This window comes from Rattus norvegicus, chromosome 3, assembly GCF_021556685.1.
Source record: "Rattus norvegicus strain SHRSP/BbbUtx chromosome 3, alternate assembly SHRSP_T2T, whole genome shotgun sequence".
NCBI classification, from domain to species: Eukaryota; Metazoa; Chordata; class Mammalia; order Rodentia; family Muridae; genus Rattus; species Rattus norvegicus.
The window spans coordinates 74,020,824-74,092,912 of NC_141536.1; the positions used below are offsets into that span (position 1 = coordinate 74,020,824).

General features: G+C 36.9%; 2 protein-coding genes and 1 pseudogene across 2 annotated transcripts; 1 reads left to right on the forward strand and 2 right to left on the reverse strand.

Annotated features, from left to right (window-relative positions):
* Window positions 24,979-25,609, forward strand: Or4c107b-ps1 (olfactory receptor family 4 subfamily C member 107B, pseudogene 1; annotated as a pseudogene).
* LOC148006507 (olfactory receptor 4C15-like) lies at window positions 32,330-33,265 on the reverse strand. The gene has a single exon (XM_087655341.1). The coding sequence runs from the start codon at window positions 33,263-33,265 to the stop codon at window positions 32,330-32,332; it is 936 nt and encodes a 311-aa protein (XP_087511467.1).
* Window positions 33,266-46,753: 13,488 nt separating this feature from the next.
* On the reverse strand, window positions 46,754-47,689 carry Or4c109b (olfactory receptor family 4 subfamily C member 109B). Its single transcript, NM_001000924.1, is given in 1 exon segment — window positions 46,754-47,689. A coding segment is annotated over 1 exon segment (936 nt).
* Window positions 47,690-72,089: the final 24,400 nt, after the last annotated feature.

Consider the following 72,089-nt stretch of genomic DNA (forward strand, 5'->3'; position numbering starts at 1 on the left):
ATCTTGTAAATACCATTCTGAGAAAAATGGCTAGAGATTTATATGAATTCACTATAAAGCATATTCATTAATGACTTAAATGCTTATACTTAAGGTTTACGAGAACTCAAGCAGGATAGACAGAGGACTGGATAAAATACAATGTTAAAGTTATAGTATAGCTGCTTTCTAATGTTGCAATGTAATTCCAAAGGGATTAAGGGTGGCCTTTCAGCATGGGGTTGTGAGAAAAATGATGGGAGGACTTAAAGGAAGAAAAAGAGAAGAAATGATGTTAAATATATTTGAAAATAATTTCCATTTTTATTATTGGTTATTTTACTTATTTACATTTCAAGCGTAATTCCCTTTCCTGGTTTCCCCTCTGAAAGTATAACTAAACTAAGGGAAGAAATACAAGGGGAGGGTATAAAAACTAAAATTCCTTAGACTCCTGCTTAAATCCAGACACTCCCCTTTCACTGTGCCATGAATTATGTTACAAATGTTCCCCAAATTCTCTAAACCTCAGCTTCCACACTGTAAATGCCTTTAATAGGAAGGAGTATCAATAGAACTTATGAGGCAGCACCGTCCTTTCAGGTAGCCTTCTTGTATACAGCACCAATTAGAGTAGAAGATTGTAAGACAAGGCCTAGGGATAGTAGGAGTTTCACCTGACTCCCAAGAAGCCAGGCCAGTTACTGGCCTGCAGCGCTCCATAGACTTGTAACTATCAGTCACATAAGGGACCCTTCCCAAGTAGAGGATGTGACCACAGGTCATTGAGGCTCAAGAAAGACTTCCATTTTAATGACCAACATAAAGGCCTGCAAGTTTAGCCAATGAACCTTCCTTCCCAGACACCTCTTCCTGCAAAAGGTATTTAAACTCAGACCCACTCTGAGAAGTGGGATGGTTTTATTCATCCACTTTCCACCATGACAATAAATGACTTGAAACCATGGACTGCCTCTTTTCAAGGGAGCCTCCATGGGGAGCCTTAGAAAAGCCCTTCTCCTACAGAGCTACATCCTAATCTCTCACAGAAGGCCTCCCTGTGCTTTCAGCTGCCTGAGCTGCCACCAAGCTCAAGCCTGCCCCCACCGTCCAGCCAAGGACTTTCCCCAGGGGACCAGTCAGAGCAGCCCCTTTTCCCTCTTGTTCCCATGCTAGATAAAGCCCTGCATGCCCTCACTCTGTTCTTAGCTCTTCCGGGGCATCCCAGCAGCACCTGGATGCCCAAGATCCTGAGAATCAGACTGCCCTGGCCACCTTGCAGTTCTGGGGACCTTGAGCCAGCTCTGGCTAAGTTTTGCACTCATACTGCACTTCTCCATACCAAACGGTGTACCAGTGTACTGGATCCTTTCTCACAGCCACCTGACACGAATGTTTCGTCCTACAGGACAGTCAAAGAGGGTGTAGAGGGTACCTGGAAGAGAATGGGGGACAAGAGACATGAAGAAGGACACCAAGACAAGAGTCTGATCAAGGCAACAATTTTATTTTTTCCCAAGGCTGAATTTATACCATAAAAGGGGTAACAGAGGGAGGGGGAGGGAGTGTGAAACATTTACCCAGGCCAAGGACACAGTTCTTGAGGTCAGGCAAATGGCTGATGTCAATAGGATGTCAGAAAGGTCACAGGTTTGTCATATCTATTAGTTAGCAGGATGTTGGTTTTTCAGAATGTTACATTGGGCATCTCAACATCAGATGTATTTCTCAGCAAGGTCACAACTTTATCATATCAGTATTCATCCTGACCACCAGATTTGTATGAATCTTCTGCAGCTGGCTGAGGATTTTCCATGAACCCAGTCATGCTCAACTCTAACTGTAATATTAACATCAAGAAAGGAGGGTTTTAAGGGCATCGCTCCCAACACACCACCCTGCAGTGGAATAGTGGAATGGGGTAAGCACAGTCAAACTTCTGACATCCTCCCTTCCTGAGCAACCTGTGCCTTTTGGCGGAACAGACATGGGACTCTACCCTTAATCCTACATGGCTCCACTTATTTATTTATGTATTCTAGTTCCGTAAGTTGTTATGACTCCTATTTGTGATGAGACCATGTTTTCTTTGCCACTGGCGCTTTCTAGAATGACTTGAGGTCAGGTATTATGATACCTCTACTATTTTCATTTATTGCCTATGTTTATTCAAGCCATTCAAGTTCTTGCAAGTAGACTGAAAAACAATATTATTAAAACATTTGAAGATGGCTATTGGATACAAATTGAAGGAACAATTCATCAGGCTAATAAAAAAGGATAAGTATTTATTCACTAAATGTTGTAGATCTCAATTTTATTATAAAGAAAAACACTAAAAGGAATTATAGATCAGGTAGAGTCTGACACGATAATACTAGAAGAATTTTATTCCTTATTCTCACCTTTAGATGTGTCCTTCAAATTAACAAAAAAACCTGTGAGATGCAAGTGAGGGAAACTGGGAGTGGAAAGATATAAGCAGGGATTTACATAGAGAATGAAGGAGGAGAGGTGGTGAGGAAAAAAGTAAACAAAACAAAACCTCAACTAATGATGTTTGAAAAGGCCATATCGGAGTCTACTATTTTGTATACTCAGTAAACTATTTACAGGGAAGTTTAAATGGAGGTATCTTGAACGTATGGATGACATTTCACCTAGAAGCCACAGATAGCTAAATAAAAACCTCTGGGTATGGGACCCAAAATAATATAATCTGATAAAAATCACTTTTGGTTGCTCATGGCTACTATATAGCTGAGGAGTCACATACCCTGTACAATACAGCAAACAAGCTTGATCCGATATCCAAATATGATCACCAACCCACCATGCTAACTACTTCCATAATAAATGGTAATAATGAAAAATTTAAAACTATAGGTAGTTTAGGTAGGCCTAATTTATGTTCTAAACTTCAAATTGCTTACCATTTATTGGATAGGAAACACCCTTTTAATAATTTGAACTTAGTGACTATTGTAATTTTTATAATTGTGAAAAATAATTCTTACATTTTCTGTTCAGATTCCTATAACAATATTATTTTTTTCATCTTTATTAACTTGGATGTTTCTTATTTACATTTCGATTGTTATTCCCTTTCCTGGTTTCCAGACCAACATCCCTCTCCTCTTCTCTATGCGCGTTCCTCTATCCATCCTCCCCCCATTACCACCCTCCCCCCAACAATCACGTTCAGTGGGGATTCAGTCTTGGCAGGACCAAGGGCTTCCTTCCACTGGTGCTCTTACTAAGCTATTCCTTGCTATCTATGAGGTTGGAGCCCAGGGTCAGTACATGTATAGTCTTTGGGTAGTGGCTTAGTCCCTGGAAGCTCTGGTTGGTTGGCATTGTTGTTCATATGGGGTCTCAAGCCCCTTCAAACTCTTTCAGTCCTTTCTCTGATTCCTTAAACAGGAGTCCCGTTCTCAATTCAGTGGTTTGTTGCTGGCATTCGCCTATGTATTTGCCATATTCTGGCTTTATCTCTCAGGAGAGATATACATCTGGTTCCTGTCAGCCTGCACTTCTTTACTTCATCCATCTTTCCTAGTTTGGTGGCTGTATATTGCACTCTGTTTTTCTAACAAACATTGATAAGGGAACATGAAGTATGTCACTGTAAAAAATAGAATATAAAATTCATTCTGACTCCACTGAGCAGTAGACAGAGAATCAGTCTTGTAAAGTAGAAGATGTTAAGAAAAATGAAAATGAAAAATAAAAACAGAAAATGAAATATGAAATCTGAGTCAGATGACTTGACTATAACTGGATACCTACATAACATTTAAATTAAAAGAAAAAAATCAATGGGTTTTTAATTTTTAGAGTATGTAGGAGATGGTTCTTCTGATAACCTTTTTTCATTAATGGATGGTTAATTTTGGAAAATTCATCAATGTAATCTACTATTTAAAAAAAGAAAAAATTAGTGCATAATTCTATTAGACCATCAAGAAGACCTCATACCCATACTGTCCAAACTATTCAACAAAATAGAAAGAGACGGAGCACTACCAAATTCCTTCTATGTAGCCACAATTACTCTTATACCTAAATCACACTAAGACCCAACAAAGAAAAAATACTTCAGACCAACATTCTTATGAATATCAATAAAAATTACTCAATAAAATTTTTGCAAACCGAATCCAAGAACACATCAAAACAATCATCTATCATGATCAAATAGGCTTCATCCCAGGGATAAAGAGATAGTTCAATATACAAAAATCTATCGACATAATCTACTATAGAAACAAATTGAAAGAAAAGAAACATATGATCATCTTATTTAATGATGAAAAAGCTTTTGACAAAATTCAGCACCCCTTCACCATAAATGTCTTCAAAAGATCAGGAATTCAAGGCCCACATAAAAATATAATAAAAGCAATATACAGGAGACAAAGTCAAACTAAATGGAGAGAAACTTGAGGCAATCCCACAGAAATAAGGAATTAGATAAACCTGCACACTTCTTACATATTCAATACAGTACCTTAAGACCTAGCAGGAGCAATAAATAACTAAAGGTCAGAAGTATACAAATTGGAAAGGAGACAATCAAAATATCACTTTTTGCAAATGATATGATAGTATACTTAAGTGACCCCAAAAATTCCACCAGAAAACTTCTAAACCTGATAAAAACTTCAGCAAAGTGGCTGGATATAAAAATAACTCAAACAAATAATTAGCCTTCCTCTACTCTAAGAAAAACAGGCTGAGAAAGAAATTAGGGAAACAACACCCTTCATAATACTCACAAAATAATATAAAATACCTTGGTAGACCATAACCAAGCAAGTGAAAGATCTGTATGACTAGAACTTTAAGGCTCTGAAGAAAGAAATGGAAGATGATCTCACAAGATGGGTGGATGTCCTATACTCACGGATTCTGATTAATATAGTAAAAATGGCCATATTGCCAAAAATAATCTACAGATTCAACGCAATCCCCATCAAAATTCCAACTCAATTCTTCAGGGAGTAAGAAGGAACAATTTGCAAATTCATTTCAAATAAGAAAAAACCCAGGATAGTGAAAACTATTTTCAACAATAAAAGACCAGTGTAGGGGAATATCAGAGTGGGGAGGCAGGAAGAGGGGAGGTGGTTGGGGAGGGGAACACCCTTATAGAAGAAGGAGACGGGGAGTGGATAGGGGACAGGGGATAGGACAAGAAACCTGGAAAGAGTATAACATTTGAAATGTAACTAAAAATATCCAATAAGAATCTCGTACTCCCTGCCTCCAGCTCATTGCTCCCAAACCTCGTGGGAGAGAGAGCTCACCACCCAAACAGGTGGGCACTCCTGAGACTGCAGAGCAGAAGAGACCACCAACACAGCCCACCCCTGCCCACATCCCTGGCCCAAGAGGAAACTGTATACGGACTCTGGGTTCCCATAGATGAAGGCCCAGGAGCAGCAGGTCCGCTGCATCTGAGACACCTCCGGAACCTGAAGGGACCGACCAGATAAACAATTCTCTTCACCCAAATCCCGTGGAAGGGAGAGCTAAACCTTCAGAGAGGCAGACACGCCTGAGAAACCAGAAGAGACTACACTCTGCCCACATCACTGACTCCAGAGGAAAACACCAAACACCATCTGGGACTCTGGTGCACTGGGGCTCCCAGAAAGGGCAGTGCAGGACCTCCTGGTTTCTGTCCCCGTGGAGAGTTCATAAGCAACACCCAAAGTGCAAATTTGAACCTCGGGACCACAGGTAAGACCAACTTTTCTGCTCCAAGCGACCTGCCTGGTGAACCCAGGGCACAGGCCCACAGGAATAGCTGAAGACCCATATGGAGGAAAAACTACAAGCCCGAAAGCAGAACACTCTGTTCCCATAACTGGCTGAAAGAAAACAGGAGAACAGGCCTACAGCACTCCTGACATACAGGCTTATAGGACAGTCTAGCCACTGTCAGAAATAGAAGAACAAAGTAACACTAGAGATTATCTGATGGGGAGAGGCAAACACAGGAACCCAAGCAACAGAAACCAAGACTACATGGCATCATTGTAGCCCAATTCTCCCACCAAAGCAAACATGGGATATCCAAACACACCAGAAAAGCAAGATCTAGCTTCAAAATCATATGTGATCATGATGCTGGAGGACTTCAAGAAAGACATGAAGAACTCCCTTAGAGAAATTCAGGAAAACATAAATAAACAAGTAGAAGCCTACAGAAAGGAATCACAAAAATCCCTGAAAGAATCCCAGGAAAACACAATCAAACAGTTGACAGAATTAAAAATGGAAATAGAAGCAATCAAGAAAGAACACATGGAAACAACCCTGGATATAGAAAACCAAAGGAAGAGACAAGGAGCCATAGATACAAGTATCACCAACAGAATACAAGAGATAGAAGAGAGAATCTCAGGAGTAGAAGATTCCATAGAAATCATCGACTCAACTGTCAAAGATAATGTAAAGCGGAAAAAGATACTGGTCCAAAACATACAGGAAATCCAGGACTCAATGAGAAGATCAAACCTAAGGATAATAGGTATAGAAGAGAGTGAAGAGTCCCAGCTCAAAGCACCAGTAAATATCTTTAACAAAATCATAGAAGAAAACTTCCCTAACCTAAAGAAAGAGATGCCCATAAGCATACAAGAAGCCTACAGACTCCAAATAGATTGGACCAGAAAAGAAACACCTCCCGTCACATAATAGTCAAAACACCAAATGCACAAAATAAAGAAAGTATATTAAAAGCAGTAAGGGAAAAAGGTCAAGTAACATATAAAGGCAGACCTATCAGAATCACACCAGACTTTTCGCCAGAGACTATGAAAGCCAGAAGATCCTGGACAGATGTCATACAGACCCTAAGAGAACACATGCCAACCCAGGTTGCTGTATCCTTAAAATCTCAATTAACATAAATGGAGAAACCAAGATATTCCATGACAAAACCAAATTTACACAATATCTTTCTACAAATCCATTTATTAAAGGATAATAAATTGTAAAGCCCAACATAAGGAGGCAAGCTACATCCTAGAAAATGCAAGAAACTAATCATCTTGGCAACAAAACAAAGAGAAGAAAAGCACACAAACATAACCTCACATCCAAATATGAATATAACAGGAAGCAATAATCATTATTCCTTAATATCTCTCAACATCAATGGCCTCAAATTCCCAATAAAAAGACACACATTAACAAACTGGATATGCAATGAGGACCCTGCATTCTGCTGCCTAGAGGAAACACACCTCAGAGACAAAGACAGACACTACCTCAGAGTGAAAGGCTGGAAAACAACTTTCCAAGCAAATGGTCAGAAGAAGCAAGCTGAAGTAGCCATTCTAATATCAAATAAAATCAATTTTCAACTAAAAGTCATCAAAAAAGATAAGGAAGGACACTTCATATTCATCAAAGGAAAAATCCACCAAGATGAACTCTCAATCCTAAATATCTAGGCCCCAAATACAAGGGCACCTACATACATAAAAGAAACCTTACTAAATCTCAAAACACACATTGCACCTCACACAATAATAGTAGGAGATTTCAACACCCCACTCTCATCAATGCACGGATCATGGAAACAGAAATTAAACAGAGACATAGAGATACTTACAGAAGTTGGAACCAACTGGATTTAACAGATATTTATAGAAAATTCTATCCTAAAGCAAAAAGGATATACATTCTTCTCAGCTCCTCATGGTACTTTCTCCAAAATTGACCATATAATTGGTCAAAAAACGGGCCTCAACAGGTACAGAGAGATGGAAATAATCCCCTGCGTGCTATCAGACCACCACGGCCTAAAGCTGGCCTTCAATAACAATAAGGGAAGAACGCCCACATATACGTGGAAGTTGAACAATGCTCTACACAATGATAACCTGGTCAAGGAAGAAATAAGAAAGAAATTAAAGACTTTTTAGAATTTAATGAAAATGAAGGTACAACATTCCCAAACTTCTGGGGCACAATGAAAGCTGTGCTAAGAGGAAAACTCAGAGCTCTGAGTGCCTGCAGAAAGAAACAGGAGAGAGCATATTTCAGCAGCTTGGCAGCACACCTAAAGGCTCTAGAACGAAAAGAAGCATATACACCAAGGAGGAGGAGAAGGCAGGAAATAATCAAATCAGAGTTGAAATCAGCCAAGTAGAAACAAAAATGACCATAGAAAGAATCAACAGAACCAAAAGTTGGTTCTTTGAGAAAATCAACAAGATAGATAAACCCTTAGCCAGACTAACGAGAGGATACAGAGAGGGTGTCCAAATTAACAAAATCAGAAATGAAAATGGAGACATAACTTCAGAATCAGAGGAGATTCAAAAAAATCATCAGACCTTAGTATAAAAGCCTATATTCAACAAAACTTGACAATCTGCAGGAAATGGACAATTTCCTAGACAGATAGCAGGTACTGAAGTTAAATCAGGAACAGAAAGCAGTTAAACAACCCCATAACTCTTAAGGAAATAGAAGCAGTAATTTAAGGTCTCCCAACCAAAAAGAGCCCAGGTCCAGACAGGTTTAGTGCAGAATTTTATCAGACCTTCATACAAGACCTCATACCAATACTATCCAAACTATTCCACAAAATTGAAACGGATGGAGCACTACCGAATTCCTTCTATGAAGCCCCAATTACTCTTATACCTAAACCACACAAAGACCCAACAAAGAAAGAGAATTTCAGACAAATTTACATTATTAATATCAACACAAAAATACTCAACAAAATTCTGGCAAACCGAATCCAAGAGCACATCAAAACAATCATCCACCATGATCAAGTAGGCTTCATCCCAGGCATGCAGGGACGGTTTAATATATAGGAAACCATCAATGTGATCCATTATATAAACAAACTGAAAGAACAAAATCACATGATCATTTCATTAGATGCTGAGAAAGCATTTGACAAAATTCAACACCCCTTCATGATAAAACTCCTGGAAAGAATAGGAATTCAAGGCCCATACCTAAACATAATAAAAGCTATATACAGCAAACCAGTTGCTAACATTAAACTAAATGGAGAGAAACTTGAAGCAATCCCACTAAAATCAGGGACTAGACAAGGCTGCCCACTCTCTCCCTACATATTCAATATAGTTCTTGAAGTTCTAGCCAGAGCAATCAGACAACAAAAGGAGATCAAAGGGATACAGATTAGAAAAGAAGAAGTCAAAATATCACTATTTGCAGATGATATGATAGTATATTTAAGTGATCCCAAAAGTTCAACCAGAGAACTACTAAAGCTGATAAACAACTTCAGCAAAGTGGCTGCATATAAAATTAACTCAAATAAATCAGTAGCCTTCCTCTACACAAAAGAGAAACAAGCCGAGAAAGAAATTAGGGAAATGACACCCTTTATAATAGACCCAAACCATATAAAGTATCTCAGTGTGACTTTAACCAAGCAAGTAAAAGATCTGTACAATAAGAACTTCAAGACTCTGAAGAAAGAAATTGAAGATCTCAGAAGATAGAAAGACCTCCCATGCTCATGGATTGGCAGGATTAATATAGTAAAAATGGCCATTTTACCAAAAGCAATCTACAGATTCAATGCAATCCCCATCAAAATACCAATCCATTTCTTCAACGAGTTAGACAGAACAATCTGCAAATTCATCTGGAATAATAAAAAACCCAGGATAGCTAAAACTATCTTCAACATAAAAGGACTTCAGGGGGAATCACTATCCCTGAACTCAAGCAGTATTACAGAGCAATAGTGATAAAAACTGCATGGTATTGGTACAGAGACAGACAGATAGACCAATGGAACAGAATTGAAGACCCAGCCATGAACCCACACACCTATGGTCACTTGATTTTTGACAAACGAGCCAAAACCATCCAATGGAAAAAAGATAGCATTTTCAGCAAATGTTGCCAGTTCAACTGGAGGTCAACATGTAGAAGAATGCAGATCGATCCATGCTTATCACCCTGTACAAAGCTTAAGTCCAAGTGGATCAAGGACCTCCACATCAAACCAGATATACTCAAACTATTAGGAGAAAAACTAGGGCAGAATCTCGAACACATGGTCACTGGAAAAAATTTCCTGAACAAAACAGCAATGGCTTATGCTCTAAGATCAAGTATCGACAAATGGGATCTCATAAAACTGCAAAGCTTCTGTAAGGCAAAGGACACTGTGGTTAGGACAAAATGGCAACCAACAGATTGGGAAAAGATCTTTTCCAATCCTACAACAGAGAGAGGGCTTATATCCAAAATATACAAAGAACTCAAGAAATTAGACTTCACGAAGACAAATAACCCTATTAAAAAATGGGGTTCAGAGCTAAACAAAGAATTCACAGCTGAGGAATGCCGAATGGCTGAGAAACACCTAAAGAAATGTTCAAAATCTTTAGTCATAAGGGAAATGCAAATCAAAACAATCCTGAGATTTCACCTCACACCAGTGAGAATGGCTAAGATCAAAACTCAGGTGACAACAAATGCTGGCGAGGATGTGGAGAAAGAGGAACACTCCTCCATTGTTGGTGGGATTGCAGACTAGTAAATCCATTCTGGAAATAAGTCTGGAGGTTCCTCAGAAAATAGGACATTGAAATACCTGAGGATCCAGCTATACCTCTCTTGGCCATATACCCACAAGATGCCCCAACATATGAAAAAGACACGTGCTCCACTATGTTCATAGCAGCCTTATTTATAATAGCCAGAAGCTGGAAAGAACCCAGATGCCCTTCAACAGAGGAATGGATACAGAAAATGTGGTACATCTACACAATGGAATATTACTCAGCTATCAAAAACAATGACTTTATGAAATTCATAGTCAAATGGTTGGAACTGGAAAATATCATCCTGAGTGAGGTAACCTAATCACAGAAAAACATACATGGTATGCACTCATTGATAAGTGGCTATTAGCCCAAATTCTTGAATTACCCTAGATGCATAGAACTCATGAAACTCAAGACGGATAATCAAAATGTGAATGCTTCACTCCTTCTTTAAAAGGGGAACAAGAATACCCTTGGCAGGGAATAGAGAGGTAAAGATTAAAAGAGAGACAGAAGGAACACCCATTCAGAGCCTGCCCCACATGTGGCCCATACATATACAGCTACCCAATTAGACAACATGGATGAAGCAAAGAAGTGCAGGCCGACAGGAGCCGGGTGTAGATCTCTCCTGAGAGACACAGCCAGAATACAGCAAATTCAGAGGCGAATGCCAGCAGCAAACTACTGAACTGAGAATAGGACCCCCGTTGAAGGAATCAGAGAAAGAACTAGAAGAGCTTGAAGGGGCTCGAGACACCATATGAACAACAATGCCAAGCAACCATAGCTATCAGGGACTAAGCCACTACCTAGAAACTACACATGGAGTGACCCTGGACTCTGTCCTCATAGGTAGCAATGAATATCCTAGTAAGATCACCAGTGGAAGGGAAGCCCTGGGTCCTGCTAAGACTGAAGCCCCAGTGAACATGATTGTTTGGGGGAGGGGGGCAATGGGGGCAGGATAGGGAGAGGAACACCCATAAAGAAGGGGAGGGCGAGGGGTTAGGGGGATGTTGGCCCAGAAACCGGGAAATGGAATAACACTCGAAATGTAAATAAGAAATACTTAAGTTAATAAAAAAGTAATAAAAAATATCCAATAATATTTTTTCAATAAATTAATTTGGGGGTGGAGAAACACAAACATTCTGTCCAGAATATCAATACAACTATTCTAAAAACTGAGCATTAAAAACCTTTCATATGAATATATTGACATATGGAAAGCAGCAACTATAATAAAGACTCATTTTTTTATCTAAAATCAAAAAAGAATAAAAAAAAATTCTTGAGAAATCACCACCCATGACCTCAGTCTTGATTACAGAACAATTGTCATAAAAACTTTATGGTATTTGAACAGTGACAGGCAGGTAGATTGATGGAATGGAATTGAAGACCCTGAAATAAGCCCCCCCCCCACACACAAGTTGTCACTTCATTTTGACAAAAGAGCTCAAACCATCACTGGAAAAAAGGCAGCATTTTCAATAAATAGTGTCCAAAATCAAAGTGTAGAATAATGGAAATCAATCCATTTTATTTCCTTGTACAAACCTCAAGTCTAAGTGCATCAAGGACCGCCAAATAAAATCAAATACACTAAAATTAATAGAAAGTGGAGAAGAAACCCAAACATATGGGTACAGGGAAAATTTCCTGAACAGAACCCCAGTGACTTGTGCTCTAAGATCAACAGTACACAAATGGGATCGTATAGAATTGCAAAGTTTCTGTAAGGTAAAGGACACTGTCAATAGGACAAAATGGCAACCAAGAGTTTGGGAAAGATATTTACCAATCCTGTACCAGATCAAGGGCTAATATCCAATATATACAAAGAATTCAAGAAGTGAGATTCCCGAGAATCAAATCACCCTATTAAAAAATGGGGTAGAAAGCTAAACAAAGAATTCTCAACTGAGGAATACAAATGGCCAAGAAGCACCTTAAAAAAAATGTTAAACATCCTTAGTCATAAGGGAAATGCAAATTAAAGCAACCCTGAGATTCTATCTCACACCAGTCAGAATGGCTAAGATCAAAACTCAGGTGACAGCAGACGCTAACACGGATGTGGAGAAAGAGGAACACTCCTCCATTGTTGGTGGGATTGCAGACTGGTACAACTACTTTAGAAATCAGTCTGGTGGTTCCTGAGAAAATTGGACATTGCACTACCTGACAACCCAGCTATACCTCTACTGAGCATATACCCAAAAGATGCCCCAACATATAACAAAGACACGTGCTCCACTATGTTCATAGCAGCCTTATTTATAATAGCCAGAAGCTGGAAAGGACCCAGATGCCCTTCAACAGAAGAATGGATACAGAAAATGTGGTACATTTCTACAATGGAATGCTACTCAGCTATTAAGAACAATGACTTTGGGGTTGGGGATTTAGCTCAGTGGTAGAGCGCTTGCCTCGCAAGCGCAAGGCCCTGGGTTCGGTCCCCAGCTCCGAAAAAAAGAAAAGAAAAAAAAAAGAACAATGACTTTATGAAATTCTTAGGCAAATAGATGGAATAAGGAAATATCATCGTGGATTTAACAGATATTTATATAACATGTCATCCGAAAACACAAGAATATATTTTCTTCTCAGGACCTCATTGTACCTTCTCCAAAATTTACAATATAATCAGCCACAAAAGAGGCCTCAACAGATACAAGGAGATTGAAATAATCCTAAACATCCTACCAGATCACCATGGACTGAGGCTGGTCTTCACTAACATCAATAACAACAAAAAGCCCAAATATACATGGAAGGTGGACAACACTCTATTCAATGATAACCTGGTCAAGGAAGAAATAAACAAAAATTAAGAACAATTTTAGAATTTAATGAAAATGAAGGCACAACATTCCCAAAATTATGCCAAACAATAAAAGCAGTGCTAAAGCAAAACTCATAGCTCTCAGTTCCACCGAAAAGAAACCAGAGAGATCATATATTAGCAGCTTGACAGCATATCAAAAAGCTCTAGAACAAAAACAAGCTAATATAACCAAGAGGAGTAGAAGGCAGGAAAAATCAAACTCAGGACCAAAATCAACCAAGTGGAAACAAATAGGACTGTACAAAGAATCAAAAAAGCAGGAGCTTTTTCTTTGAGAAAATCAAACAAGATATATAAACCCTTAGCCAAACTAACCAGAGGGCAGAGAGAGAGAGTATCCAAATAAGAAAATCAGAATTAAAAAGGGAAACCTAACAACAGAAGCTGAGGAAATTTAAAAAAATCATCAGATCCAACTACAAAAGCCTGTGTTCAACAAAACTGGAAAATCTAAGTAAAATAGACAATTTCCTAGACAATTACCCGGCACCAAAGTTAAATCAGGATTATAAACCATCTAAACAATCTTATATTTCCTAAGGAAATAGAAGCAGTTATTAAAAGTCTCCCAACCAAAAAGAGCCTTGGATCAGATGGTTTTAGTCCAGAATTTTATCACACCTTCATAAAAGACCTAATACCAATACTGTTCAAATTATTCCACAAAAAAAGAAACAGAAGGAACACTACCCAATTCCTTCTATGCAGCCACAATTACACTTATACTTAAATCAAAGACCCAACAAAGAAGGAAAACTTCAAACAAATTCCCCTTATGAATGTCAAAGCAAAAATACTCAATAAAATTTATGAAAATACATCAAAATGATTATCCAACATGATCGAGTAGGCTTCCTCCCATGGGTGCAAGGTAGGTTCAATATACAGATATCCATCAACGTAGATCACTGTGTGAAAAATTTAAAAGAAAAAAGCCACATGATCATTTCATTATATGCTGAGAAAGCATTTGACAAAATTTAAACCTCTTCATGAGAAAAGTCCTGGAAAAGGTCAGGAGTTCAAGGCCTATACCTAAGCAGTGGAAAAGCAACATACAGAAAGCCAGGAGCCAACATTAAACTAAATGGAGAGAAACTTGAAGCAATCCCACTAAAATCAGGGACTAGACAAGGCTGCCCACTCTCCCACTACTTATTCAATATAGTACTCGAAGTCCTAGCCACAGCAATCAGACAACAAACGGAGGTCAAAGGAATACAAATTGGAAAGGAAGGAGTCACTATTTTTAGATGATATGATAGTATATTAAGTGACCCTGCAAAACTTCCACCTGAAAGCTACTAAGCCTGATAAACAAGTTTGGCAAAGTAACTATGTATAGAAATAACTTAAACAACCATTAGCCTTCCACTAATCAAAGGATAAATAGACTGAGAAAGAAATTAGGGAAATGACACCCTTCATAATAGTCCCAAATAACATAAAATATCTTGGTATGACTCTAATCAAGCAAATGTATTATCTATATGACAAGAAATTCAAGTCTCTAAGCCACTACCCAAAGACTATATATTGGCTCCAACCTCATAGGTAGTGATGAATAGCCTAGTAAGAGCACCAGTGAAAGGGGAAGCCCTTGGTCCTCCCAAGACTGAACCCCCATTGAATGTGATTTTTGGGAGGAGGGCAGTAATGGGGGGGAGCATGGAGAGGGGAACACCCCTGTAGAAGGGGAGGGGGAGGTGTTAGGGGGAAAAAAAGAAATTCAAGTCCCTGGAGAAAGAAATTGAAGAAGATCTCAAAAGCTGGAAGGACCTCCCATGCTCACGGTTTGGCAGGATTAATATAGTAAAAATGGCCATTTTGTGAAAAGCAATCTACATATTCAATGCAATCCCCATCAAAATCCTGACTCAATTCTTCATAGAGTTAGAAAGAGCAATTTGCAAATTCATTTGGAAAAACAGGAACCCCAGGATAATGAAAACTATCCTCAAAAATAAAAGAACTTCTTGGGAAATCACCATCCCAGACCTCAAGCAGTATTACAGAGCAATCATGATAAAATTGTATGGTATTGGTACAAAGACAGACAGATAGATCAGTGGAATAGAACTGAAGACACAGAAATGAACCCACACACCTCTTGCCACTTGGTCTTTGACAAAGAGCTAAAAACCATCCAGTGGGGGGGGGACCCAGCATTTTTAACAAATGGTGCTGGTTCAACTGGAGGTCAGCATGTAGAAGAATGCAAATTTCCCTATTCTTATCATCCTGTACAAAGCTTAAGTCCAAGTGAATCAAAGACCTCCACAGCAAAACAGATACACTCAAACTAATAGAAGAAAAAGTGGGGAAGAGCCTTAAACACATGGGCACTGGGAAAATTTTCCTGAACAAAACCCCAATGACGTATGTTCTAAGATTAAGAATCGACAAATGGGATCTCATAAACTGCAAAGCTTCTGTCAGGAAAAGGACACTGTCAGTAGGACAAAATGGCAACCAACAGATTCTGAAAATATCATAGCCAATCCTATATATGATAGTTGTAATATCCAAAATAGACAAAGAATACAAGAGGTTAGATTCCAGAGAGCCAAACATCCCTATTAAAAATGGGATACAGTGCTAAGCAATGAATTCTCAGCTGAGGAATATCAAATGTGTGAGAAGTAGCCAAAGAAATAATCAATATCCTTAATCATCAGGGAAATGTAAGTCAAAACAACCCTGAGATTCTACCTCACACCAGTCAGAATGGATAAGATCAAAAACTTTGGCGACGGCAGATGCTGGCAAGGACGTGGAGAATGAGGAACACTCCTCCATTGTTGGTGGGATTGCAGACTGGTACATCCATTCTGGAAATCAGTCTGGAGGTTCCTCAGAAAATTGGACATTGAACTACCTGAGGACCCAGCTCTTCCTCTCTTAGGCATATACCCAAAAGATATACCCAACTTATAACAAAGACACATGCTCCACTATGTTCATAGCAGCCTTATTTATAATAACCAGAAGCTGGAAAGAACCCAGATGCCCTTCAACAAAGGATAGATACAAAAAATGTGGTACGTTTATACAATGGACTACCACTCAGCTATTAAAAACAATGACTCTATAAAGTTCATTGGCAAATGGATGGACCTCGAAAATATCATTGTAATTGAGGTAACCCAATCAAAAAAAGCACACATGGTATGCACTCACTGATAAGTAAATATTAGCCCAGAAGCTCAAATTACCCAAGACCACATGAAGCTCAAGGAGAAGGAAGACCAAAGAGTGGATGTTTCACTCCTTAAAGGTGGAATAAAAATATTCATACTAGGGAATATGAAGACAAAGTTTGGAGCAGAGACTGAAGAAATGACTGTCAGAGCCTGTCCCACCTGGGTAGACAGCCCATTTATATACAGCCACCAAAGCTAGATAATATTGATGAAGACAAGAAATGCAGGGTGAGAGGAGCCTGATATAGCTGTCTCCTGAGAGGCACAGCCAGAGTATATCAAGTACAGAGGCAAATGGTAGCAGTTAACATTTGAACTGAGGATTGGTTCCCCATTGAAGGAATAAGAGAAAGGATTGAAGAAACTGAAAGGGTTTGCAATCCCATAAGAACAACAATATCAACCAACAAGACTTCCCAGTGACTAAACCACTACCCATAAACTATACATGGTCTGACCCTTGACTCCAGCTGCTGGAAGATAGCACTGTTGGGCAACAATGGGAGGAGAAGCCCTTATTCCTGCAAGGCTGGACCCCGCAGTTCAGGGGAATGTCTGTTGTGTGTGTGTGTGAAGGGCAGGTGTTTGGGGAGGGAGGACAATCTCATAGAAGAAATGGGGGGGTGGAATAGTAAAATTATGGTTTGGACCTCAGGAAAGGGAATAACGTTTGAAATGTAAATAAAAATATCCAATAAAATGATGAAAAAATTCTATATTCGGTCAAAAAAGATAACAAAAGATCCTGAGTGAGGTAACCCAGTCACAAAAGAATACACATGGTATGCACTCACTGTTAAGTAGATATTAGTCCAAAAGCTTGGAACACTGGAGATACAATTCATGGATCTCATGAAGTTCAAGAAGAAGGAAAAACAAAGTGTGGATATTTCATTCCTTCTCAGAATGGGAAATGAATACTCACTGGAGGAAATAAGGAGATAAAGTGGAGAGCAGAAACTGAATGACAGACCACCTAGAGACTGCCTCACCTGTGGATCCATCCCATATACAGATACCAAACCCACACATTATTGAGAATGTCAAGAAGTACTTGGTATCAGGAACATGATCTAGCTGTTTCCTGCCAGATCTTGACAAATACAAAGGCAGATGCTGTCAGACAACCATTGGCCTGAGCATGGAGTCCTCAGTGGAGGAGTTAGAGAAAAGATTGAAAGGGCAGAAGAAGTTTCCAACCCCATAGGAAGAATAACAATATCAACCAACTAACCCCCTCCCCCAGAGCTTCTGGGGACTAAACCACCAATCAAAGTGTACACATGGAGAGACCCATGGCTCCAGCTGTGTATGTAGCAGAGGATGGCCATATTGGACATCAATGGGACAAGAGGTCCTTGATCCTGTCAAGGCTTGATGCCCCAGTATAGGGAAATGCCAGGGCAGGAAGGCAGGGGCCTGTGGGTAGTTGGGGAGGGTTGAACTCTCATAGACTCAAGGGGAGTGAGGACAGGATAGTGGCTTTCAAGAAGGGAAATCAGGAGTGGGGATTACATTTGCAATGTAAATAAAGAAAAATCCAATAAAATAAAACAAAAAAAAGTCTCATGGTCATCAGATGTTGAAGAAACCTTTTACAAAATACAACACTCCTTCCTGCTAAAATTCTTGGAGTGATCAGGAATTCAATGTACATAGCAATATGTAATAGACACAATATGCAAGCAATAGACATCATCAAATTAAATGGAGAGAAACTTGAAACAATAACACTAAAATCAGGGACTAGACAAGACTAAACGCTCTCCCTATCTATTCAATATACTAGAAGTTCTAGCTAGAGCTATAAGACAAAAGATCAAGAATAAGCAAATTGCAAAGGAAGCTCTCAATATATTTTACATAAAATCTTTTCTACTGCTTTCCCTTGACAAAACATATGTTCCTATTTGGTTACAGATTCCTATAACAAAATTCTTCTATTTTGTAAGTGTGCAAGCTTTTTGCTTGAGTTCTTCAATGAAACACCAATTTCATCCATTATAAAACACTAGAAAGTGGAGAAATTTAAAAGCAAACAGTAATTTGGTTAGCACTTCCAAGTTTTATGACAGCTTCAGTAATTTAAAAACCCTTCAAATCATCTCTTAAAGACCCATGTGAGAAGTCATTCCCTAAGTCCTAGAGGACTGAGAATCAATCTCACTGGCTCCTGAGCTGTGCCGCAGCCTCTTTAAATTCCACTTGTATTCAACCAGGAAACTTTGGCTCCTACATTCTTATCTTAACCTGAATCCACAATTGTGGACAAGACTGGATATTTAGTTGAAATGGTCTCTACCTCCACTGCCAGCCAGCATGTTCTTCGGCTCTTTGATGAATAAGGAAGATTAGGATATTAACTGTATTTTTCCCCAGTGAACACAATTTCTGGTATAAAAAACAGGTTTTGCCTATGCAGATTTTTTTTCACAGACTAATACATGGTGAGGTGTGTAAGCCACAATGTTTTGTTTTTTTTTTTTTTTTTGAGATAGGAATTTTTTATTTCTTTTTATCTTTATTAACTTGGGTATGTCTTATTTACATTTCAATTGTTATTCCCTTCCAGGTTTCCGGGCCAACATCCCCCTAACATCCACGTATGGGTGTTGTCATCCCCAGCATCCCTCCATTACAGCCCTCCCCCAACAATCATGTTCACTGGGGGTTCAGTCTTGGCAGGACCAAGAGCTTCTCCTTCTACTGATGCTCTTACTAGGATATTCATTGCTACCTATGAGGTTGGAGACCAGGGACAGTCCATGTACAGTCTTTGGGTAGTGGCTTAGTCTCTGAAAGCTCTTTTTGGTTGGCATGGTTGTTCATATGGGGTCTTGAACCCCTTCAAGCTCTTTCAGTCCTTTCTAAGTTTCCTTCAACAGGGGTCCCATTCTCAGTTCAGTGGTTTAATGATGGCATTTGCCTATGTATTTGCTCTATTCTGGCTGTTTCTCTCAGAAGAGATCTACATCTGGTTCCTGTAGGCCTGCACTTCTTTGCTTCATCCATCTTATCTAGTTTGGTGGCTGTATATGTATGGGTCACATGTGGGGCAGGCCCTCAATGGGTGTTCCTTCTGCCTCTGTTCTAAACTTTGCCTCCCTATTCCCTCCCAAGGGTATTCTTGTTCCACTTTTAAAGAAGGAGTGAAGCATTTGCATTTTGATCATCCGTCTTGAGTTTCATGTGTTCTGTGCATCTAGGGTAATTCAAGCATTTGGGCTAAGAGCCACTTATCAATTAGTGTATACCATGTATGTTTTTCTGTGATTGGGTTACCTCTCTCAGGTTGATATTTTCCAGTTCCAACCATTTGCCTATGAATTTCATAAAGACATTGTTTTTGATAGCTGAATAATATTCCATTGTGTAGATGTACCACATTTTCTGTATCCATTCCTCTGTTGAAGGGCATCTGGGTTCTTTCGAGCTTCTGGCTATTATAAATCAAGCTGCTATGAACATAGTGGAGTATGTGTCTTTGTTATTTGTTGGGGCATCTTTTGGGTATATGCCCAAGAGAGGTATAGCTGGGTCCTCAGTTAGTTCAATGTCCAATTTTCTGAGGAACCTCCTGAGTTTTTGATATTACCCAGTCTCACTGGTGTGAGGTGAAATCTAGAAGTTAGACTTCAGGGAGACAAATAAGCCTATTAAAAATGGGGTTCAGATCTAAACAAATAATTCACAGCTGAGGAGTGGCTGAGATAGGATTTTTAAATTGTGATAAAATGGCTTAAAATTGGGATGTTGTGGTCATAGTTCCGTGGGTAATGCTTTCTTTGACCTTTTACTTCATAGCATAATTTTGTTTTTAAATAATTGCATGAACTCTGGAGTTCAGATTTGTCATCTTCATTTGGGATGTTATGAAAAGGTCTGTGGATATAGAAGCAAACAAAACATGTGAAGCCTATAGCAAAGTCCTTTAAAAGTAATGTCTGCCCCCCCGCACCCAGTGATATTGGCAGTGTGCCAAGCTCTCGATTCTCCCTCTCTTCTTCTCCTCCATATTCTATTCATACCCTCAACTCTTCCTCCCTTGCTTCTTTATGTCTTTATTCCTCTCTTTTTCTCCATTCCTCTCTCCTTTTCCCCTCGAATCTCTCTGTACTGAACTATAAATAATATAAAGATAACTTCAGTCTTTCTTCTTTACATCGAAAGTATGTCACTTAGAATTGCACATGCATCTTTGCCTATTGCCTCCCAATAGTGCTTGATTTGTTTTCTCTATACATCCTTATTTGTGTACTGGCCTATAAACCATTCTGACTTTTTATTGAATTAATTTTTATGTTGAATGTTGTTAGGGGCATGTTGACTAAAGTGTTGCCTTACAATAAAATATCAACATTTCTCAACATATAAGTACAGACTCCTTTTTGGGGTCAAATCATAATTTCACATGGGCTGCCTAAGACTATCAGAAACCACAATTATTTACAGTATAATTCGTAACTAACAAAGTTAGTTATGAAGAAGCAATGAAAATAGTTTTGTGGTTTTGAGTCACCATAACATGAGGAATTGTATCAAAGGGTTGTAGCCTCAGAAAATTTGAAACACACTGCTATAAATGATTTATAGCAAAAGTAAAGTGTGATTTTTTTTCCAACACCACACATATACACATAGCACAGAGGACCCATACCACCATTTTGAAGTAGTGAGAGCAGAGTCTTCTAGTTGCAATTAACTTCCCACCTCCGGATTCTTCAGGAAAATTAAAGGGCCTGAGACTGTAGTGTGTGTTGTCATGGCATGGTCTCTTTTTCAAAAGCTCCTGAATTATTAGCATAGAAAAGATAGTCAGGGAAAGAGAGAGAGAGAGAGAGAGAGAGAGAGAGAGAGAGAGAGAGAGAGAGAGAGAGAGAGCATTCAGGCATCTGAAGAAAGAAAAGAAAACAGAAAAGTTCATTTTCTTACATTTCATAATTTGAGTAAAGTTGAGAAACTGGGGAATCAATAGAAGAGCACTGAGGGCAGAAGAAATCATTCTTTTTTGGTAGATAAAAATCCTAAATTAAAATAAGGCAGGTTTAAAGAATTAACCAAAAAAATTAATTTTAAAGAAGTATTTATTATTTTCATGTTTAATGAAAATGTTTATTGATTGAATCGTTTAATAATTTACTGATTTATTTTAGTATTAGTTTTCCTAAATTATTTCTATGTTTTCAAAACAGGGTCTCAATGTACCAGCTTACTCTTGAACTCTATATAAATAAAAGCATGACTTTGAGCTCTGCGTCTTCCTTATCTACGGAGTGCCTGGATTACAGGTGTATGTGGTGTATGTGGTGCTCTGGACCACACCCAGAGAATCACTGATGGTAAAGTAAGCATTCTATCAAGAGAGTTAGACCCCCCACTCCCTAAAACCCACTACTAATGAAGCATTGTGCCATGTCTCTTTGATAGAATTTATTGCCATGTAAGCTTTCCACTTAGAAAAAAAATTGTTATTTGCAGAATGACTTGTGAAAAATTTAGCAATGTTACTGAAATGAACCAGGGTAGATAGTGAATAATATGCATGAGGAGGCACACTTGCCATAATTACTGCTTCAGGAGCTGACTCAGTCACCAAGTGACCACAGTTGCTTCTGTACAAGAACCCTGAGTGAGGGTTGGTCCAACCATTACTTCAGTGATATTTCAACAATAGTAGCAAAATATTTATTTTTGATTAAAAAAACTGTTCATGAGAATGAAATATTAAATGTTTCTATTGTGGCCCACTATATGAGACAATTTGTTCAAGAACAAATGGTTATCATGTATGAAGACTTTTCCCTACCTTTTTGGTAGCCAACTTAACCATCTTGTGTTTTCTACATAATATTTTATTTGTTTGATTTCACATTAACAGAAGTACTAGGAGAAGTTCCAGAATGTTAGTCATTTGGATACACTGACATGGTCATACTACATTTAGATGAGAATAGTACATTTGTGTTTATCTTAGAATGATTACAATGCATTTTAGGATTTCTATTCTGTTATCTCCTTATTCATAGTATATGCATAAGACACTGAGTTAATATTATAGTGGTGAAAAGCAAACCTAAAACACATGGGAATGGTTTACGGATGTTTTGAGGTTTTAGACATCATTGTTTTTTATTTGTTTTGATTTTATGATACTTTATAAACATGTAAAACCTATATACTCTATGTGGCAGTCATTAAAATCACTTTGTTTTTTCTCTTCATGCAAATACTTTATAGCTTTATGAAATTTTTTTTAAAAAATGTATATCTGTATACATTATTCATATGCTTCTTATAAGCAGAACATATAGACATATTGCAAGCTATGCATTATTTAAAAAATGAGCTCAAAAGCTAGGCCATTTATCTGAATGATTTGTAAAAGAATTTCAGTAGACAAGGAAGCTGGACTCTAAAGAATGAATTTTAATTAGAAATATAAAGATATATCATCAAAAGCAATGTTTATCATTTTCAAATATGACCCTGCTCTGTCATCTTAACAGGTAAGATGTTTACAAGTATCACGCATATACTAAATTCATAAAGATTTCAAACAATGTAAGTCACAGAATTATACTTTCTAAAACAAGGTATCATACTGTATTTAATGACTAAAAAGTGTCAAGATTCTATATTATAGTGTTACTGCTGTTGCTGTTCCTTTCTGTCACATTCTTAATTGGATGTATCTGAATTATACAAAGGTGCTTGGCCAAAGTTTCTAAGTCTTTATGTTTAATTTCCTACATGTTCAAAAGCATCTTCATCATCTCAACCTCTTCACACACCCACAGAGGCCCCTATCACACCCTCCCAAATTAACAACTTCTTTTATGGTTTAAATTAGGTATGTATTTAGTAATGCATTATTTATCATAACAACAGACATTATTTTTTTATTTATTTTTTTTTTTGGAGCTGGGGACCGAACCCAGGGCCTTGTGCTTCCTAGGTAAGCGCTCTACCACTGAGCTAAATCCCCAGCCCCCCAGACATTATTTTTATTGAGCTATGGTCACATTTTAAAATGCTGAGCTAGAGTTGATATCATAATACATTTTTAATCATGTATAGAAGTAAATACTTCATAAATACACTTCTATACTATATTAATGTCTGTATTGTGCTATTTGAATTAATCCAGTTTAGATTTTAGTTTATTCCAGACTAGAAAGAAAATTTGAACTATGTCCAGATCTTCTATGTACATTCTAAACTACAGCCTGCCCCATCAGTAATTAGTATAGCAGAGTATTTAGTTGGGTACTGAAAGACACGATAAATCAATTATGCTCTTTCTGTCCATACATAGTTTATAATTTTAGGGTGCCTTTTAACATTTCACATCAGGAAGCCACGGGAGAATGAGAAAAGCTCACAAAAAGATAAACTGTTTCGTTCTTTATATCAAACAGGTTAATTTTATCTCATAACACAAATTAGACTATTTTTATTGGATATCTTTTTATTTACATTTCAAATGTTATCCCCTTTCCTCGTTTCCTGTCCATAAATCCACTATCCCCTCCCTCCTCCCCTTCTTCTATGAGGGTGTTCATCCACCCAACTTCCATACAATTCCTGCCTCCCTCCCTGCCCTGACATTCCCATATACTGGGGGTTCAGGGGTCAGTCCTTGGCAGGAACAAGAGCTTCTCTTTACATTGGTGCCCAACAAGGCCATCATCTGGATGATGATGCAGCTGGAGACATGGGTTTGTCCATGCGTAATCTTTGGATGGTGGTTTACTTCATGGAAGCTCTAATTGGTTAGTATTGTTGTTCCTATGGGGTTGCAAACACCTTCAACTCCTTCAATACTTTCTCTAACTGCTCCATTGGGGACCCTGTTCTCATTTCAGTGGTTTGCTGCTAATATTCACCTCTGTATTTGTCATGCTCTGGCAGAATCTCTCATTTTTAATATTCTGTAATTTATCTCTTCAATTCTATCTGATTATCAACTGTTCCTTTCAATGATTTTTCTAATTTTAATTCTAAATAACAATGGAATTAAGTAATATTAGTTTTTATATCAGTTCACATGCCTGTTAAAAGTACTGTAAACTTGTTTGAGCGTTTTTTTCTAATATTTACAGATTTAAATGATGACAGTTTTGGCAAGAGGGAAATCTCAGCAGTAAATATATTTGTTCTTAAGACTAGCCACCTATGTTCAAATGTAACATCTAACACAGTAGAGAAAAAAGTTATTCCTGCTAATTCTTTTGTGACCTCTACACAAAGACTATATAGCACCTGCACACACACAAACACATATATCAGAAAGAACACAAAGTACTCCCATACAAACATAAATGACTAAATACCTATAAATTAAAAAAAAATTGTTAAAGTTGACTTGACAATCATGCCAAACCAAACTATTGTAACTGAGTTCATCCTACTGGGACTTTCAGAGAATCCAAAAGTTCAGAAAATACTATTTGTTGTATTTTCTTTTGTCTACATGGCAACAATTGGAGGCAGCATTATCATTGCAGTGACCATCCTCTGCACCCCTGCACTGCTTGGATCACCCATGTACTTCTTCTTGGCATTTCTGTCCTTCCTGGATGCATGCATTACTTCAATCATCACACCAAAAATGATTGTTGACTCAATCAACAACAGCAAAACCATTTCTTTTGAAGGCTGCATGACACAGAACTTTGCTGAACATTTCTTTGCTGCCGTGGAAGTGATTGTCCTAATATCCATGGCCTATGACCGCTATGTGGCCATTTGCAAGCCATTACACTACTCTTCCATAATGAACTGGAAGCTCTGTGGCACTCTGGTAGGGATAGCAAGGGCTGGGGGATTCTTACATTCTATCATACAAATTATCTTCACTTTGCAGCTACCATTTTGTGGACCTAATGTCATTGATCACTTCATGTGTGACTTGTTTCCAATTACTGGAGTTGGCATGCACTAAAACTTATGTTTATGGCCTCTTAGTGTTTGCCAACAGTGGGTCTATCTGCAACATAAATCTTTTTTTTTAAATTAACTTGAGTATTTCTTATATACATTTCGAGTGTTATTCCCTTTCCCGGTTTCCGGGCAAACATCCCCCTCCCCACTCCCCTTCTTTATGGGTGTTCCCCTCCCCATCCTCCACCCATTGCCGCCCTCCCCCCAACAATCTAGTTCACTGAGGGTTCAGTATTAGCAGGACCCAGGGCTTCCCCTTCCACTGCTGCTCTTACTAGGATATTCATTGCTACCTATGAGGTCAGAGTCCAGGGTCAGTCCATGTATAGTCTTTAGGTAGTGGCTTAGTCCCTGGAAGCTCTGGTTGCTTGGCATTGCTGTACATATGGGGTCTCAAGCCCCTTCAAGCTCTTCCAGTTCTTTCTCTGATTCCTTCAACGGGGGTCCTATTCTCAGTTCAGTGGTTTGCTGCTGGCATTCGCCTCTGTATTTGCTGTATTCTGGCTGTGTCTCTCAGGAGCGATCTACATCCGGCTCCTGTCGGTCTGCACTTCTTTGCTTCATCCATCTTGTCTAATTGGATGGCTGTATATGTATGGGCCACATGTGGGGCAGGCTCTGAATGGGTGTTCCTTCTGTGTCTGTTTTAATCTTTGCCTCTTTATTCCCTGCCAAGGGTATTCTTGTTCCCCTTTTAAAGAAGGAGTGAAGCATTCACATTTTAATCATCCGTCTGGAGTTTCATTTGTCCTAGGCATCTAGGGTAATTCAAGCATTTGGACTAATAGCCACTTATCAATGAGTGCATACCATGTGTGTTTTTCTGTGATTGGGTTACCTCACTCAGAATGATATTTTCCAGTTCCAACCATTTGCCTACGAATTTCATAAAGTCATTGTTTTTGATAGCTGAGTAATATTCCAGTGTGTAGATGTACCACATTTTCTGTATCCATTCCTCTGTTGAAGGGCATCTGGGTTCTTTCCAGCTTCTGGATATTATCAATAAGGCTGCGATGAACATAGTGGAGCACGTGTCTTTTTTATATGTTGGGGCATCTTTTGGGTATATGCCCAAGAGAGGTATAGCTGGGTCCTCAGGCAGTTCAATGTCCAATTTTCTGAGGAACCTCCAGACTGATTTCCAGAATGGTTGTACCAGTCTGCAATCCCACCAACAATGGAGGAGTGTTCCTCTTTCTCCGCATCCTCGCCAGCATCTGCTGTCACCTGAGTTTTTGATCTTAGCCATTCTCACTGGTGTCAGGTGAAATCTCAGGGTTGTTTTGATTTGCATTTCCCTTATGACTAAAGATGTTGAACATTTCTTTAGGTGTTTCTCAGCCATTCTATGCTGCTAATCTCCTATTGTGTCATTTTATTCTCCTTAAGAAGTCACAGTTCTCAGGGTCGATGGAAAGCTCTCTCTACTAGTGGATCCCACATTACTGTTATGGTTTTGTTCTTTTTCCCATGCATATTTATATATGCAAGATCTACATCTGCCTCATCTTTTGAGAAAAAGGTGGCTGTATTTGATGGCATCATGACTCCATTGCTCAATCCTTTAATTTACACTTTCAGGAATAAGGAAATGAAAAATGCCATAAGGAAAATGTGGAACCGATTTTGGATGGTCTCTGATATATTTTAAAATATTATGCTCACAACTGTTAAAGTACAGAATAAGGAAGTCAATATTTACTTCAGCAAGTACTTTATGACTTGTGCATTATACAGGAAAAGGAGATACCATTTTATAGAGAGAACACCAATACTGTAGGTCAAAAAATTGTCTTTAACTGGAGATTGACAATCACACTATGATTTGACAACTTAGTTGTGATAGTTTGAATGAAATGTGTCCTATAAATATTTGACAATTGAGTATTTGTTTTTACTCGTGGCTATTTCCAGAGAATTAGGAGATGTGGATTTGATGGAGAAAGTATTTGCTAAGATGCTTTTTCAGTTTTCAGAAAAATTCTTAAATTTAAGTTAGCTCTCTATGCTTCATGTTTGTGGTTTAAGATACATTTTCTCAGTTGTGGCAGCTACTTGTTGCTTGCTACCTCTGTTCCATCATCATGGACTCTAGCTCTCTGGTAACATATGTTTCAACAAAACTCTTTCTTTAAGTTGCTTTGGTTATGTTGTTTTATCACAGCAATAGAAAGTATCTAATATTGTCATATAAAAATCTATATTAGTTAATTGTATACTCCTGTAACTCAAATGAAATGTTGCAACAAGTTGCCTATTAAATTTTGTGCATGTAACACTATGCTTTTCTAAATTTTGTTGAATTTAAAATGTGTTGAAATATGGAAAATAACTATATCAAATGAATGCTAAGTGAAAATGTTCATGTGATACATATCCAAATACTGTGTGCACAGATGTATGGAGAATATTTACATAAATAAAGTTTAAGAAGAAAATGGAATGCATAAGGGCAATAAACATGAGAAATTTTAATTTCAATTTAAGTGGGTTTGAGGTCAGTAGCAGAATTGTGTATGTTTTATACCCAAAATAAGAGCAAAATATACTTGAAGTCATCTAGGAAAATTGAAAAAGATATCTTTCTAGCAAAAGATCATGAAAATAAAGTTGGAATTATAGGTATCTTTTCAAATTCAAAATATAAATTTGTAGACAAAAATAAGTTTGCATGATTCTGCTTTCTAAATTTCAAGTTAAACTGGAAAATTAGTAGAGAAAAGTCAAAGAACATTTTGATTCAGAATCCAAGGTCTTGAAACCCCATGGAAATTTCTCTGTACTGTTCTACTCCATATGCCATATAAAATATCATATGCCAAATTCCAAGGTGGGGCAGCATAGACCCCAGAAACCATAGGCAGATGAAACAGAACATTTTATGTTCACATGTGATAGTTAGGAGTCCTCAGACTGAACATGTAGGGAAAAGTGAAATTTAAAAAAGAAAACTTAACTAAGTGCTGGATTTAGAAATATCACCAAAGGAGAGAACAGGGAAATACAAAGAGTATGAAAAATAAATAAAGATTTACAGTAGAACTAGAGATTTACAAAGTTTGAAAATGAGAACTATTGTGTTTGATCAAGTTGTAATTTTTATGATTTGAATGTCATTTTAATAATATCATTCTTTAATATAGAAATATAGTTTCTCTGTTGCAGTCTTCTAACCATTCATACAAAGTTTATACCCTCCGAATATTTTTACTTGGATAATGTGGTTTTCTTTTTTTTAAATTAAAGTAACTATAACAAGCCAATCTAAATTTATTGTGGCAGCTCTAATGCCATAGACCTAACAAACTTGAATGAATTTAATCATACAAAAGCAAAATTAGTATAGAAGATAACATGGAAAATGAAACTCATTAAGTTTTGTTGGCAGAATATTGCAAGATTCTATTCTTTAAGCTAGTAGGAATGAAAATGGGTAAATATCCTACATTAATTTTATTCTTTTACTCTTTTTCTGAAAATAATGATTTTCTTCCTTATATGTCATTACCATAGTCCTGGTCAAAACTGTGGGTGTTAAAATAATAAAAATGTGTCAATTTTTACATATGAAAGAACAGAATTAAACAGTGCTTTTTTCAACATTAAAGCCAGGCAAAGAATTTATTCTGCAGTCTTACTTTAAACATTAGAAACGGAGTTTTATCTGTGCAAGCTAACCCAGATAACCATATACATAACAATTCTCAGGGAAAAATTATCTACTCCGCAATAAAACCACTATGCAAAGAGGGAGGGAAGGATCAGGACCTTCTACAAGGCAGACAGATAGAAGACAACCCTTTGTTGTGCACTTGTTCCTAGAAAATACTCATACTTGTTCAAATGTTCTAAAGCCACATCTTAATTCCTCACATTCTTTCCAAGGAAAAAGTCAGAAATTCTTTATATGTCTTTGGCATGCTTGTCTGCTTTTCCTCTTCTTGGGATAAACAACTTCACACACACACACACACAACACACACACACACACACACACACACACACACACACACACAAATATACAAGCAATACCAACGAACATGAAGAATTGTAGTTAAAGACTAAAAGTCACCAGTATCGTAGGGTCATAAGCCCTAGAGAGAATCTTGATACTCTCATTTTGCTGAGTGGTCTCCTTTTCAAACTGCTTTCTAAATATGCATATTATCTGCCTAAGACTGAACCTATGATCAATCTATTTGAGATCCGATTCTTCTCTAAGGAACTATTGATAATTAGCAGTTGCTGGAGGGATGTGTCACTCAGTTGTGGTCACTGAGAAATTGTTCTTCCTCTTGTAGATAACTTTCTTCTCCTACTCTGGCAAGAAACTCTTTATACTCACTGAGTCACATAGAAAGTACATGAGAAAAAGAGGTGGATTTGTTGAAAAGAAGGGTTTTACTAGAAGGGAAAGTGAGAAGAAAAAGGAGAATAGTGTATAAAATTGACTACAATTTGTTATATGAAATTGTCAAACAAATAAGTAAGTGAAATAAAGTTGTACTGCAAATTTAAGAATATTAAAATCAACAAAAATTGGAATGTTAAAGAATCTACTAGATGCTTTCACTGGGATGTATTGCTTCTTCTCAGAGTAGGAGAATAAGGCTGACAATATCAGCATTTTAGGCCAAGTATTGTCATCAAAGTGATACCTGCAATCCATGGTAGATTTTAATAGAATAAGAGCCTGATATAGCTGTCCCCTGAGACTCTGTCAGAACCTGACAAATACAGAGGTAGGTGCTTGCAGCCAACCATTGGACTAAGTACTGGGACACCAGTGGGGGAGTTAGAGAAAGGACTGAAGGAGGTGAAGGTATTTCAACCCATAGGAAGAACAATATCAACCAACCAGACCCCCTCCCCAGAACACTGAGCAGGGTCACCGACCAAAGAGTACACATGGAGAGACCCATGGCTCCAACTGCATATGTAGCAGACAATAGCCTTATATGGCATCAGTGGGAGGGGAGGCTCTTGGTCCTGTAAAAGCTCAATGCCCCAGTGGAAGGGAATGTCAGGGCAGGGAGGAGGAAGTAGGTGGATGGAGGAGCACCCTCACAGAAGCAGGGGTAGAAGGAATATGATAGGATGTTTGCAGAGGGGTAACTGGGAAAGGGGATAACAATTGAAATGTAAATAAATAAAATATCCAATTAAAATAAAAACATGTTTTTCTAACAATAATTATATGACAAAAGCAGTTGATATGTCAATATAGATGGGTGAAATCTCCTAAGGCCATACCGCGAGATGAAGAGCTACAGATAACCAATGGCGGCTGAGACAGTTCATCAGTATTCTCCAGGAATTTATTATCTAACCCCAAAGGGTCAACTACAAATACACACACACACACACACACACACACACACACACACACACACATATATGTACATATATATATTAGACTTTGCAGGTTTTAAATATAATATATACTGTGTATGTTTTTAAACATCACAATCACAAAATAGATCATAAATTTGAACGGAAGGAGAAGAACATAGGAGAACATGAAGAGGAGAGAAACACTTGTGGAAATGACATAAATATAGTACAAGTGTAGGAAAAGATTTTTTGAAAACTGAAATCAAAAGTAGTTGAGGCTGTGAAATAGGCAAATGGTAAGGAAGAAAATTATGTAAGGACAGTATCTTAGCATGTTTGAAAACTTGTGTTGCATATTCAATCTAATGTAGTTTATACACTTTGTTCAAACCAAGTTTTAAACCCAAATTATAATCTTTCACAAACTTTCCAATTGAAGATGTGTATGTGTGTTGTGGTTCTGAAATATACATAAAGAACTTTTAAACATTTACTTTTATTTATTATTATTAAAATACATACAGATATAAAATGTTCCTTTATCATATCCAGCTTTAACTCCCCCTTGAACTTTTTTATGTCTTCCTCCAAACTTGATACCTTCCTTTTATAGTTATTTGTTTGTCCAAATTATTGTAATTAGTGGTACTATGCATGCGTGACCATGTGGTCATCAACTGGAACATAAAAACAATATCAGTTACCAATCTCTAAAGAAAAGTAGCTCCATCCATTTGCCTACAATGTTCATGAAGTCATCATTTTTAGTAGCTAAATATTATGCCATTGTATAAATATTCTCTACTTACTCTTTCGTTGAGAGACATCTGGGTTGTTTACAGCTTCTTATTATAAATGAGACTGTTATGAATACAGTGGAGCATGTTTCCTTGTTATATATTGAAGAATGTTCTGGATATGTGCCCAGGAGTAGTATAGCTGGATGGAACTAGAAAATACCATCCTGAATGAGGTAATCCAGACCTAAAAGGACTCTCTTTTTCTTTATATATTATCTGATCACAATGCAATTACATAATTCTTCCAATATGTGTGTGTGTGTGTGTGTGTGTATGAATGTGTTTGTGTTTGTATATGTGTGTGTGTGTGTGTGTGTGTGTGTGTGTGTGTGTGTGTGTGTACAATGGTGGAGGAGAGTGTACATATCCCTAAGCATGAGTGAAGAGTCCAAAGGCATAAATTAAGTATCTACAACTAATCTCTAATATATTATTTCCATGAGATAAAGTTTATATCTGAACCGTTAGATTGTTTTAAGTAAAGAGCCCCCTGGAATCTGTGTCCAGTTCGCAAGTACTGTGTTTCAGTTGTGATAACACATTTGGCTTTCACATAATGATGAGAATCTGAAATTAGTACCTCATGCATACACAGGAAGTTCCCTTACCCACTGAACTATCTACCAAGTGTAATGACTTAATATCTTAAGATAAACCATAATCCAATATCAATCTCTTCCACATTTTCCTTATGGCATTCTTCATTTCCTTATTCCTGAAAGTGTAAATCATAGGATTTAGCAATGGTGTCAGGATGGTAGCAAATAAAAACACATTTTTTTCAGAGAAGAAGGCAGATGCAGGCCTTGCATATATTAATATGCACGGCACAAAGAACAAAACCACCACAGTAATGTGGGATCCGCAGGTAGAGAGCGCTTTATGTCTTCCTTCAGAACTGTGGGCTCTCAAAGAGAACAAGATGACACCATAGGAAACAAGCAACAAGGAAAAGATGATGATGCAGATAGAGCCACTGTTGGCAAACACCAAAATGACAAAAATATGTGTGTCAGTGCAGGCAAGCTTTAGTAATGGGAACAAGTCACACAAGAAGTGATCAATGACATTTGGGCCACAAAAAGGCAGATATAAAATGAAGATAATTTGTATGATAGAATGCAAGAAGCCCCCTGCCCAGGCTATCCCCACCAGAATTGCACAGAGTCTCCTGTTCATAATGGAAGAATAGAGCAAGGGCTTGCAGATAGCCACATAACGGTCATAGGCCATGGTTATCAGGATAATCACCTCTACTCCAGTAAAGAAGTGCACAGCAAAGACTTGTGCCATGCAACCGTCAAAAGAAATGGTTCTCCTCTCATAAAGCAAGTCCACAGTTATCTTTGGTGTGATGACAGAGGAAATGCATGCATCCAGGAAGGACAGGAATGCCAGAAAGAAGTACATTGGGGAGCCCAGAAGTGCATGGCTATTTATGATTGTAACCACAATTATCATGTTGCCCCCAAATGTTGCAATGTATACAAAGAGAAATGCAATAAATATTATTTTATGAACTTTTGGATTCTGTGAAAGTCCAAGGAGTAAGAATTCAGTCACAAAGCTCTGGTTTTGCATGATTCTCAAAAGTACAGTGAAAGGAATTCTTTTCATCTATATCTGTAATTTTGAAAAAATGATTATACTATATACAAGACTATACTTTTTACCACTAACCAGCTGATGCATCCTTATATAAAATTGTCTTTATTTTTTACTGTTTAAACATAATATTAGAAGTATTTTGAGTATATTGTTGACTATTGCATAAAATTCAGGTAGAAAGAAATTTAAATACTTGAAATAGCCACATTTTTAATATTCATGCAGGAATACATCTAATTGGGTTATAGAATACAAATGACTCATCTTCAACTTGCCAAACTCTTTTGGATTCTTAAAGTAAAATATTGAAAGTCATTTGAATCCATATCCTAATTATAAAACAAAGACCACAATTTATTCTTCATGTCCTCCTCTGTATGGAATGAGGATCAGATGTAGAGTACAGAATGACTGATCATAGTACTGTCTTTTTACTGGCAAAAGGACAGGTAAAATTTGTTTTAGGGTATATTTGGAAATTGTGGCTACATTAAAATTGTGTTTCAAATTATGAAGTGGACTAGAATTTCATAAGAATGAATCTATTCTTCATATAACATAAAACACTATAACACTACTTGTGACATATCTGTTAAAAGAGTTGAAATTTCACTTTTAGAACATCATTTTAAAGTGTGACCAGAACTTCATAAAAATGATGCTGTTGTCATGACAGCTAGTTGAAAGAATACATAAGAAGTCTCTACTCAGAATTCAATCCGGTAGTCAATAGTGTCAGAAGTTAATATTGCTTTTCTATTGGTACAAAAAAATTTAACTAAATGTCATAAGTTTAAAGAAACAATTGAAGCATAATTTGGATATTAAGAGACACCAGAACTGATCTAAGGATCAACAGGGTCAAGCAAAACATTTTTTTTCTCAAAAAGAACATATGAGTAGGGATAGCCTTGCAACAGGGTCCCTTTCTCTATTAAGGGACCACATTATATTCTTTGTCCAAATGGGAGTTTAACATCTTGATTAAAGCAATTGAGTTTATAGTGGAGAATCAGAAGAGAATAAAGTCACCACCAACTTACAATTGTATAAAACCAGATAAGAGAAGAAAATAAATAATTCGTTGATTTTATAATTTATTTTCTCAAGATTTATTATTGGATATTTATATAATCCTACCTCATTTGAATTAGTATAAATTAATAAAATATATGCTTTAAAATTATACAAATTGACTAAAAACTTACCTGATAGCATTTAAGGATATTATCAGGTAATCTTACAGTGGTAGATATAACTAATTCATTTGAAAACACAGCTGCATTAATCAGAAAAGGAGCTCTCATGAATCACTTAGATAAAAATTACAGCAATTGTATTATCACAGGCATCTTCTCTATACACAATCAAAACGTATATGAATTTTGTATATAAATATATATGTGTGTACATGAATAGGTATATAAATCGATATTTACATCCATTGTTAAAATCTGTGAATAAAAGACTTAAGAGTAGGTACAAAGATCTCAGTATTGGGTAGGTTTATTGCTTGTAAATTTCAATGAACAAACAGGATTCTACATATTAAATTCTATCATAAGGATATGTACAAGTTTATTGTAAAACACCATCTCTTGATATTCTTAAGCCACTTCTTTCACCAGCATGGGAGCTCCTTAGCAATTCCCAAATGAAAGCCAACTATGATGAACAGCATCGTAAAAAAAGAGCAGTATAAAATGGAGCACATAGGGTCAATAGACAACCATCATTTACAATATGCTAAGATCACTGGATCATTATATAGAATTATGTAATGTAATTTACTAGTTGTTATTCAAAGCTAAAGCAGAATAGATGAAGAACTTCCATGAGTAAGGAGATAGCATCATCCATGCATGAAATATCATAATGAAACTAAGCATTTTCCCCAATGACTATAGTTTGATAGGATTCTATAAGATAGGGTCTTGGGTTGTGCTACTGAGGAGTGGAAGGAGGGGAAATGTTTTCAGGATGTATTTTATGAGAGAATAAAAGTTTAAAGAATAAGGTTGCTTCAATGTACAATAATTATAATGTTCTTAATATATAAGAATAATAAATACCAAGTTTTATACCAAAAGATCAATGTTGTAGTATGACATCCCTCATATACATTCATAAGTCTTCTTAAATCAGAGTTTTTTCATACAAAGAAAACCAAACTGAACATATGTTCCATGAAAAACAGACCTTATGTTGATCCTAAAAATTAAGTAACTCTTAGCTTCGTTTTCTTGTCCTATTTATTGTGGCCAACAATGCTAGACAAAATGTCAATATTATTTTCCCAATAAAAGCTATTTCCAAATGTACAGTGAGACATCCATCGTGAGAAGTGTCCAGTGTACTTACAGTTAATGGTCACGTGATGATGCTTTTAGATGTTACTTGATATAACACAAACTGTAGTATATATTATATCACAATTGTTTGTGCAGCATGTGGATGCAATTTAAATGTTCCCATCTACAACACAATAAGTTATAATATATTACAATACATCTCATAGACCCAAGACTCACTGCCAGAGTGGGGCAGACAATTTGTAAGAGTCAGAGGCCCAGGACATCTACTAGGAGGTATTATCTTCTGAATGCATACTTGAGAGCTCAGCTAAATTGAATAAAACATGTTATGTAGTTAAAATTAAGATATCTACAGTCAATTAACCCCTATAACTTTCTATAATGTCTTAAGTGCATGAATTTAAATGTAGACCTAATAAATTGTGAAACAAAAATTTTGAAACATTACTCACCTTCTGCTTTTTGGTGTGTCTGGGTCTAGTGTGAGGTTTGAGAACAAGAAATAAATATGTCCAGAATATATTGTATACATGCATGAAATTCTTTAAGAATAACTGATATATACTTAATAAAAGTTAGCAAAACAGTTTTATATATAATATGAATAGGAACAAAATGTCATACATGAATCATGTTGGTCCATTTAAGACAAGATCTTAATTCACTGTTTTGGTGAGAGATTGGCAACTCTGATATAACAACAACCTTGACTCAAACTCATCATGTGACCTAGAATGACTTTGAACTCCTGATCCTCCTTTCATCTCCCAGTGTTGGGATTCCAAACTTTTGCTACAGCTAGCCTAATCCATATTTTTATAAACATATTATATAATCTCTAAATAAAAAGTGCATCAGTGTATTTTAAACAGTGTCTGCATACACAAAATTTGATGACAATTTAAATCATTAAAAATGTTTTATTTTTGAAAGATATTAAAAATCACATTCTAAGATGTCTCTTTAAACGACATTTTAAAAACTTTACCAATTTAATAAAATGCATGATAATTTTACATTTGTAAAATTATTTTTAATTTTAAAATTCTTCAGTCAGTATCTAAAATATAAAACAATTATAGAAATATAAACATGTAACTCCAGCCATAAATTTTGAATTAATTTAAATAAATTTCAGAAATAAAATGTAATTGTGAAAATAAAATCATACTAGGACAATTTCCCTTATAGTATGTCAAAAATATTGAAAACTAGCTTGAATGTTTTGCTAAGAGGTTAAGAACACTTTTCTCTCATGAGGACCTGGTTTTGTCTCCCAGCACCTTCATAGTGTTTCCCAATGATCTTTAACTCCAGTTCCTGGAGTCTTCTCATCACCTCCTTGAGTACTAGACACATACCTGGTACACATATATGTGTCCCACTCACTCATACAAATAAAGTAATAATAAACCAATCCTTAAAGGTTCTAAAAATGTAGAAATATCTAAAATATTAAAAATAAGAATGATTATGCAAGACTATTATAAATTATTTTCGCATGATACTGTATTAAAACACTGATACTATGAGAATATCAAAGGAAACACTTCAATACTATATTTATTAAAAAGAAAATTAAGTGTTTATTTACAGATTTTTTTTGTCCCTAGAAGTCCAATGCGCTATTCGTTTTATTTTAAACACATCTTACAATTTAGAAAGAAACATAAAATAATAGGCTCTTCAGGTTATATTTTGGCTAAAGGAAACCACTTCCAGTAGAAAGACACAGCTCCCAGTGAAGGGATGCGGCCACCATGCAACTCAAAATCTTTAACACAGAAATGATCCAGTCTCAAGGAAAGATAGGGACGAAAAAAGAAGAAAAGAGAAAGACACAGAGACTGAAGGAAAGGCCATCCAGAGACCATTTCATCTATCGATCCATCCCATCTGCAGACATCAAACCTCCATGCTATTGCTAATGCCTAGAAGCACTTGCTGACAGGAATCTGGTATCTGGTATGACTGTTCCCCGAAAGTTTCAACTAGCAACTGACCAATACAAATGCAGATACTTAAAGCCAACCATTTGACAGAGCCCACGGACCCCAAAGGAAGAGCTAGGAGAAGGACTGAAGTGAACAATATCAACTAAATGGACTACCCAGAGTGCCCAGGAATTAAACCACCAACCAAAGAGACGGAAGGAGCCAGCACTCCAAATGCATGTATAGCAGATGGACTTATCTGTCATTAATGGGAGAGGAGGTTGGATGCCCCAGCACAGGGGGATGCTAGAGGGGTAAGATGGGAATGGGTAAATGGGTAGAAGAGCATCCTCACAGAAGCAAAATGGAGGAAAGAGAGGGGGGATGGGAAGAGGAGGTTGGTGGAGAGGTAGTCGGGAAGGGAAATATCATTTGAAATGTAGATGAATAAAATGAATAATAAAAATAAATTAATATAATTTACAAAATAAAAAATAGGCTCTTGTAATAAATATGTTGTAATTGAGGTCAAAATCCTCAAAATTAGACATGCAGATTAAAGTCCATGAAATCAAATTTTCTTCAACTACTTTAGAAGTTGGTGAACTTTCCAGATCATTGATCAAATGTTATAAAGCTAGCAAACTAAAATAACACAGTATCTTATATCAACACTTAAACTCTGACAATTTTTTCCATAAAAGACTATACTACGGACCTAATCATTTTTAACTCCATGCAATCTTTGGGTTCAAATCCATATACTCCTCTAGTTATTTATTCATTCTCCCTGTATTTTTCCTAAAACAGTCCATGGCCTTTTCTCTAGTAGTTATTGTACTGGATATTCTAAAGCTGTCCCTGGTTCTGGTCTTACTCTGAGGTCTCTCACAGCAAAACCTGTGGTCACTGAGCTACTCCCTGAGCAGTGGCCTTGGGACATGCACCTTACAATTTTCTACAGGCTACTTTCACTTTCCTAAACATTTTGAGGCAGAATCCTAATGATTGGTAAAAGTAAATAGATGAGGTTAAATCAGAAGATTTAAGTCTGTGACTTGAGTCATGATTTTTTTTTCTTCTCTTTCCAAGTAACATGGGTTACTCTGCATTTTTTGGAAATAGAGCACTTTATATTCACTCCCAGTAACACATCAGCACTTCATTTTATCATGTGCCTATATCAATGTTCTTCACTCAAGCTCAGGGGATACTACCTTTCAACTCAAGCTTCAGATGGGTATATAAACAAATAGATTAGAAAAACTGTTATTGGAGAGAGAGAGTATGAAAATAAACTTATGTTACATTTCTGAGTTGTGTGGATTCAACCTGATAAAACACTGAAAATATATTACACTTCATTAAATTGAAAAAATACATTAAAATGAATTAAGAAAATGGTCTTCCTTGGAAGAAAGGAGGAAGGGGGAATGGAAGGGAAGGCATTTATAATTTAAGATCTCCTGCTGAGCTCTCTGGGCACTTGTACCACTATTATACATGAAGTGCTAAATTCTAGGCTTCTCATGAATCATTTTATCTGTTTTTATTTCATTAACTTTAATCATACAACTATACTGAGTAAGGAATTTATACATCAGAGTTTACAAAACTCTCTTGAGGATGGTGTGGGTGGGTGCGTGGGTGAGTGGGTGGGAGGGTAGAGGAGTACCCTCATAGAGGCAATGGGTAGGGAGTGTGTGTGGAGGAGAATATGAGAAGGGAGGCAACACTAGAAATGTAAATAAAATAACTAATAAAAAATAGTAAAATAAAAAAAGAACACATTTATGGCGCAAAATATTTATAGTTTGCTGATTAAAACATCTAAATGTCACTTGATCACAATTTAAAATATTTATGAAGGTGAAAATTATACCTTATGTGCTGTCCCATGGCTCAGTTTTCTAAAAATAAAAAGATTGATGACAGGACAGCCATCTTCTAATCTCAACTGCAGATATTCAGTGGTGACCAAAAATACTCTGCTGGCAGTCTACTTCTATGCGAAAGAAAGGGCTAGCCAAGAGAATGGGTAATATTTCTGCTTCACAAGCACTGTATTCATCATGATCTCCAAGTAATAGAAAAATGAAAAAGTCAAATTTCCTCCTTCACTGCTGTTGGAATTTAAATATGTTTCTCTGAGACATCATGAATCTATGAGATTGATTCTGAATACCCAAAGGGTTTGGGGATTTTCTGCCCCTTGAGATTCCAAGTTATAGTTCTGTATACCTTGTCACTTCATCAACTGGTTAACAATACTTATAAGCACCACCAATATTAGGATGTACTTTTAATTTTTTTCTGTGAATTCTATTTAATAATGTTCTCATCATGGTTCAGAAACAAACCCTGTTTAATAACATATGAAAAAGTGTTTATGTGCTGAATTAACAAAAATTTCCTTCTGTCACAAGGGATTTTTCAATAAATCTTCAATAAATCTTTACCATGCATTGTTTTGGGAAAACCTATAGAGGACTTTACATTAAAGAAGTACATTTTATGTTTAATATATAAAACATATATATATATATATATAAAGAGTTATATATTAATAGGAATATTCTATATTTCCTATACAAACGTTTGTTTTTGTATACTCTTAGACAAGTTCATATGTATTCATAGAATTATTATAATATTGACTACTAATACTTCTCTCTTATAACCCCCATTAGTATTAATCCTCTTTCTCTTCCAACTATAAAGAACCACACACATACCTTTAAAAATAAAAAAAAAAGAAAACCCTGCTTTTAATTAGGGTTAAGTCAATGAAGATGAATAGGGAGTTACTTACTGGAGTCATGAAAACTTACATTATTTACGTACTGGTAAAAAAATTATACCTTTTAGCAATGAATATCCTAGTAAGAGCACCAGTGGAAGGGGAAGCCCTGGGTCCTGCTAAGACTGAACCCCCAGTGAACTAGATTGTTGGGGGGAGGGCGGCAATGGGGGGAGGATGGGGAGGGGAACACCCATAGAGAAGGGGAAGGGAGGGGTTAGGGGGATGTTTGCCCGGAAACTGGGAAAGGGAATAACACTCGAAATGTAAATAAGAAATACTCAAGTTAATAAAAAAAATTATACCTTTTACCAGAAACAACTACCTGTCTATATAATCCCAAGGACACTAATAAGTGCTTCCACTATCCAAGGTGGAATATTGAATGGTCCAGATATGTACAGGTATACACAGGTAATGTCTTCATTATTTAAATGGTTAACTCATATTCAGAAGAAAATATATCATAGCATTCCTGCCTACCTTTCAGATCCTACATTTTTTTTCTGTTTGCGATATTCACTGGTCTTGGAGGAAGTGATACAAAGCTGCTTCATTTAGGAATAAACATCAAAACATCAAATATATATATATACATATATATATGTATATATATATATATATATACATACATACATATATTCAGATGGCAGGTTGATGCCTTGTCTATTTACCAAACAGTTACAGCATATTCCCACCAATGGCATGTGACTTCACAAACCATAGTCTTTTAGCAGATTTTCATCAACAAAATATTTTCCCTCTTATGCAACATACCTCCATTTTCATCTAAAAGTGATTTGTTACACCTTACCATATCAGCTATGCCATTATTGTTGAAATGTGTAAATTTTATAATTTGTTTCAGTATTCTAGAACGGAATCTGATATCTAAGCAACAGCTTTGAGGATTGGTCTTTCCAATAGCCTTCAAGGCATTGTGGGACATAAACACTAGTCATCAGAGAAGTACATTCTGAAGGAAGTCATAAGTTCTTATAAAATAAAAAAGAGATTATTTATTTTGAAAATTCAAGGCAGCAAATTAACATTACCATTCCAAAATGAAGGAATGATGCAACAGCCAGGAATAATAAGAATGAATTAAACACCAAACTGAGCAAGGCATATAGTGATATGATTTGTTTCTTTTAAGGTAATTGTGGCCATTTCGTATTTAGGCTCCATTTTGCTCATAAGGTAAAATGGAGTTCATCTACTTCACAAAATTAATCAAACTGACAATAAAAAATTCTACTAGTCAGTCAATATGCTATTGTAATTTTCATGCTCTCCTTTTTCAAAACTATGGAAATTCACTATGCCCAACGCCATTTACCTTACTTAGGACCAATCATCTTGAAAATCAGCTGATAGTACTCTCCATAGTTAGACAAAACGTAATAATTCTTCGCTCCATGTCTCCTGAAGTTTTGACCTGGAGTTTTCTATAAAAAGCCTACCCTAAGAACAAAGGAGCACCACAGTTTGGCTCCAATGTGCTCTCCATAGTCCTGATCAATCTGTCTGTATTAAACTGATCAATTGATTAATAAACTTTCATCATATCTGAGATCAGTGACTGAGAGGTCAGTGTGTGGTTCTTCCTGAATCTCAACAGTAGTAAATCTTGCAGCTTCATGTTTCTAGCGTGTGGTGAGTCACAGAGATCTAAAACAAGAAAAGTGTCCTCCGCCATTCACATCTGCTGCCAACAGGACAAGGAGTCTCTTTCTCTCTTCACCCAGCTATACTCATTGAATGATAGATTGCTCAGGGTGTGTCCCACATTGTTGTCATGTCTCAGTCTCTGGGATCCCCACTAAAATGTAGTCTTCACTTTTATAGATTCAAGCAAATAGCCAAAAACTCATCCAATGACCCTAGTATTTGTATATATTCTGTGGCCTCAGCTTCTCTCAAAAACCGTGAAAAAGTGCCTAGAGAGATGGCTCAGCAGTTAAGAAGACTGACTGCTCTTCCAGGTGTCCTGAGTTCAATTCCCTGCAGTCATATGGTTGCTCTCAGCCATATGTATTTGTGTCATTTTTGTTGTATGGAGTGTTTACAGAAAGTAAAAATGTACTCACATACCTAAAATAAATGAACCTTTAAAAAATGCTTGGAACATCACTAAATAACCCCTATGTCTTATAAATTCATGTTTAGTAAATCATTATCATGCCTACAATGTTGTCTAAGTTTCCTGAAACTTGAAATGGAGCCTATGACCCTAGAATTACAGCTATGTCTACTTCTGTGAGATCTTCCACTTAGGGCAAGTATATTATTCCAGTGCAAACCCGGACATTATTTTTTAATAGTTCAACAGTCTTTTGCTAGCATACCACTTGATGTAAATTTTAAGCATCCAGAACTCTTTCCTCTAAAATCTCTATTACTCTTTGATATCTTTTCTCTCAATTATCTTTTTAAAATATAGACATAGATAAAGTATATAAAACATCCATTGTGCTCGAGAAATAGCTCAATGATAAATAGCCTCACTGCATTTGCAAAACACCAGGTTCTACTTTTTGGATCACAAGTGTATTAGGCAGGGGAGTCTAGGAATATATATATATATATATATATATATATATATATTATTTAGAAATACATATATATTATTTAGAAATATATATATATATATATATATATATATATATATATATATATATATATTAGAGAGGCTTAGAGTTTGTGTTTAAGCAAGTCCAACAATGGTTGAATGTCTCGGCATGTCTCCAGTAGAAGTTGGTGTCCCAAAAAAAGAGTGGATTCTTATGTCAATGAAGACACTAACCTGTCAGAGAGAGCAAAGGTAAGAAGAGAAAGAACAAGCATTTCCTTCTTTCATGTCTTTTATATAAGCTCCTACCAGAAATTTGACCCAGACTAAAGTCAGACCTTCTCACCTCAAAACATCTGTGTTCATCATCCTCCTTCTCACATAAAAATATTTAATTAAGAAAAACAGTAGCCACAGGTGTACTCAGCCACTTGGGATTTAGTTAATTCCAGAGGCAGTCGAGGCAATGACCAACAAAAACTGTCACACAACCAATTGTTACCTCAGTGTCAAAGTCCTTATCTTCATGTGGCCTCGCTGAGCAGTAAACCCATAGCACACATACATACAAGCAAGAAAAACTTTCATACACGTAACATGATAAAGTGTAAAATGTTTTAATGCATTCATGTCACTGATTCCAGTCACATGCTCGTCTGTTCTGAAAGTTTCTCCATCCAGTGAATTATACCATTATGTTTAAATACCAATTTATTATTGTTTTCAGGACATGAATATGATAGCTATTCTTAGTCATCAACTTGACATATCTGAAATTAAGTAAATCTCAAGAACTGGATATACCTGTGAGTTATTTTCCTTATTTAAATCATTTGAGCAGGAAAGAACCATCTTAACTCTGTGCCACACAATATGACTAGTGCAGTGGAAATATAAAGCCCAATGCTGGAAACATAGCATTTAAATGGTCTCTATTATAGCGCTTGATAGGATCTTTCTAAACCTATTAAAACTCATGACAACTGTAACTTAAGGAAATGCTTCATGTGGTTCGCAATTCAGTAATAAAGTGCTTCAGAGTTGGAGATCATGGCAATAGGAGCTAGAGGAAGCAGATAATGTTGATTTCACAACCTAGATATAGAATGGTTACTGTACATGTTTGTTTGATACTCAAACTCAGAGAACAGTATTGCCTATGTTTCAAGTGATCCTTCCATGTCAAAAATCAAAAATCAAAAACAAACAAAAAACAAAACAAAAAACAAAAAAACTATAGTTTTTTATTTTATTTTATTTTATTTTGATACTTGGGGTGTTCTTTTTCCAACCCACAGTTTAATCTCCTATCACTAGATAAGAGAGAAAGAAAGATAAAGGGGAGAGAGAAACAGAGACTTCCCTAAATTTAATGTTGTTCCCTTTGCTTTTTGTTTGAGAAAGACTACTAACAAACTGTAAACCATCCCATAGAATGATAAACAACCACTACCACCACCCTTTGGGAGCACTATGATTTATACACTCTCTGCAAAGTCCCCAGAATTCCAAATGTCACATAATCACAGAACTACCTACACCTAACAATACCACACTACTGCAGGAGGCCAAGCAAAATGATAGCCAGTTGCTGGGGATCAACCAGAAGCAGGCTGACACCCCCATACCTGAGATTAAAAGGAAAGCACATTCTTATATTTCTGTGTTTTTTAAAGAAAGCAAAATTCCAGAATTCTCAAAGCTTGTCCATATATAAACCTAACAGAAAGAAAGCCTCACATGCATGCTGAGCAGCTAACTTAATAAAAATTCCCTTATGTGTGCATCTGGATGCTCCTGAACTTGATGGTTCCATGTCCTCGCACTAACTGTGCACTTTAACCATTACAGTATTGCCTTGAGATACCTTACTATATTACATAGGAATAGAGACAAAAGATACTCTTGTTTTATTCCTGAATTTAGTTGCAGTAGTAAGAGCTTTTCTCTCTTTATAGGTCTTTTTTTCAAGAATAGATAGTTTCTTGATTTTTTAGAAATTCCTCATTCTTTGGATCTTGCTAGACTGGTACTTGAATCAATTTCAAATATCCAACTTTCTCAGTACTGGAATTGAAGCATAAGTCAGTATACCAAGCTTGAGCAAAAATTTAAAAACGGAAAATAAAGAGTCTAAAAAATGAAAAATCTTTTTCTCTTACCATGTATTGGACAGACCATATTAAAGAATATGTAATGTGAGGGGACAGAACATTGAGTTGACATCTTAACAGAAATCTTGTACTTCCACAGCTTGTTACTTTTCACTGTTTTAAAGCCTAGTTTCATGTATTTTTCGCTTTGTTAGCACACCACAGTAAATTCCGAACTTAAATGATTCATCAAAACAACAGTAACAACAAAACAAAATCTTTCAAATACTAACTGTCTAGAGTGAATGTGTTCAAGACTTAAGGGTTATTTTCCGTTAATTTTAGTTTTATTCCTTTGTCGTAATACAAAATAATTAGATGACATGGATTATATTTAGCATCAGGTAATATTTACTAGGTAATGATAAGCAAGAAGACACTAACAATTTTATATGTGAGATTGTCATTTTAGACAATTTTTTGGCATTTTCCTACCCACTTAACAAAGTTTTCTATTGTATGATTTTATTAGAAGCAATATTGAATATCAAGTTAACAACAATATGTGAAAACTCATTAGGAAAGTGAGTATAAGGAACAGTTTTAAACAGTTTTAAAATTAGTGAAGTGAATTCAGTTGGGTCTACATAGCCAGCCAGAGATATAGAGTGAGACTGTGAAAAAGAAATCCTGTCTTCACATATTAAATTTAAAAATAATATAAGGTTTGTAATTATTTTCTTCTCTCTGAATTTCTAGTTAACAGAATCTCACTAAGAAACCTATATTGCTCTGGAATATGGGAAACATTGGAAAATATGATAACAAATTTTCAGTACATTTTTTTCTCCCAATTTCAAGACACATTTAGTCCATCAACCAATTTCAATAGGCATTTTAATAGCAAATTCCTTTTAAAATACTTAGATTTATAACAGTAAATAACTCAATTAACTTTACTTTTTATTATCTTTAAAACAATTTTTTAAAAATATTTGCAAATAAGTAAAAATATTCCATTCCAAAATCAATAAGATTCTGATATCTCTACAACTCATAAGTTACAAAAAAAAGTTACAATGCTCTATATTTTGCTCCTATTTCTGTTACAGAATTTTTGATTTTATTGTTGTATTAATGCATAAAATATTTTCAGTACTGGAATGGTAAAATTTAATGTGAAGCTTCACATCATCTCTTCCAAAAGCAATTCAAATTTTATACTGAGTCGAACTTTAACTTTTTATAACAATCCGACTATTCAATTCATATTGTGTAAGTGTAATCTCACATATGGATTTCTCACATACAGTGTTAATGCATTATCTATAGAATAGCTTCATGTACTTCTCTATAAGTTGCGTGTGTGTGCATGTGTGTGTGTTTGTGTGTGTGTGTGTGTGTGTGTGTGTGTGTGAATGTATGTGAACACAAAGGAAATGCTGGAACTCATGCGTATGCCAGCAGAACTTGAGGAGGCATTGAATATCCTTGTTTATCCTTCTCTACTTCATTTCCTTGAAAAAAGATCTGGGAAAGACTGAGCCTTGAACAAACTGTGCTATTCAGCGATTAGTAGCCCAATTCAAACCTGGGACTGCCTGGTTCTGGTTCACCCACAGTGAGTTAAAAACAATCTAACATACTTGGCTTTGGACATGAGTGGTAAGGATCCAAATAGTCCTCATTCTTAAACAGCAAGTACTTTATCTACTGAGCCATTTCAGTGTTGGAAGCATACAATCTTTTAATATTTATCAGAAACAACTATTAGCCTCTTCCACATTTTCCTGATGGCATTTATCATTTCCTTATTCCTGAAAGTGTAAACCATAGGATTAAGCAGTGGTGTCAAAACATCTATAAACACAAAAACATTTTTCTCAAAAGAAAATGCAGATGTGGGCCGTGCATATATTAATATACAAGGAACGAAGAACAAAACTACAACTGTAATATGGGATCCACAGGTAGAGAGAGCCTTACGGCGCCCTTCAGAGCTGTGGGCTCTCAGAGAGAACAGTATAACACCATAGGAAATGAGCAAAAATGAGAATATAATTATGCAGAAAGACCCACTGTTGGCAAACACCAAAATGATAAAAATGTGTATGTCAGTGCAGGCAAGCTTCAACAATGGAAACAAGATACATATGAAATGATCAATGACATTGGGTCCACAGAAGGGCAATTGCAAAGTAAAGGCAATTTGTATGATAGAATGCAAGAATCCTCCAGCCCAGGCTACCCCCACCAGACTGCCACAGAGCCTCCGATTCATGATGAAAGAGTAGTGTAACGGCTTGCAAATGGCCACATAGCGGTCATAGGCCATGGCTGCCAGGACAGTGACCTCCACCGCACTAAGAAAGTGCACAGCAAAGACCTGTGTCATACAACATTCAAAAGAGATGCTTTTCCTCTCGTAAACCATGTCCACGATCATCTTTGGTGTGACAACAGAGGAGACACAAGCATCCAAGAAGGACAGGAATGCCAAGAAGAAGTACATGGGTGAGCCCAGAAGGGCAGGGCTGTAGACGATGGTCACCACAATCATCATGTTACCCACAAGAGTTGCAATATAGACCAATAAAAATATAACAAATGTTATTTTCTTAATTTGGGGGTTTTGTGAAAATCCCAGGAGTATGAATTCATTGACAAAGCTCTGATTATGCATGATTTTCCAAAGGAATTTGAGAGAATGGGATATTTATGAATTTCTGCAATTATAAGAAAAACATGTATCATACAAATCTACAATATCAGCATTAATACTATGGTGAATCTTTATGCAAAAATTATCATGATTGATTTGATTAATAATTCAAATGGACTATTTTTTAAATGTAATTATATATCACATAGAGTTGATGTAGAAATTATTAACAAAATAGCCACAATTTCAATATTTGGGATCAAACCATCTATCTGTGTTAGAAAAAGAATCACATTTGACATTTCACCTTTCATCATTGTCTAACTGTTTTCTGTAGTAAAGTATTGAAAGGCAATTGGAAACCATACCTGAATAATAAACCAAAGGCTACACTTTGTCCAACATGGGTACCATCTTTATGGGTCTAGGCAGGGCTCAGTTGTCTACAGTAATGCACTGATGCTCCATCTACCAAAATAAGAAGACATAAAATGCACTTTGAAGACCTTGACATTTTAAATTTTCTTTCAATGCATGAAGTATATTAGAATTCAAATCAAGTAAGCATCTTGTCCTTAACATAGAAATCTCAGTACAACAATATCTACCATTAACATGATGCTAATGAAAAATGCTGATAATTTACTAATTCATTAATTTTTAGTGAGATCAGAGACTTGGAAAATTGATGCTGTTATCAGGATGACTGAATAGAGTGCGAAAAGGCGACAGTATTAAGATTTAGCTTCCTAGCCATATGTGACAACTGGAAAATTGTTAATGAAAATTCAAAGTTGAAAGAAATAATATGGTTAAATTTGGATTTCAAGATCCTCTGCTCCATCATCCATTCTGCGCTAAGTCAGGATGGACAAAAAAAATGCAATGAGTAAAGAAATCATAAGGCATGGAGTTCATGCATGAAATATTTTAATGAAAATTAACATTTCTAACAATGACAGAATATGGGAATAAAAGAGAAATGGCTTCAGATTCTTGAGAATTATTTCTCAGATCTTGACCTTCACCTTTTTCCCATAGAATAGGCATGGAACTAGATGTTGATAAAATTTAAAAACCCTGGGGACGTTCAACGTTTCTTTCTTCAAATTTTATCAAAATAATGATGGAAGGAGAAATATTGGAGGATATATTGAGTGTTACGTAAAAGGGGATCTCAGACAATGATTCAAAGCAGAGAAGATTACTGTACATTAAAGTCTTGCATTTTTAATAGCTAAAGGTATTAGTGTATATGTGTCATATATAATATACATATTCACAAGGCAAAATATTTGTTTATATGGGTTGTAGTATATGATAATTTCAATGCATAGCATGGTCTAATGTTCTTAAACAATGGTGAAAGGGCAAAGCTTTGGTCCTCACTCATTGATATTCAGGTTTTAATTGTCATCCTTTAAAACAAAACTAAACAAACAAAGCAGCCAAACTGAGTGCAAGATTATAAGGGAAAATAAGGCCAATGTTAACTTAAAAAATAAGTAAATGTTGGCTGAATTTTCTATGTTTACTTAAGATTCTCAATAGTTCTGATTAAACTGACGCTGACATTTGCCAGAAAGCAGTTTTCTGAATTATTTGTGAAGTCAATAATGAACAAAGAGTACAGCATAGACACATTAGTTATGATCATGGGTTATGGGTTTTTCTATAATTTAGCAGATAATAAGCCTAAACAGTAGCTGTAGCCTAAGTATTTCTCTATAAAATAAAATTAAAATAGCTGAAAAGTTAGCTAAATATACATACAATTTCTTATTTAGTTAAAACTAATATATTCTTGTTTATTTCACAATCTTGCCAAACAAACTCTTATTAAAGCACTGGGGCAATGTTGAGTGAAACTCAGTAAGTGAGAGCCCAAAATCTTCTGTTCTCTCCTATTTGTGTGAATCTAAATTAAAAGTAAATTTAAACCTTATTTGTACTCATCTATGGGAGGACCTAGTAGTAAGAAGATAGGGGTGTACATCAACACAGTATATTGTATAAATGAAAATCTTAAATAAAGAATAAAATATTCTTATAAAAGAGTTAATAAAACAGCTTTATTTGTAACTAGTCATGTGATTGAACAGACTATTAAATCTCTGGTTTTATGCAGCCTTAGTTAGACACAATTGCACCCTAGTTTGGAATGACTTAGATCCTGAACGTCCAGCTTCCCCCTCAGGTCATAGTGTTACAATCTTGTGCCACCATACACAGCCAAATGTACTTAATCATATTCTATAAACTATAATTCAAAAATAACTTGTCACTATTAATGCCAACATTATTTTAAGCAGTGCCTACATAGTTACGCTGAAATGTTGAATCAGTCAAAAGAATGATAGATCTCTTATAATCACATTATGAAATATCCTGAAAATGATTCACCCATTCAAATCACTTAGAAAACATATTAGAAATTATTCCAGAACATTATGTACAATTTTGAAATGATATTCCAGTTCATAAATTACACTTTGAAAATTTTATGATAAATACTATACTGTCAAAAGTATTGAAAATTAAGGAATATGAAAACTTTATGTGAAAATGTGAATCTAACAAATGGTATCTGTGAAAATAAGAATCTAACAAATAACTACATTATACTAGTATAAAACTCTAAAATATGAAATATGAAGGATTATAATAATTTGCTAAGTGATAAAACAGAAGAAATCAAATGTCCATTCTTAGGAGTTAAATATATATAGCCTGTAAAGTATCAATAAATATTACATACTTCATTGACAAGAAACTTTTTGTTATCAAATTACTTAGAATTAAACATCAACTACAGCCCCACAAAAAGTTATGTTCTAACTTTATGAATGTTTTATGTATAAATCAATACTACAACTTAGACTCATTTCTGAAAATATGAAGATATGCCCTCTGCCACTGGTTTCCAGAACTTTCTTCCATATCTAAGAGGCAGCAGGAGAGCAGATCTGGAAGTGAGGGTAGAGGATGGATGATAACTCTGCTTTTTAAATGCTGTGTTCATGTGGTTATTACAGCAAAAAAAAATAAATAAATGAAGAAACCAAAATTACTCCTTCCCTGTAACCAGACACTATGAATATGAGAGTGATTCTCTGACCCCCTTGGGTTTTTAAAAAATGTGTGTCCTCATGAGATTCTAAGACAAACTTTTCTGCAAGTTTATACTTATAAGAATATTCATGGTCGTCTAAACTAATATTGTGAGTTTGAAAGAAAACTATATTAAAGTTATGTTTGCTAGTACTCTTGTATACCAGCTTTTTTAAATAACAAACACAATTCTATGATGGATGGATTTCCATGTCTTTGTGCAGTACTTAACAAATTTTCATTCTGTCATAAGGAACTTTTTAAATCTATCTGTCAGGAAAGTATCCATTCTTTTGTGAAATACTATCAAATACTTTACTTAAAGAAAAAATTTATATATAAAATTATACTAATAGAATTTTTTTACTTACTTAACACTTTTTCTTTTTTTATTAACTTTTAAAATTTCATATATGTTCACAATTTATTATGATCATAAGGAACACATAATTATCTCCTCTTCTTGTCCTGTTGATGTTCTTTTTCAAGTACCTTTCCCAAATTTATATATTTTTTGAACAATGAGTTTAATTATATTAGCTCATATGACCATAGATAGAATGTTATGACTGAACCATTGAAAGACTTCCTCCTATAGATAGTGTAGCTACAGTCCTGCAGATATCACTACTAAGTAACATTAAATCAAGATTGGTAAAAACTCATGAGTTCTTTCTCTATTCATAACAGAATATTGAAGAATAAATCTTGTGCCAATATTATGCAGGTATCCACATCTGATGCTGCTTGTTCATGATTAAAATGGCCATATCGCATCAGGCAGATACTATATCGTGGCACATCTACCAAACCCCAAGACTTATAGTCTCTATTGTTCTATATTGGGGATATTTCTGAGTATAGGAAAGGTCGATATACCTGTCCCATTAAGGTATGAGCACTGAGCATTTACTCCTCCCAGCACTTAATTTAAAAATCTCTGCATAAATTCCCACACACTATATAATGAACCTTATTGGCCAAGTCCTGAAAATAACTGAGAAATAAAAATATGAATATTTAAAAAGCATTAATCATCTAGAAAAAGAATAGTGTAGTTTCTCCATAAAGATCTATGATCTCTTCTATATGCTGACCTCCAGTTGAACAAGCATCGTTTGTTGACAATGCTATATTTTTCTTCCATTGGATGGTTTTAGCTCCTTTGTCAAAGATCAAGTGACCATAGGTGTGTGGGTTCATTTCTGGATCTTCAATTCTATTCCACTGATATATCTGCCTGTCTCTGTACCAATACCATATTCTGTAATACTGCTTGCTCTGTAAAACTGCTTGAGTTCAGGGCTGGTGATTTCCCCGAGAAATTCTTTTACTGTTGAAGATAGTTTTTTCTATCCTTTTTTTTTTGTTATACCAAATGAATTTGCAAATTGCTCTTTCTACTCTATGAAAAACTAAGTTGGCATTTTCATGGAGATTGCATTGAATATGTGGATTGCTTTTGATAAAATGGTCATTTTTACTATATTGATCCTGCCAATCCATGAGCATGGGAGATCTGACCATATTCTGAGATCTTCAATTACTTTCTTCAGAGACTTGAAGTTCTTGTCTTACAGATTTAGTTAAAGTCACACCGAGGTATTTTCTGTTATTTGTTACTATTGTGTGTGGGGGTGGGTTATTTCCTAATTTCTTTCTCACCCTGTTTATCCTTTGAGTAAAGGAAGGCTATTGATTTGTTTGAGTTAATTTTATAATTAGTTACTTTGCTGAAGTTGTTTATCAGGCTTAGTAGTTCTCTGGTGGATCTTTTGGGTCATTTAAACATAAAGTTATATCATCTGGAAATAGGGATATTTTCACTTCTCCCTTTCCAATTTGCATCCCTTTGACCTCCTGTCATTCTCTGATTGCTCTGGCTAGGACTTTGAGTACTATATTGAGTAAGTAGGGAGAGTGTGTACAAAGATTAAGTCCAAGTGGATCAAGGACCACGAAATTGAACTAGATACACTCAAATTAATAGAAGAAAAAGGGGGAAGAATCTCAATCACATGGGCACTAGGTAAAATTTCCTGAACAAAACACCAATGGCTTATGCTCTAAGATCAAGAATCCAAAAATGGGAACTCATAAAACCGCAAAGATTCTGTAAGGCAAAGGACATTGGCATAGGACAAAATGGTAACAAACAGATAATATCCAAAATATACAAGGAACTCAAGAAGTTAGACTACAGAGAGCCAAATAATCCCACTAAAAATGGGGTATAGAGCTAAGCAAAGAATTCTCAGCTGAGGAATATCGAATGGCTGAGAAGTACCTAAAGAACTGCTCAACATCCTTAGTCATCAGGGAAATGATCATGTGGTTTTTATCTTTCAGTTTGTTTATATAGTGGATTACATTGGTGGTTTTCCATATATTAAATAACCCCTGCATCCCTAGAATAAAGCCTACTTGATCATGATGGATGATTGTTTTGATGTGCTCTTGGATTTGTTTTGCAAGAATTTTATTGAGTATATTTGCATCGATATTCATAAGGGAAATTGGTCTGAAGTTCACTTTCTTTGTTGGGTCTTTGTGTGGTTTAGGTATAAGAGTAATTGTGGCTTCATAGAAGGAATTCGGTAGTGCTCCATCTGTTTCAATTCTGTGGAATAGTTTGGATAGTATTGGTGTGAGGTCTTCTATGAAGGTCTGATAGAATTCTGCACTGAACCCATCTGAACCTGGGTTCTTTTTGGTTGCGAGACTTTTAATGACTGCTTCTAAGTCTTTAGTAGTTATGGGGTTGTTTAAATGTTTTATTTGTTCCTGATTGAACTTCGGTACCTTGTATCTATCTAGGAAATTGTCCATATCCTGCAGATTTTCAAGTTTTGTTGAATATAGGCTCTTGTAGTAGGATCTGATGATTTTTTGAATTTCCTCTGGCTCTGTAGTTATGCCTCCCTATTCATTTCTGATTTTGTTAATTTGGACACACTCTCTGTGTCCTCTGGTTAGTCTGGCTAAGGGTTTATCTATCTTGTTGTTTTTCTCAAACAACCAGCTTTTGGTTCTGTTGATTGTTTGTATAGTCCTTTTTGTTTCTACTTGGTTGATTTCAACTCTGAGTTTGATTATTTCCTCCCTTCTATTCCTCCCGGGTGTGTTTTTTTTTTTTTTGTTCTAGAGCTGTTATGTGTACTATCAAACTGCTGACGTCTGGACCGCAGAGTTGAGTGCCCCTATCTTCATATTCCCAGAGGCTGTATACAGTTTCCTCTTGGACATGGATGTGGGAAGGGGTGGGCAATACTGGTGGTCTCTCCTGCCCTGCAGTCTCAGCAGTGCCCACCTGTCTGGGCGATGAGCTCTCTCTCCCACGGGGTTTGGGAGCAGGGAGCTCTGGGCCATGAGAAGCAAGGTTCGGGCCCCAGCCTCCATCCAATCTTATCACCCTGTACAAAACTTAAGTCCAAGTGGATCAAGGGCCTCCACATCAAACCTGATACATTCAAACAAATAGAAGAAAAAGTGAGGAAGAGTCTTGAACACATGGGCACTGGGGAGAATTTCATGAACAAAACACCAATGGCTTATGCTCGACAATCAAGAATCCACAAATGGGACCTCATAAAACTGCAAAGCTTCTGTAAGGAAAAAGACACTGTTGTTAGGACAAAACAGCAGTCAACAGAATGGGAAAACATCTTTACCTATCCTAAAACAATAGAGGTCTAATATCCAAAATATACAAAGAACTCAGGAAGTTAGATTCCAGAGAACCAAATAACCTATTAAAAGTGGGTTACAGAGCTAAACATTCTTAGCTGAGGAATATCAAATGGCCAAAAAGCACCTAAAGAAATGTTCAACATCCTTAGGCTTCAGGGAAGTGCAAATCAAAACAAGCCTGAGATTCTACCTCACACCAGTCACAATGGATAAGATAAAAACTCAGGTATTGGCAGATGCTGGTGAGAATATGGAGAAAGAGGAACACTCCATCATTTTTTTTGATGGGATTACAAACTGGTACAACCACTCTAGAAATCAGTCTGTAGGTTCCTGAGAAAATTGGACATTCTACTACCTGATGACCCAGATGTACCACTCCTGGGCATATACCCAAAAGATGCTCCAACATACAACAAAGACACATGGTCTCCTATGTGCATAGCAACCTTATTTATAACAACCAGAAGCTTTTATACCCAGATGCCCTTCAACAAAGGAAGGTATTCCAAAAATATGGTACCTCTACACAATGGAATACAACTCAACTATCAAAAACAATGGACTTCATGAAATTCATAGGCCAATGCAATGAACTAGAAAATATCATCCTGAGTGAGGTAATGCAATCACAGAAAAACCCACTTGGTATGCACAAATTGATAAGTAGATATTAGCCCAAAAGCTCCAGTTACCAAAGATGCAATCCACAGAACTCAGGAAGCTCAAGAAGAAGGATGACCAAAATGTGGATGCTTTCACTCCTTCTTTAACGGGGAAAATATCCATAGGTGTGGATATGGAAGCAAAGTTTTGAGCACCGACTGAAGGAACAGCCATTCAGAGCCTGCCCCACGTGTGGCTCATATATATACAGCCACCAAAACTAGATAAGACAGATGAAGCTAAGAAGTGAATGCTGAAAGGAATCGGATATAGTTCTCTCCTGAGAGACACATCCAGAGCATGTCCAATATAGAGGCGAATGCTAGCAGCAAACCACTGAATTGAGAAAAGGACCCCCTTGTGGGGAATTAGAGGAAGGACTGAGTGTTGAAGGAGCTTGCATCCCCATAGGAACAACAATGCCACCCAACAAGAGCTTCCAGGGACTAAACCACTATGGAAAGACTATACACGGACTGACTCCAACTTTTTGAGCCAGTTATGGGAACAGTGTTCTGCTTTCAGCTGTGTAGTAGTTCCTGCCTACTGGTCTTTCGGTGTTCCTGTGGTCGTGTGTCCTGAGTCCACAAGGCAGGTCACTTGGAGCAGAAAAGTTGGTCTTACCTCTGGTCTCCGGCCTGGAGTAGCTTCACAGAGCTGGGTTTCAGCTCTCCATGAGGGCAGCAACCAGAAGGGCCTGCCCAGTCTTTGCTCAGGACCCTGTGCACAGGGGGCCAGATGGTGCTAGACATTTTCCTCTAGAGTCAGAAATGTGGGCAGAGAGTAGTCTCCTCTGGCTTCCCAGGCGTGTCTGCCTCTCTGAAGGGTGCAAGTTCAGTTTTAAGCATGTACCAGAGGAGAAAAAGTCTCTCTTTCCAGCTTGAGCTGGCCAGTAAGATACTCTCCTTTCTGAATAAAGGCTGCAGTTGGCCCTAAGAGCTTCCTCCTAGGTGTCTAGCAAGGGGAGCAAGAACTGACACAGAGGAGCCTTCACCATGGAGCAGCTGAGTTCAGCCAACACCCTCTTTGCCTTGGTGCTGTTTCAAATCATGAATAAAAGCAACTCCACAGGAAACATCTTCTCCCCCTTCAGCATTTCTTCTGCCTTGGCCTTGGTCTCTTTGGGGAAAAAGGCAGCACTGAAGCCCAGCTCTCTATGACTTTTCGTTTCAACTCTGTAGAGGACATTCACTCACAGTTTGAAAGCCTGAATGCCAAAGTGAGCAAGCATCGAGCAACTCACACTCTGAAACTTGCTAACAGACTATGTGGAGAGAAAACCTATAATTTCTTTTCTAAGTTCTTGGCTTCAACCTATAAAATACATGGTGCTGACTTGGCCACTGTGAATTTTCAGCATGCCTCTGAGGATGTGAGAAACAAGATAAACCAGCAGGCCAAAGATCAAACGGAAGGAAAAACTGTACTTATATTTTATCATTTTCGAAAAAATATGTTGTCATGACAACTAAGTGAAACTAATCCAAAGAACAACTGCTCAGGACAAAATCCTAGTCAATATAATATGTGTTCATTTCATTGTTACTAAAAATAGAACACTGAAATTATATCAAATTTAGTGAAAATTATAAATAAAAGTGGAAAGCTTAAACAATGAAAGAAAGATGCTTAACATGGATTTTGTTCTGGTTTGTTTTGTTTTGTTTTGTTTTTCTCAGTGAGAACTTCAGTAGGTTTTTTTTTTAGCCTTGCTCTCTCTTTAAAACTTAGTGAACCTTCTTCCTTTGATTATGCATGAACAAGGCATATTGAAAATGTCAACAGATTAAAGGTTGGACCAATCAGTAACATATGAAAATTACTAAAAGCCATATAGAGGAAGTGAAAAACGAATTCACATTTCTCATTTGAGAAATTCAGTTTCCACACCAGCAAGAAAAACTACTTGAATATAATTTAGACTCTTTTTTTAAAATTTTTAAAATTTTTTTCTTCCATTTATATTTCAAATGCTATTACTATTCCCAGTTTCCTGTCCATTATCCCCCTAACAACTCCCCTTCCCCTTCTATATGGGTTTTTCCCTCTCCAACCACCTCCCATTACCATCCCAAACAATCCTCTACACTGGGGGTCCAGTCTTGACAGGAACAAGTGTTTCCCTTTCCACTGGTGCCTCAACAAGGCTATTCACTGCTACATATGCCGTTGTAGCCTATGGTCAGACCATATATAGACTTTGGGTAGTGGTTTAGTCCCTGGAAGCTCTGATTGGTTGGCATTGTTGATTTTATGAGATCACAAGCTTGAGACTTAGTTATTTATCAATTTCGGAAACTTGTGTGGGAGTGGAGAAGTACTACTTGTAGAGAATACTTAAAAGCACTTAACACTATTGCAGGAAACCTAGGTCACTTCCCAGATACACATAGTGGCCTACATCCAAGAAGAATTATCATTCTCTTCTGAACTGTGTGTGTGTACCAAGCAGAGACCAGTACACATGCATGCACACAGATAAAAGATTTAAAATAAAAAATAATAAAAATACAACTTTATCTTGTAAATACCATTCTGAGAAAAATGGCTAGAGATTTATATGAATTCACTATAAAGCATATTCATTAATGACTTAAATGCTTATACTTAAGGTTTACGAGAACTCAAGCAGGATAGACAGAGGACTGGATAAAATACAATGTTAAAGTTATAGTATAGCTGCTTTCTAATGTTGCAATGTAATTCCAAAGGGATTAAGGGTGGCCTTTCAGCATGGGGTTGTGAGAAAAATGATGGGAGGACTTAAAGGAAGAAAAAGAGAAGAAATGATGTTAAATATATTTGAAAATAATTTCCATTTTTATTATTGGTTATTTTACTTATTTACATTTCAAGCGTAATTCCCTTTCCTGGTTTCCCCTCTGAAAGTATAACTAAACTAAGGGAAGAAATACAAGGGGAGGGTATAAAAACTAAAATTCCTTAGACTCCTGCTTAAATCCAGACACTCCCCTTTCACTGTGCCATGAATTATGTTACAAATGTTCCCCAAATTCTCTAAACCTCAGCTTCCACACTGTAAATGCCTTTAATAGGAAGGAGTATCAATAGAACTTATGAGGCAGCACCGTCCTTTCAGGTAGCCTTCTTGTATACAGCACCAATTAGAGTAGAAGATTGTAAGACAAGCCCTAGGGATAGTAGGAGTTTCACCTGACTCCCAAGAAGCCAGGCCAGTTACTGGCCTGCAGCGCTCCATAGACTTGTAACTATCAGTCACATAAGGGACCCTTCCCAAGTAGAGGATGTGACCACAGGTCATTGAGGCTCAAGAAAGACTTCCATTTTAATGACCAACATAAAGGCCTGCAAGTTTAGCCAATGAACCTTCCTTCCCAGACACCTCTTCCTGCAAAAGGTATTTAAACTCAGACCCACTCTGAGAAGTGGGATGGTTTTATTCATCCACTTTCCACCATGACAATAAATGACTTGAAACCATGGACTGCCTCTTTTCAAGGGAGCCTCCATGGGGAGCCTTAGAAAAGCCCTTCTCCTACAGAGCTACATCCTAATCTCTCACAGAAGGCCTCCCTGTGCTTTCAGCTGCCTGTGCTGCCACCAAGCTCAAGCCTGCCCCCACCGTCCAGCCAAGGACTTTCCCCAGGGGACCAGTCAGAGCAGCCCCTTTTCCCTCTTGTTCCCATGCTAGATAAAGCCCTGCATGCCCTCACTCTGTTCTTAGCTCTTCCGGGGCATCCCAGCAGCACCTGGATGCCCAAGATCCTGAGAATCAGACTGCCCTGGCCACCTTGCAGTTCTGGGGACCTTGAGCCAGCTCTGGCTAAGTTTTGCACTCATACTGCACTTCTCCATACCAAACGGTGTACCAGTGTACTGGATCCTTTCTCACAGCCACCTGACACGAATGTTTCGTCCTACAGGACAGTCAAAGAGGGTGTAGAGGGTACCTGGAAGAGAATGGGGGACAAGAGACATGAAGAAGGACACCAAGACAAGAGTCTGATCAAGGCAACAATTTTATTTTTTCCCAAGGCTGAATTTATACCATAAAAGGGGTAACAGAGGGAGGGGGAGGGAGTGTGAAACATTTACCCAGGCCAAGGACACAGTTCTTGAGGTCAGGCAAATGGCTGATGTCAATAGGATGTCAGAAAGGTCACAGGTTTGTCATATCTATTAGTTAGCAGGATGTTGGTTTTTCAGAATGTTACATTGGGCATCTCAACATCAGATGTATTTCTCAGCAAGGTCACAACTTTATCATATCAGTATTCATCCTGACCACCAGATTTGTATGAATCTTCTGCAGCTGGCTGAGGATTTTCCATGAACCCAGTCATGCTCAACTCTAACTGTAATATTAACATCAAGAAAGGAGGGTTTTAAGGGCATCGCTCCCAACACACCACCCTGCAGTGGAATAGTGGAATGGGGTAAGCACAGTCAAACTTCTGGCATCCTGCCTTCCTGAGCAACCTGAGCCTTTTGGCGGAACAGACATGGGACTCTACCCTTAATCCTACATGGCTCCACTTATTTATTTATGTATTCTAGTTCTGTAAGTTGTTATGACTCCTATTTGTGATGAGACCATGTTTTCTTTGCCACTGGGGCTTTCTAGAATGACTTGAGGTCAGGTATTACGATACCTCTACTGTTTTCATTTATTGCCTATATTTATTCAAGCCATTCAAGTTCTTGCAAGTAGACTGAAAAACAATATTATTAAAACATTTGAAGATGGCTATTGGATACAAATTGAAGGAACAATTCATCAGGCTAATAAAAAAGGATAAGTATTTATTCACTAAATGTTGTAGATCTCAATTTTATTATAAAGAAAAACACTAAAAGGAATTATAGATCAGGTAGAGTCTGACACGATAATACTAGAAGAATTTTATTCCTTATTCTCACCTTTAGATGTGTCCTTCAAATTAACAAAAAAACCTGTGAGATGCAAGTGAGGGAAACTGGGAGTGGAAAGATATAAGCAGGGATTTACATAGAGAATGAAGGAGGAGAGGTGGTGAGGAAAAAAGTAAACAAAACAAAACCTCAACTAATGATGTTTGAAAAGGCCATATCGGAGTCTACTATTTTGTATACTCAGTAAACTATTTACAGGGAAGTTTAAATGGAGGTATCTTGAACGTATGGATGACATTTCACCTAGAAGCCACAGATAGCTAAATAAAAACCTCTGGGTATGGGACCCAAAATAATATAATCTGATAAAAATCACTTTTGGTTGCTCATGGCTACTATATAGCTGAGGAGTCACATACCCTGTACAATACAGCAAACAAGCTTGATCCGATATCCAAATATGATCACCAACCCACCATGCTAACTACTTCCATAATAAATGGTAATAATGAAAAATTTAAAACTATAGGTAGTTTAGGTAGGCCTAATTTATGTTCTAAACTTCAAATTGCTTACCATTTATTGGATAGGAAACACCCTTTTAATAATTTGAACTTAGTGACTATTGTAATTTTTATAATTGTGAAAAATAATTCTTACATTTTCTGTTCAGATTCCTATAACAATATTATTTTTTTCGTCTTTATTAACTTGGATGTTTCTTATTTACATTTCGATTGTTATTCCCTTTCCTGGTTTCCAGACCAACATCCCCCTCCTCTTCTCTATGCGCGTTCCTCTATCCATCCTCCCCCCATTACCACCCTCCCCCCAACAATCACGTTCAGTGGGGATTCAGTCTTGGCAGGACCAAGGGCTTCCTTCCACTGGTGCTCTTACTAAGCTATTCCTTGCTATCTATGAGGTTGGAGCCCAGGGTCAGTACATGTATAGTCTTTGGGTAGTGGCTTAGTCCCTGGAAGCTCTGGTTGGTTGGCATTGTTGTTCATATGGGGTCTCAAGCCCCTTCAAACTCTTTCAGTCCTTTCTCTGATTCCTTAAACAGGAGTCCCGTTCTCAATTCAGTGGTTTGTTGCTGGCATTCGCCTATGTATTTGCCATATTCTGGCTTTATCTCTCAGGAGAGATATACATCTGGTTCCTGTCAGCCTGCACTTCTTTACTTCATCCATCTTACCTAGTTTGGTGGCTGTATATTGCACTCTGTTTTTCTAACAAACATTGATAAGGGAACATGAAGTATGTCACTGTAAAAAATAGAATATAAAATTCATTCTGACTCCACTGAGCAGTAGACAGAGAATCAGTCTTGTAAAGTAGAAGATGTTAAGAAAAATGAAAATGAAAAATAAAAACAGGAAATGAAATATGAAATCTGAGTCAGATGACTTGACTATAACTGGATACCTACATAACATTTAAATTAAAAGAAAAAAATCAATGGGTTTTTAATTTTTAGAGTATGTAGAAAATGGTTCTTCTGATAAACTTTTTTTAATTAATGGATGCTTAATTTTGGAAAATTCATCAATGTAATCTACTATTTAAAAAAAGAAAAAATTAGTGCATAATTCTATTAGACCATCAAGAAGACCTCATACCCATACTGTCCAAACTATTCAACAAAATAGAAAGAGACGGAGCACTACCAAATTCCTTCTATGTAGCCACAATTACTCTTATACCTAAATCACACTAAGACCCAACAAAGAAAAAATACTTCAGACCAACATTCTTATGAATATCAATAAAAATTACTCAATAAAATTTTTGCAAACCGAATCCAAGAACACATCAAAACAATCATCTATCATGATCAAATTGGCTTCATCCCAGGGATAAAGAGATAGTTCAATATACAAAAATATATCGACATAATCTACTATAGAAACAAATTGAAAGAAAAGAAACATATGATCATCTTATTTAATGATGAAAAAGCTTTTGACAAAATTCAGCACCCCTTCACCATAAATGTCTTCAAAAGATCAGGAATTCAAGGCCCACATAAAAATATAATAAAAGCAATATACAGGAGCCAAAGTCAAACTAAATGGAGAGAAACTTGAGGCAATCCCACAGAAATAAGGAATTAGATAAACCTGCACACTTCTTACATATTCAATACAGTACCTGAAGTCCTAGCCGGAGCAATAAATAACTAAAGGTCAGAAGTATACAAATTGGAAAGGAGACAATCAAAATATCACTTTTTGCAAATGATATGATAGTATACTTAAGTGACCCCAAAAATTCCACCAGAAAACTTCTAAACCTGATAAAAACTTCAGCAAAGTGGCTGGATATAAAAATAACTCAAACAAATAATTAGCCTTCCTCTACTCTAAGAAAAACAGGCTGAGAAAGAAATTAGGGAAACAACACCCTTCATAATACTCACAAAATAATATAAAATACCTTGGTAGACCATAACGAAGCAAGTGAAAGATCTGTATGACTAGAACTTTAAGGCTCTGAAGAAAGAAAGGGAAGATGATCTCACAAGATGGGTGGATGTCCTATACTCACGGATTCTGATTAATATAGTAAAAATGGCCATATTGCCAAAAATAATCTACAGATTCAACGCAATCCCCATCAAAATTCCAACTCAATTCTTCAGGGAGTTAGAAGGAACAATTTGCAAATTTATTTCAAATAAGAAAAAACCCAGGATAGTGAAAACTATTTTCAACAATAAAAGACCAGTGTAGGGGAATATCAGAGTGGGGAGGCAGGAAGAGGGGAGGTGGTTGGAGAGGGGAACACCCTTATAGAAGAAGGAGACGGGGAGTGGATAGGGGACAGGGGAAAGGACAAGAAACCTGGAAAGAGAATAACATTTGAAATGTAAATAAAAATATCCAATAAGAATCTTGCACTCCCTGCCTCCAGCTCACTGCTCCCAAACCTTGTGGGAGAGAGAGCTCACCACACAGACAGGTGGGCACTCCTGAGACTGCAGAGCAGAAGAGACCACCAACACAGCCCACCCCTGCCCACATCCCTGGCCCAAGAGGAAACTGTATACGGACTCTGGGTTGCCATAGATGAAGGCCCAGGAGCAGCAGGTCCGCTGCATCTGAGACACCTCCGGAACCTGAAGGGACCGACCAGATAAACAATTCTCTTCACCCAAATCCCATGGAAGGGAGAGCTAAACCTTCAGAGAGGCAGACACGCCTCAGAAACCAGAAGAGACTACACTCTGCCCACATCTCTGACTCCAGAGGAAAACACCAAACACCATCTGGGACTCTGGTGCACTGGGGCTCCCAGAAAGGGCAGTTCAGGACCTCCTGGTTGCTGCCCCCGTGGAGAGTTCATAAGCAACACCCCAAGAGCAAATTTGAACCTCGGGACCACAGGTAAGACCAACTTTTCTGCTCCAAGCGACCTGCCTGGTGAACCCAGGGCACAGGCCCACAGGAATAGCTGAAGACCTGTACGGAGGATAAACTACAAGCCCGAAAGCAGAACACTCTGTTCCCATAACTGGCTGAAAGAAAACAGGAAAACAGGCCTACAGCACTCCTGACATACAGGCTTATAGGACAGTCTAGCCACTGTCAGAAATAGAAGAACAAAGTAACACTAGAGATAATCTGATGGCGAGAGGCAAACACAGGAACCCAAGCAACAGAAACCAAGACTACATGGCATCATTGTAGCCCAATTCTCCCACCAAAGCAAACATGGGATATCCAAACACACCAGAAAAGCAAGATCTAGCTTCAAAATCATATGTGATCATGATGCTGGAGGACTTCAAGAAAGACATGAAGAACTCCCTTAGAGAAATTCAGGAAAACATAAATAAACAAGTAGAAGCCTACAGAGAGGAATCACAAAAATCCCTGAAAGAATCCCAGGAAAACACAATCAAACAGTTGACAGAATTAAAAATGGAAATAGAAGCAATCAAGAAAGAACACATGGAAACAACCCTGGATATAAAAAACCAAAGGAAGAGACAAGGAGCCATAGATGCAAGTATCACCAACAGAATACAAGAGATAGAAGAGAGAATCTCAGGAGTAGAAGATTCCATAGAAATCATCGACTCAACTGTCAAAGATAATGTAAATCGGAAAAAGATACTGGTCCAAACCATACAGGAAATCCAGGACTCAATGAGAAGATCAAACCTAAGGATAATAGATATAGAAGAGAGTGAAGAGTCCCAGCTCAAAGCACCAGTAAATATCTTTAACAAAATCAAAGAAGAAAACTTCCCTAACCTAAAGAAAGAGATGCCCATAAGCATACAAGAAGCCTACAGACTCCAAATAGATTGGACCAGAAAAGAAATTCCTCCCGTCACATAATAGTCAAAACACCAAATGCACAAAATAAAGAAAGAATATTAAAAGCAGTAAGGGAAAAAGGTCAAGTAACATATAAAGGCAGACCTATCAGAATCACACCAGACTTTTCGCCAGAGACTATGAAAGCCAGAAGATCCTGGACAGATGTCATACAGACCCTAAGAGAACACATGCCAACCCAGGTTGCTGTATCCTGTAAAATCTCAATTAACATAAATGGAGAAACCAAGATATTCCATGACAAAACCAAATTTACACAATATCTTTCTACAAATCCATTTATTAAAGGATAATAAATGGTAAAGCCCAACATAAGGAGGCAAGCTAGATCCTAGAAAATGCAAGAAACTAATGGTCTTGGCAACAAAACAAAGAGAAGAAAAGCACACAAACATAACCTCACATTCAAATATGAATATAACAGGAAGCAATAATCATTATTCCTTAATATCTCTCAACATCAATGGTCTCAACTCCCCAATAAAAAGACACACATTAACAAACTGGATATGCGATGAGGACCCTGCATTCTGCTGCCTAGAGGAAACACACCTCAGAGACAAAGACAGACACTACCTCAGAGTGAAAGGCTGGAAAACAACTTTCCAAGCAAATGGTCAGAAGAAGCAAGCTGAAGTAGCCATTCTAATATCAAATAAAATCAATTTTCAACTAAAATTCATCAAAAAAGATAAGGAAGGACACTTCATATTCATCAAAGGAAAAATCCACCAAGATGAACTCTCAATCCTAAATATCTATGCCCCAAATACAAGGGCACCTACATACATAAAAGAAACCTTACTAAAGCTCAAAACACACATTGCACTTCACACAATAATAGTAGGAGATTTCAACACCCCACTCTCATCAATGCACAGATCATGGAAACAGAAATTAAACAGAGACATAGAGAAACTTACAGAAGTTGGAACCAACTGGATTTAACAGATATTTATAGAAAATTCTATCCTAAAGCAAAAAGGATATACATTCTTCTCAGCTCCTCATGGTACTTTCTCCAAAATTGACCATATAATTGGTCAAAAAACGGGACTCACAGGTACAGGAAGATGGAAATAATCCCCTGCGTGCTATCAGACCACCACGGCCTAAAGCTGGCCTTCAATAACAATAAAGGAAGAACGCCCACATATACGTGGAAGTTGAACAATGCTCTACTCAATGATAACCTGGTCGAGGAAGAAATAAAGAAAGAAATTAAAGACTTCTTAGAATTTAATGAAAATGAAGGTACAACATACCCAAACTTATGGGGCACAATGAAAGCTGAGCTAAGAGGAAAACTCATAGCTCTGAGTGCCTGCAGAAAGAAACACGAGAGAGCATATTTCAGCAGCTTGGCAGCACACCTAAAAGCTCTAGAACAAAAAGAAGCAAATACACCCAGGAGGAGGAGAAGGCAGGAAATAATCAAATCAGAGTTGAAATCAGCCAAGTAGAAACAAAAAGGACCATAGAAAGAATCAACAGAACCAAAAGTTGGTTCTTTGAGAAAATCAACAATATAGATAAACCCTTAGCCAGACTAATGAGAGGATACAGAGAGTGTGTCCAAATTAACAAAATCAGAAATGAAAATGGAGACATAACTACAGAATCAGAGGAGATTCAAAAAATCATCAGATCTTAGTATAAAAGCCTATATTCAACAAAACTTGACAATCTGCAGGAAATGGACAATTTCCTAGACAGATAGCAGGTACTGAAGTTAAATCAGGAACAGAAACCAGTTAAACAACCCCATAATTCTTAAGGAAATAGAAGCAGTAATTTAAGGTCTCCCAACCAAAAAGAGCCCAGGTCCAGATGGGTTTAGTGCAGAATTTTATCAGACCTTCATACAAGACCTCATACCAATACTATCCAAACTATTCCACAAAATTGAAACAGATGGAGCACTACCGAATTCCTTCTATGAAGCCACAATTACTCTTATACCTAAACCACACAAAGACCCAACAAAGAAAGAGAATTTCAGACAAATTTCCATTATTAATATCAACACAAAAATACTCAATAAAATTCTGACAAACCGAATCCAAGAGCACATCAAAACAATCATCCACCATGATCAAGTAGGCTTCATCCCAGGCATGCAGGGACAGTTTAATATATAGGAAACCATCAATGTGATCCATTATATAAACAAACTGAAAGAACAAAACCACATGATCATTTCATTAGATGCTGAGAAAGCATTTGACAAAATTCAACACCCCTTCATGATAAAAGTCCTGGAAAGAATAGGAATTCAAGGCCCATACCTAAACATAATAAAAGCTATATACAGCAAACCAGTTGCTAACATTAAACTAAATGGAGGGAAACTTGAAGCAATCCCTCTAAAATCAGGGACTAGACAAGGCTGCCCACTCTCTCCCTACTTTTTCAATATAGTTCTTGAAGTTCTAGCCAGAGCAATCAGACAACAAAAGGAGATCAAAGGGATACAGATTAGAAAAGAAGAAGTCAAAATATCACTATTTGCAGATGATATGATAGTATATTTAAGTGATCCCAAAAGTTCCACCAGAGAACTACTAAAGCTGATAAACAACTTCAGCAAAGTGGCTGCATATAAAATTAACTCAAATAAATCAGTACCCTTCGTCTACACAAAAGAGAAACAAGCCGAGAAAGAAATTAGGGAAATGACACCCTTTATAATAGACCCAAACCATATAAAGTATCTCAGTGTGACTTTAACCAAGCAAGTAAAAGATCTGTACAGTAAGAACTTCAAGACTCTGAAGAAAGAAATTGAAGATCTCAGAAGATAGAAAGACCTCCCATGCTCATGGAGTGGCAGGATTAATATAGTAAAAATGGCCATTTTACCAAAAGCAATCTACAGATTCAATGCAATCCCCATCAAAATACCAATCCATTTCTTTAACGAGTTAGACAGAACAATCTGCAAATTCATCTGGAATAATAAAAAACCCAGGATAGCTAAAACTATCTTCAACATAAAAGGACTTCAGGGGGAATCACTATCCCTGAACTCAAGCAGTATTACAGAGAAATAGTGATTAAAAACTGCATGGTATTGGTACAGAGACAGACAGATAGACCAATGGAACAGAATTGAAGACCCAGCCATGAACCCACACACCTATGGTCACTTGATTTTTGACAAACAAGCCAAAACCATCCAATGGAAAAAAGATAGCATTTTCAGCAAATGTTGCCAGTTCAACTGGAGGTCAACATGTAGAAGAATGCAGATCGATCCATGCTTATCACCCTGTACAAAGCTTAAGTCCAAGTGGATCAAGGACCTCCACATCAAACCAGATATACTCAAACTATTAGGAGAAAAACTAGGGCAGAATCTCGAACACATGGGCACTGGAAAAAATTTCCTGAACAAAACAGCAATGGCTTATGCTCTAAGATCAAGTATCGACAAATGGGATCTCATAAAACTGCAAAGCTTCTGTAAGGCAAAGGACACTGTGGTTAGGACAAAATGGCAACCAACAGATTGGGAAAAGATCTTTTCCAATCCTACAACAGAGAGAGGGCTTATATCCAAAATATACAAAGAACTCAAGAAATTAGACTTCACGGAGACAAATAACCCTATTAAAAAATGGGGTTCAGAGCTAAACAAAGAATACACAGCTGAGGAATGCCAAATGGCTGAGAAACACCTAAAGGAATGTTCAAAATCTTTAGTCATAAGGGAAATGCAAATCAAAACAATCCTGAGATTTCACCTCACACCAGTGAGAATGGCTAAGATTAAAACTCAGGTGACAACAAATGCTGGCGAGGATGTGGAGAAAGAGGAACACTCCTCCATTGTTGGTGGGATTGCAGACTGGTAAATCCATTCTGGAAATCAGTCTGGAGGTTCCTCAGAAAATAGGACATTGAAATACCTGAGGATCCAGCTATACCTCTCTTGGCCATATACCCACAAGATGCCCCAACATATAAAAAAGACACGTGCTCCACTATGTTCATAGCAGCCTTATTTATAATAGCCAGAAGCTGGAAAGAACCCAGATGCCCTTCAACAGAGGAATGGATACAGAAAATGTGGTACATCTACACAATGGAATATTACTCAGCTATCAAAAACAATGACTTTATGAAACTCATAGGCAAATGGTTGGAACTGGAAAATATCATCCTGAGTGAGGTAACCTCATCACAGAAAAACATACATGGTATGCACTCATTGATAAGTGGCTATTAGCCCAAATGCTTGAATTACCCTAGATGCATAGAACTCATGTAACTCAAGACGGATAATCAAAATGTGAATGCTTCACTCATTCTTTAAAAGGGGAACAAGAATACCCTTGGCAGGGAATAGAGAGGTAAAGATTAAAAGAGAGACAGAAGGAACACCCATTCAGAGCCTGCCCCACATGTGGCCCATACATATATAGCCACCCAATTAGACAACATGGATGAAGCAAAGAAGTGCAGGCCGACAGGAGCTGGATGTAGATCTCTCCTGAGAGACACAGCCAGAATACAGCAAATTCAGAGGCGAATGCCATCAGCAAACTACTGAACTGAGAATTGGACCCCCGTTGAAGGAATCAGAGAAAGAACTGGAAGAGCTTGAAGGGGCTCGAGACACCATATGAACAACAATGCCAAGCAACCAGACCTATCAGGGACTAAGCCACTACCTAGAAACTGTACATGGACTGACCCTGGACTCTGTCCTCATAGGTAGCAATGAATATCCTAGTAAGATCACCAGTGGAAGGGGAAGGCCTGGGTCCTGCTAAGACTGAAGCCCCAGTGAACATGATTGTTTGGGGGAGGGGGGCAATGGGGGCAGGATAGGGAGAGGAACACCCATAAAGAAGGGGAGGGTGAGGGGTTAGGGGGATGTTGGCCCAGAAACCGGGAAATGGAATAACACTCGAAATGTAAATAAGAAATACTTAAGTTAATAAAAAAAAGTAATAAAAAATATCCAATAAAATTTTTTCAATAAATTAATTTGGGGGTGGAGAAACACAAACATTCTGTCCAGAATATCAATACAACTATTCTAAAAACTGAGCATTAAAAACCTTTCATATGAATATATTGACATACGGAAAGCAGCAACTATAATAAAGACTCATTTCTTTATCTAAAATCAAAAAAGAATGAAAAAAAAATTCTTGAGAAATCACCACCCATGACCTCAGTCTTGATTACAGAACAATTGTCATAAAAACTTTATGGTATTTGAACAGTGACAGGCAGGTAGATTGATGGAATGGAATTGAAGACCCTGAAATAAGCCCCCCCCCACACACACAAGTTGTCACTTCATTTTGACAAAAGAGCTCAAACCATCACTGGAAAAAAGGCAGCATTTTCAATAAATAGTGTCCAAAATCAAAGTGTAGAATAATGGAAATCAATCCATTTTATTTCCTTGTACAAACCTCAAGTCTAAGTGCATCAAGGACCTCCAAATAAAATCAAATACACTAAAATTAATAGATAAGAAAGTGGAGAAGAAACCCAAACATATGGGTACAGGGAAAATTTCCTGAACAGAACCCCAGTGACTTGTGCTCTAAGATCAACAGTACACAAATGGGATCGTATAGAATTGCAAAGTTTCTGTAAGGTAAAGGACACTGTCAATAGGACAAAATGGCAACCAAGAGTTTGGGAAAGATATTTACCAATCCTGTACCAGATCAAGGGCTAATATCCAATATATACAAAGAAATCAAGAAGTGAGATTCCCGAAAATCAAATCACCCTATTAAAAATGGGGTAGAAAGCTAAACAAAGAATTCTCAACTGAGGAATACAAATGGCCAAGAAGCACCTTAAAGAAATGTTAAACATCCTTAGTCATAAGGGAAATGCAAATTAAAGCAAGCCTGAGATTCTATCTCACACCAGTCAGAATGGCTAAGATCAAAACTCAGGTGACAGCAGATGCTAACACGGATGTGGAGAAAGAGGAACACTCCTCCATTTTTGGTGGGATTGCAGACTGGTACAACTACTCTAGAAATCAGTCTGGTGGTTCCTGAGAAAATTGGACATTGCACTACCTGACAACCCAGCTATACCTCTACTGAGCATATACCCAAAAGATGCCCCAACATATAACAAAGACACGTGCTCCACTATGTTCATAGCAGCCTTATTTATAATAGCCAGAAGCTGGAAAGGACCCAGATGCCCTTCAACAGAAGAATGGATACAGAAAATGTGGTACATTTCTACAATGGAATGCTACTCAGCTATTAAGAACAATGACTTTGGGGTTGGGGATTTAGCTCAGTGGTAGAGCGCTTGCCTCGCAAGCGCAAGGCCCTGGGTTCGGTCCCCAGCTCTGAAAAAAAGAAAAGAAAAAAAAAGAACAATGACTTTATGAAATTCTTAGGCAAATAGATGGAATAAGGACATATCATCGTGGATTTAACAGATATTTATATAACATGTCATCCGAAAACACAAGAATATATTTTCTTCTCAGGACCTCATTGTACCTTCTCCAAAATTTACAATATAATCAGCCACAAAAGAGGCCTCAACAGATACAAGGAGATTGAAATAATCCTAAACATCCTACCAGATCACCATGGACTGAGGCTGGTCTTCACTAACATCAATAACAACAAAAAGCCCACATATACATGGAAGGTGGACAACACTCTATTCAATGATAACCTGGTCAAGGAAGAAATAAATAAAAATTAAGAACAATTTTAGAATTTAATGAAAATGAAGGCACAACATTCCCAAAATTATGCCAAACAATAAAAGCAGTGCTAAAGCAAAACTCATAGCTCTCAGTTCCACCGAAAAGAAACCAGAGAGATCATATATTAGCAGCTTGACAGCATATCAAAAAGCTCTAGAACAAAAACAAGCTAATATAACCAAGAGGAGTAGAAGGCAGGAAAAATCAAACTCAGGACCAAAATCAACCAAGTGGAAACAAATAGGACTGTACAAAGAATAAAAAAAGCAGGAGCTTTTTCTTTGAGAAAATCAAACAAGATATATAAACCCTTAGCCAAACTAACCAGAGGGCAGAGAGAGAGTATCCAAATAAGAAAATCAGAATTAAAAAGGGAAACCTAACAACAGAAGCTGAGGAAATTTAAAAAAATCATCAGATCCGACTACAAAAGCCTGTGTTCAACAAAACTGGAAAATCTAAGTAAAATAGACAATTTCCTAGACAATTACCTGGCACCAAAGTTAAATCAGGATTATAAACCATCTAAACAATCTTATATTTCCTAAGGAAATAGAAGCAGTTATTAAAAGTCTCCCAACCAAAAAGAGCCTTGGATCAGATGGTTTTAGTCCAGAATTCTATCACACCTTCATAAGAGACCTAATACCAATACTGTTCAAATTATTCCACAAAAAAAGAAACAGAAGGAACACTACCCAATTCCTTCTATGCAGCCACAATTACACTTATACATAAATCAAAGACCCAACAAAGAAGGAAAACTTCAAACAAATTCCCCTTATGAATGTCAAAGCAAAAATACTCAATAAAATTTATGAAAATACATCAAAATGATTATCCAACACGATTGAGTAGGCTTCCTCCCATGGGTGCAAGTTAGGTTCAATATACAGAAATCCATCAACGTAGATCACTGTGTGAAAAATTTAAAAGAAAAAAGCCACATGATCATTTCATTATATGCTGAGAAAGCATTTGACAAAATTTAAACCCCTTCATGAGAAAAGTCCTGGAAAAGGTCAGGAGTTCAAGG

Bases quoted from the DNA above. Each gene is read 5' to 3' on its own strand.
- LOC148006507 (XM_087655341.1), bottom strand. From the start codon at position 33,265: ATGCAAAACCAGAGCTTTGTGACTGAATTCTTACTCCTTGGACTTTCA.